This window comes from Convolutriloba macropyga, chromosome 12 (genome assembly GCF_964194025.1).
Source record: "Convolutriloba macropyga chromosome 12, txConMacr16.3, whole genome shotgun sequence".
Taxonomy (NCBI): domain Eukaryota; kingdom Metazoa; phylum Xenacoelomorpha; order Acoela; family Convolutidae; genus Convolutriloba; species Convolutriloba macropyga.
Window position 1 is genome coordinate 35030850 of NC_134479.1, and position 72089 is coordinate 35102938.

The following is a 72089-nucleotide window of genomic DNA, read 5'->3' on the forward strand; positions in this document are numbered from 1 at the left end:
ATACGACGTAACTTAGAAAATGTTGAACGACCATTGATTAAAAGACCATTTTGGAATCAGTTCAATAAAGGAATGGTATAAAGAAGGCGAAAGTTTCTACTCACGAATTTCCTGATTCTTGCGACCGCAAACACATGCTTTCACAAGAGTTTTACAACCTTATCAAGAAGGTCGAAAGAAAGATTTCTGTCTAAGTGAATGCCCAGGTATTTAACAGAATCTGAGTTATTCAAACTTTCATTTTGAAACCTAATATCAGATTTCTTAACATTGAAATTTAAATGATTACAAGTGATCCACTTTTGCTGGCAAATAATGTCAGAACCAATGCATCTGTCATCCAAAGTTTCTGCAGAGTACGTAAGTGTAATATCATCCGTAAACATATATATGTCCAAATATTTTCATCTATTAAAAAGTCGTTCGTATAAATAATAAAATGGAGAGGCCCGAGTTTTGACCCTTGTAGCACACCGCTGCTGATTACTTTGAAATTTGAGACAGCTGCATTGATGAACACAGTCTGTTGCCGGTTCAAGAAACAACTGCGATACGGACTCAAAATGTCCTCTCGCGTCATAATTTTCCAGTTTCAATCTTCAAATCATTATTAACGGTATGGAATGATTTACTAAAGTCAAAGAAAATGCAAAACTGCTTGGTTAACATCTTAAATTGTAGTTTCTCAACTATCTCTGCTATTGCCAATACTGTACTACATCTAGTTCGAAAAATGAATTGTTTTTCCTTGAATCGTTTGTTCATAAACCTATGCAATCTGATATACATAGCTCGTTTGAAGACGTTGCTAACAACAGGCAAGATTGATACTCGTCGATAATTCCTCACTTCAGATTTTGAGCATTTTTTGAAAAGCGGAGTTACGCTTCCCTTTTTGAGACAACCTGGAAAAATTGCTCGGGAAAATGAACCAATTATAAGTCTAGTTAAGTGTGGCAAAATCACCGGAAGCATAGATTTCAAAATCTTCAGAGATATACCATCGAGTCCAGTTGATTTATTAGGATTCAGTACGGTAACTATTTTATCTACCTCTTCATCACCCACTAGAAAAAGAATCATTGACTTTACGACTTTAAAGGATTTTAATCATTGTCTGGCTGCATACAAACAGACAACGAAGGTTCAGTCACCATTCTACTCAAAAAGGCAATGGTATGGTCAGAATATTCTTGCAATTCCTGGACTGACTTTAAACACTGGAGCAGTCAATAAGGCGGAGACAGTCCAGTACCATCTGAAGCGAAGTCTTCAAAAAAACGCCAGTTGTTGTTGCGGCACGACGTTGTGAACAGTTCTATCAGTCTGTTGTCACCTTTGAAGTTGGTTATAATTCTCAAAGGTTTGAGTTGTACAGTGAACGTTCTGTAATGCCAACGGGAGGGAGCTGAGGATATATTTGAAGTGATGAAGAAATCAGGCGTTTTAACTATCCACCTCGTCAACGACTTTGTATCCAACTGGAAGATCAAGGACGATGAGATGGTTCAGCGTTTTCGTGTGTACCATCAAGAAGTCTCTTTGGAAGTCAAAAAATTAGTCATTGTTAACAAAAATTTAACTCGTCTGCTTTCTTCGACGCAGCAGAAAAACCGACTTTCTAGAAGAAAGCGAAAGACATTGAAAAATCATGCAGAGGTTTCTACAGTTGCAGAATAGAGTGTTGACCACAGATTAAATTTTCTCAATTTGTGATCGTGCACTGGTGACCTTTTAAGTTGTGGTTATAGGTGCAACCTCTTATTGAGAAAATATTGCGCTCGTGTTGTACGTGTGCGAAGAAAATCAGCAACAATGATCAAACGTATCACTGTGTGAGTAGGAATTGTGTTTTGCATTTGGAGCCAATCTGTACTGGTTTGTCTAGTGTAGCAATAAATGGCATAAAAGAGCTTGTGGCAAACGTGTTACTCCTGGGCAATAAGTTTATAGAGACCGGTAAAGAGGAGAGACTACTAGGGTCTGCAATGGCAAAGAAAGTAGAGGAATCATTTCAGTGCCTCGACCTAGACAGAAAGTTGCAGAGGATTGAGCAAAAACTGACTCGATTAGATGAAGACCGAATTCAGGTGTCTGTAAACGAGGCAATGCAAAAAATGGAAAGAAATTATGCAGACGTGGCCACGAACTCTGCCACGGCATCATCAAATGAGATGTCAGATGGGGGCAAGGGAAAGTCTAGCAAGATTAGTGATCGCACCTTTCAATCTCGATTTAGAGTGCAACGGATTCCCGAGGATCCAGAGATGTCACCAAATGAAAATTTTGTGCCATCGAACAAGAAGTTGAAGGATGTCTTAAACTCTCTTGGAGTGAGCCGAAAATTGAGCAATTGCGACGACTGGGAAAATTTGATAAAGATCGTTGCAAACCAAGAACGTTTTTGGTGACAATGGCTAATGAATACGACGTTCGCCTCGTGCTAGCCATTGGTGCGGAAAAACAAGAAATTCTGATGCAGCGGAATCTTTGTCTGTTGCCTGTCTGTCAAAGGAAGACTAGGAAGATAAGGAGAGTATGTGCCTGGAGAAACACTGCTATTTGTTGAACGCGGGAGTACCAAAAGATAAGCTAAAAATCCGAAATCGCGAGCTTTTCAACGACGGTGTGAAAATTGAGTTACCACGCAAGAATGCCGAACCCAATCAGCATTCAGATTGCCTACTATCCCTAAACAATTTGCAAATTAATGCAAAAACCCTAATAACTTAAGAAAGAAGGTTCAAATTTGTCAATGCGTTAACAGCTGGTGATTATGCCATTGCGTGTGTTTTTGAAACTTGGCTCAGCGATAATATCGCAGACTCAGAACTTCTGCTGGCGGAATTTGACATCTACAGTTCTGGCCGGCCAACTAGCGAAGGTTCGGCTCACGGTGGCTCTCTTTAAGCCGTGAAAAAGTCAATTCCGTCAATCCGAATAAATGATGATTTTCCAGAAAGCTGTGTTCTCTGTCAAATCAAGATCAACGACAAATTCGTTTTCATTTGTAGTTTCTACAATCCCCCCAAGGGCAGTCGGTATCGCTACGACTTCAATGTTTTTGAGAAGATATCAAATGATATACCCAATAAAAGGGACAGTTGTATCTTATGCGGAGACCTCAACTTTCCGTCCACAAACTGGCATACTATATTGAGCAATGGTGAGGAAGAAAGCCGAATCATTGATCTACTGGATTCCAATATAATTCAGCAAGACATTGGATGTCGCCTTTTGTCGAAATATCGCCCTCTCTGCTGAAGTGGATAAAAATTTCGAAGAAATCTATGACTCTAAGACTGTTCTGATCATGTAGCAATAAAACTGTCAATTGATTGATCTATTGAGGTATCCAAACCTCTCCCAAAGTTTCAGGAGTTTCGGGTCTGTGGACTACGCAAGGATGCGAGACACTATGAGTGAAAGGAGCTTTAACCGTTTGTTTCACGAACAAAAGCAACATGTGCCATGAGTTCTAAGACTACGTGGATCAATTAGTTGCTGAGCTTGTCCCTATCAGATCCAGACATCGGCGAATGTTGTGTCCTTGGATAACATCATCAACTTCAAACCTCTTGAAACGGTTGCGGACGACAAAAATACATCCTGGTACAGAAACCAACTATTTATTGGAAGCTGAAAGTGACACAGTTAGAAAAAAAAGTGTCGCAGAAGAATGCGAAAGGGAGCGAAAGGCGTATCAAGAAGCGCTGATGATCACCAGAAACACCGATGCTGTCTTCAAACACTTGAATTGTTTGAAAAAATCTTCAACCTTACCTGAAGAAATCACTTGGGTGAAAGAACATGCAGGGATAGCAAACCTAAAGCCGATCTTTTACTTGAATTTTTCCATTCGGTCTTTTCTCCAAAAAGAAAGATCGACTTTAAGGAAATAAGGCGCGAGAAACTGGTTTTGACGAATTTCTCCGTATCACGCAGTGAAATTTCAGAGATCCTTCTCTCACTTGACATTACCAAGACTCATGGGCCAGATGGTTTACCACCAATCTTTTTCAAGCGGACAGCGGATCATATGAACCAAATTCTCCAAAAACATTTCAAGAACATCAGGAGGCTACGAAAGATATAAAACCAATGGAAAGTCGCTTCAGTTAAACCGATTTCCAAAAAAGGCCATAGGAGCCAAGTCAGCAACTACAGACCTGGATCGCCACTGAACATAGCTAGCAAAGTTTTCGAAAAATGCTTGTATGAGCCATTAATGGATCATTTTCGAAAGCACTTGTCAATTTGCCAACGTGGTTTTGTGAAAGTTAGATCTGTCGCTACCAACATGGTTGGTTTTCTGCAAAAAATCTATCAAGAATTAGATGATAACTCAAATGAGCAAATTCTGGCTTTCAAGACAGATTTTTCAAAAGCCTTCGATACGGATCTTCATTTTGAGCTTTTGAAGAAAGTAGCTGATATTGGAGTCGGAGTATGTCTGTTAGAAGTGCTGGCGAACTACCTTGATGAACACAAGCAGACAATGTCTGATCTAAGACGTCGGTTATAACCAGTGGTGTTAACCAAGGTTCTCTTGCATTTTCGTGAACGATCCTCCAGCTGTCGTCAAGTTTGGCGATCATTTTCTGTTTTCGGATGATTTCAAACTCTTGGCACACGGAATTCTTGAGACAGAGATTCATTCTGAACTCGAACAAGTTGCACGACGGGCGAAAGAAAACAAGATGGATTTGGCCGCAATTAATTGTTTTCAATTAGTCATTAAAGGACATATACCCAGCTTTCAAACTTGCGGGAGGCCCTCTAGAGTCATCGAAATCGGTATTAAACCTTAGTGTAATTGTCAGTACTGCGCTAAAATGGTCTGAGCTTTAGAATAAGCGACTAAAAAAGATCATCAAGTTACTTTTGTATTTGAGACGAAATCTGTCGAACAATGAACAAAAAAGTCCAGATGTGTCTCTACAAATCGCTGCTACTGCCGATTTTGACGTATGAAGCCCAGTTCATCCACGTGTCTCGATTGGACTTGCAAAAATCAGAGAGGTTTCAAACGAGAGTACTGAAGTGGATAACGAACAACTTCAAACTTCGCTAAAATGGTCTGAGAGAGGTTTCAAACGAGAGTACTGATGTGGATAACGAACAACTTCAAACTTCGCTGAAATGGTCTGAGCGTTTGGATAAAGGATTAAAAAAGACCATCAAGGTACTTTTGTATTTGAGACAAAATCTGTCGAACAAAGTGAACGAGAAAGTCAAGATGTGTCTACAAATCCCTGCTACTGCCGATTTTGACGTATGGAGCCCAGTTCATCCACGTGTCTCGATTGGACTTGCAGAAATCAGAGAGGTTTCAAACGAGAGTACTGAAGTGGATAACGATCAACTTCAAACTTAACTACGAAGTGCTGTTACGAGGACCTACTTCTCCTCTCTATGTATCTGCAATTGAACAGCCTACATTTCGAGTTTTCTGGAACAGAAGTTTTATCTGTGCCCCAGTCCAATTCCACATAAAGCTTATGAAAATTCGTCAAAACAACTCAGAGCGAAACATGTGTTCTTGGCAGATGGCATATTACTGCCACCTGTGCCAAGGTCAGTGGTCAAGATTCTAATCCAACAACAGGGAGAAGGTGGTTGGATTAAGGCCGACTCCTTAATAATATAAACTCCTTAGTTTCTGGTCGTTGAAGCAGTCTATGCATGTTACTAAGGACTATATCAAGCTGAGTTGCAGTAAGTTTTAAGAAGATTCTTTCAATTAAATTGTCGAATTTTGAATTCAAAGCATGATTGCATCTTGTCCCATGAACAATGAAAGAAAATCTGGTATTTTTGATTTGTGCGTCAATCGATGAAATAGGGTTTGTGGTTCTATTGTGGTCCATTGATACGGAATGTTAGAAGTTGGAGTGTAGACGCCATGAAGCAGGAACACTTTAAGATTTTTTTTTACTTTTAGAAAAGGATAGTCTCACTTAAATACGGTCTGTTTTTCGTGTTTGATGGTGCTTTTGTTAGAACCCCACCATGTCAAGTGTGGCAACCCCTGATTTAACTGTCACTCAATTAGATTGAGTAGTCAGGAAGGATTAGGTGGTCTTCAAATAGTTTCAGTGAATTGATTGAAAGTCAGGAAGGATCTTCAAATAGTTTCAGTGAATTGATTGAAAGTCCGGACATCTGGAATTGGGTAGCCTCTTATCAGAGAGGATTTTAGTAGCCGGCATTGTATGATTATGAAATAGTTTATATCATTGGTGCAAGTTCACTGAGAATTACGATTCAAGGACTCCCATATCAACAGAAGAGGCCACTATTCGGAAGCTTCTATAATCTTGGTGGTTTGAGCTTCAATACAAGAAACCCAATCAAACACAAAGTTTTGCAATCCTACCTAGACGCAGGAGGGGCCCTTGAAAGAACGAAAAAGTTAGTGATTTGGCACGACGTTATCAATAATACGCTAACACCTCACAAGAAAACAGAAGCCTGTCCCATATCAGAATTATTATCAATTCTCCAAAAGTACAAAACCCGTATTGAAGCCATTGTATATATTCAACGGTTTGGAGCTCCTCGGGCTCTCAGCCAGTTGAGGTCAACTGGAATTGTAGTTATCGAAGCATTCAAGCAGCTCATATCACACCGAAATAGAAAGAGCGCCACGTTAATTAACGAGTTAAGTCAACTTCATCCGTCAGTCAAATCGGAAGCTCGTCTGCTGTTTGTGGTTTGGAAGAAAAGAGCTGAACTAGACAATTTTGGACCCAAGCAATTCAAAAAGCTTAGGCAGAAACCCAAAAAGAACAAGCCCTCAAAGAAGCGACGACTGAAAAAGAAACAACAGGCAGCTTAAGTAAGTACTCTGTGTTCATACTGAGCCTTCTAGATCCTTTTTTGGTGGGGAGCCGAGGTTTGAGCATTTGTACTTGCGACAATGCCTGAAGGCACACGCTCTAGAAATCAATCTACCAAGTATCCATGCGGAGAATGCAAAAGCGAATGTAAGGACTCATGCCTTTCGTGTTTTGCGTGTGGCACATGGTATCATTCAGGAATGTGTTCTGGTATAGCTGTCAGTATTTTAAGTTCGCTAACAAAGCAAAGTGTTTTAATTTGGTTATGCAAACATTGTCAGGAAAGTGCAAAAAGCAAATTGAAAGGAACTGATCAAAACTTTGAGATGCATTCAAAAGTAACACAAATTGAGAAAAAGATGATGGAGAACAGTGCTACAATACAGGGTCTGCCGAAAACAATTGAAAAAGAGATTGAGATCAAATTCAAACTTCTCCAGAATAACTTCGAGGCAAAATTGGATAAGCTAATTGAGAACCAAGAGAAGCCAGCATTGCCTAAACCAACTTACCACACTCCAAACTTTCGAAGTATAATGCGAGAAACTCTAGAGCAGCAAGAGAAGGAAAAAATTGAGATTGAAAAAGGGGAACAAAACATCGTACTTTTTAGAGTACCCTAAAGCAAAAAGGATAGTCCGGAGAATAGACAAAAAGACACCGAGTTTTTCTCCGATTTTTGTATAAACGGTCTTAGCTGCAATGTGCTTGAAGTACAGAAAGCTATAAGGTTGGGCGAACCTCCCTCGCCAACAGATCAAATCAGAAGAAATAGACCTCTGAAAATTGTCCTGAGAGACCGAACTGAGAAAGAAGAAATCTTCAAAACCCTTAAAAACTTGAAAACTGCAGATCCTTCCTACAGAGGAATAGGCGTCTCACACGACTATTCTAAAGAAACGAAAGAGCTCATAAAATCGAAGCTATCTGAATCACGAGAAAAGGACGGACAAAATGCAGAGCGCTACATGTACTTCATTAGGGGACCTGCCTCAAGACTTGAAGTCCAGCGTAGGAGAAGAAAGTACATACCTCAGCCTGAATCTAAAAATGACGGCTTCTGACTAAGAGGCTCATTCAAGCTGCTCCTACTAAATGTTAGAAGCTTACTTAATCTACAAAAGCAACTTAAACTGGTTGATTTTGTCTTGAAAAACTAATTTGATTTGTTACTACTAACCGAAACATGGCTTACAAGGACATCAAGAGCTCAGAACTGCTCCTATCTCAATATAATGTTGTTAGTGCTGATAGAAAGTCAAAGAACAAAAAATCTAAGCACGGAGGATGTCTGATATCAGTATCAAACAACGTCAGCTTTACTGAAGTAGATATTAGCCACCTTCCAGATGCAATTCAAGAATCCCTGGTAGTTATTAAACTAAACCAACCTGACCCCGCCGTAATAGCTCTTTTCCATAACCCACCAAAAGGAAGCCCCTATAGATCTCAACAAAACGATATTGATGCTATTTTTTGCCTTCTATCAGTTTTCGCTAACCAAAAAAAATCTCTTTGCTGGTGATTTTAATTTACTCGGGATAGATTGGGACACCTACCAATCTAATGATGCTTATCAAGACTGTTTTGTAAACAAACTTGTCGACGCTAATTTCAAGCAATGTATTGGTTTCAACACCACCAAGTCATCCTGTTTAGACTTAGTCCTAGCCAATGATGAAGGTTTGATAACTTCAATTAATAGATTAGACGATTTAGAAGACTACTCTGACCATTTTCCGATTCAAATCGAAATAACTAGTGGATCAAGAGAGCCTCAAAAGAAACAAGAAGTGTACTATTGCTATTGCAATTGTGATTTCGATTACCTAAATGAGCTCATTGCAAACAATCCCTTTGACCCCTACTGTTACAGCAGCATAGATAAAACCACAGATTTGTTGTACGAATGGATCTTTCTTCTGATAGAAAAAAACTACGCCTAGAAGAACTCGACGGAGACAAGAGCTTCCGTCTTGGGTATCATCTGAAACATCGCACAAATTAAACAAACTCAGGACACTAAGACGTAAATGGGAACGTTGCGTGAATTTCTCTCCTTACCTGGCCACCCAATTAATAGAACTAGAAAAGCATTGTGCTAACCTGCAAGAAAGAGACCGACAAGAATACGAAGAAGAACTAATTTCGAGCAGAAACAGATCTAGAATATTCAAATATTTGAAAACTTTCCAAAAAGAGAAATTCCCACCAAAAATTGTACATCTTGACTGGAATTCCGTTGCCCAAAACAGCAAAGAAAAAGCAGAATTGTTCAACACGTATTTCTCATCAGTAGTTACTGATGAAAGTTATGAACAGATTGATGCTCCACCTCTTCTCGAAGTTGCTGGACAGAAAATAAACTTCACCGAGAAGGAGATTACCAAAGAACTGGAAATGCTGGTTGTCACAAAAAGTAGAGGCGCTGATGGCATTCCCCCAATTCTGCTTAAGAAAACTGCAAATACTGTTTCCAAATCGATTAAAAGTTTGTTCAACAACATTGGAAGGTCACACAATGTTCCCCGTTCGTGGAAGCGTGGTTTGGTCTCACCAATATTCAAAGATGGTAATAAAAGTAAGTGAAAAATAATAGACCTGTCACACTGCTCAACATCATATCCAAAGTTTTTGAGAAGTTAGTCTTGAAGTTTTTCGCAGAACATTTGTTGAATAACATTACATCCTGTCAATTTGGTTTTGTACCGCGGAGGTCTGTAATCCTGCAGCTTATCTTGAGTCTGTCCAATATCTTTGAAAATCTTAGTGCATCAGAAGAGTTCTGTTTTCTACTGCTGACTTTGACTTCTCTAAGGCCTTTGACAAAATAAAGCATTCAGTTTTGATGAAGAAGTTAGCAAGAATGAGTCTACCACGAAGTCTCTTTTTACTTATTAAAGATTATCTGACTGGCAGAACACAAAGCGTAAATGTAGACGGCTACCAATCTGAGAAACGTCTGGTCTCTTGCGGAGTTCCCCAAGGCTCTGTACTGGGACCTATCCTTTTCCTGATCTACATTAACGACCTGCCAAATGTAGTCTTTTCGTCTTTGGCACTCTTGTTTGCAGATGATTTAAAACTATTCCATTGTTCCAAAAATGACAGTCTAGACAAGCTGCAAGTTGACCTAAACAATCTCCACAATTGGAGTGTTCAAAACTGCCGCCTTTTCAATTACAAAAAGTGCTCTTTTACACAATTTGCTTTCGGGAGTCGTGTCGAGGAGCTTGTACTCTCTCTAGAAAACAATTTGATCCAAGAGAAGAGGGTCGTTAAAGATCTTGGGCTAACTATAGTCGACACCCTAAATTGGATAGAAAATGTGCGGAATCGAAACGCGAAAGCAATGAAGGCGTTTTATCTCATTCGAAGGAACACAAGCTGCCAAATTTCTATGAAAACCAAGGTTCACTTATATAGAGCTATTATAAGCCCGACTTTAATGTTTGCATCTGAATGCTGGGAGCTAAAGCGAAACGAGTATCAAATTGTAGAGCGGTTTAATAAAAAAGGTCATGAATTGGATGACAAACAGAAATTGTTACAAAGAAGCTATTGTTCAAAGCAATATACTGCCACAACTCTACTTATAAGTCCTAAAAGATCTTCTACTTTTTAGCAGCATAGTGTCAGGAAAGTACGATGTCGACTTGCGCAACTATTATGTTATTCAATGGGCCGGAAGAAGACCTAGGGTTATACTGCCAGAGATTCGATACGAAGCTCAGAGACTCAATTTTTGGTATAGAACTGGATTTCGGGTGAACAACCTCCAAAGGAAAATTAACTTCTTTGACAACATTAATTTGAAAGGAAGACTTCTAGAATTGATGTGGAAATTTTTCAATGAAAACTGGGCTGAGAATAATTTCTGTAGTTGGATCTTTTTGTGCCTGTGCCAGAACTGTCGTGCAAATTCTATGTTATAAATCCGGGACTTATATTCCCCGTGAAATTGTCTCAAAGCCATAATAATAATAATAATAATTAGTGCTGTTGATGGTTTTTCGGCTGTCAGCCAAGCCTCAGTTAGACATATGACATCGTACCGCTTTTGAGAGACAGTTTGCATGAATTGTTCGTCGTTCAAGTTTGAGAATGCTTCACTTGTTTCAGGTGAGGATTCTGAGTTTTTCTAGTTATTCAATTTCAATTTTTAAAAGTCGATATAAAATTGTTGAATTCCTCAAACGGTTTCGCAATAACTTGCATCGTCAGGAGTTAAAAAATTGTTAAGTTAAATATTTACAAATATGCTCCCATTAGTAAAATATGCCTACAATTGACTTAACTTCTATTGAGAGTAGTTACTTTTGTTTGTGTCTGTTTGAGAGTAGTTACTTTTGTTAACAATCGTTTGGAAAATGACCTGTACAATTTTCATTGACAGTTTGGGCAACTTGGTTGAGTGGGATGTGTCCGATATTTTCTGGGATCGCCGATTGGTTCAAGGCTGAATTGGCGGTAATGTGCGCTATTTCGGCGTGAGTGATTCCTATGAGAATTAATTTTTCTTTGGGTTGGATTTATAGAACGCAACTTTGGAGTTAAAAACACTTTCAAAGAAAGTTCTGAAGAGCTCAGCTTTTGCCTGTCGGTTTTGGCACGTTGACAGCCGAGTTCTATTACTAATCAGAGAATAGAAGATTTCCAAATGGATTTCAAGTGTTATTGGATGCTACTGAAACGCTTCTTCCCCCCGAAAACTTCGACAAATTCGGGGTCTTTCTCAATAGCTGCTTCATGAACTCGAAAAATTCAAAGTTTTTCTCACTAGTTGCTGTAAGAACTTTATCAAGTATCTTCAAGTGGAGGTTTTGAGCCAGCGTTGGTTGTTGCCACTTTTTCTCCTTGATTTTAAGCTGAATCATATGTGGTTTTGCACTGGAAATCCAAGATGGTTTCAAATATGCTCTTGTATCCAATCATACAACAACGAAGCAGGTACGGTTTAAGATTTGTTTACTTTTAGAAACAATTTTAGCCTCACCCATGCCCTTCATTGCGGCAAAGGCGGGTATGAGCACCTACGACACAACGAAATCAGAGACGTGTTTGCAAACCTGATGGATGGCGTTTGCCACGATGTCCAGATAGAGCCAGAACTTCAGTCGCTCGATGGACAAAATTTCTCGAGTAATTCCACCACTACTGATGATGACGCTCGACTGGACATCAAGGCAAACGGTCTGTGGGGCTCCCGCTTTAATCGCACTTTCTTCGATGTGAAGTTTTTCAACCCTCACGCGAAGAGCTGCCCTAAGACCATAAAAGATGCATACAAATATCACGAGAGCATCAAGCGAAATAAGTACGAAGAGCGAAACCGAACACAGCAGTTTGAACGCACTGGTTTTTGCTTGCTCGGGCGGCGCTGGGCCATCAGCATCGCGCGTTATGAAACAACTCGCAACCAAGATCAGCGAAAAAACGCGGAGAGCCGTACGCCGACACTATAAGCTACATCCGAACGAAAATCAGCTTCGCACTTCCGAGGAGCTGTGTTCTCTGCTTGAGAGGATGTCGCGCCCTCAAGCCTCGTGTTCTCAGTGAGACTTCGATTAGCGCCGTCGTGGAGGAGGGAAGGCTGCGCTGAGTGTATGGCTGCTTAACTTTATTCCTTTGCTCATTCCTTGATATCCTATTTTAATTTTAATCCTTCCTTACCAGTTCCTTATGTATGCTATTTATATATATATTGGTGCTTTCCTCTCCACTTGTTAGTTATTTTTGTGACTGGGCCGTCTTTACACTGTCTGGAGGGGAACAGTTTGGAGTGCAGCATCCCGCTAACTGCTACTCATCATCCCTTATGTTCCGACCTACATCCATCGTTGCCGGATGGTGTACACGGTCCTTTTTATATTTTAATTTACTTTTAGAAAAAGATAGTCTCTTCTGAAGTCAAAGTCTGTTTTTTTTCATGTTCAATGGTGCTTTTGTTAGAAGTCTTTGCTCACATTTAACTTTTGTAACTTTGCTCACGTGCTAATTCGGAAAAATTTTTCTGGCAGAATATTCTTTCTGCACTTAATACTTCAATATCAATTCCCGGCTCTGGTACTCGTCCCGCGTATTCAGTTGTGGTTTGCGTCTCCTAATGTGCAGAGCTTTTATGTTCATAAACTTTTCGGTATCCTAGCACTGAACTTTAATCTTGTGATTAATTGCTTTTAGTGCCCCAAAGCATTCCATAACTTGTTGACTCAGCCGTAAATCATTTATTTGATGCTCTTTAATAGGTGGAGTTACGTGCACATTAATTGAGTTCGTACACCACATGAGATTTGATATTGCTAAAAAAACTAGATTTCAGGGACGGTAAGCATGTTAGCAGTTCTCGCGTGGTAAACATTATTGTCATATCGCACTTCCAAGTTTTGCTTCAATTGCCGGCTGATGTTACCTCGGCACTGTAAGAAAATTAATGGTTTTACATCTTTCGCTAGTGGCCTGTGTCCCATCTATTGTACTTTCTCGCCACCACTCTTCAGTTGAGGTTCACTTATATTTTTTTGTAAAGCAGCATTGATGATTTAGAAGTCCAGCCTTCAAGGTTTAGATTTTTTTAACCAAACATTTTTAGTTTCCTGAGCTGTTTTAAAGTTTTGCCATGTGCTGGTGCTTCTAAAAATGCGCTGACCAGTCCCTGCTACGATATTTCTCTTATGTTGGATTGGTGCAGAGCTGCGGAAGTTCAAGACAACCCCCGTATTGGTTGGTTTCTTGTACCACACACAATTAACTTCATTACAGCTATTCACATTGATGTTCATGTCTAAAAAGGCCAAGTTACCATTTTCGTCTGTCCTCTTGAGTGTGAATTCCAATTTCCTGTGAAGGTTGTTGACTTTTCTGAGCAAATTATCTGGATCAGCACTTACAGTAGAAATTATATTGTCTACAATTCTTTTGAATGATTATCTTTCAGTTTCCGGTTCACTTTCAATTATATGTTCATTCCATCCTTCTTCATTCTCAATTCCGACTTCTAATTTTCGCACTCTGATAGCTTTGCTGTCAATCTGAGTTTGTCTAAGAGTTCACGTCTGACTTTCAGACATGCCATTTCTTTTTCGGCGTTTTCAGAAGAAAGTTTGGGAATTAAGAAGACTGGATTGTGGTAATCTTTCAGTGTGAACGCTGACTTTATCTTTTGTTTCTTGCTGACTTGGCTTTCAAGGCTTATCAGCAGAGTTTGGTTTCCTTTTTCTTTGTTGAACTTTACCAGTTGGGTTAGAGCCAATGCCAACTTTTTCACGGTCATTTGACAAGCCTTCCCAGGCTTGCCAGAACCAAGAGCATCAGCGAAGTTTTTGGGTTTGTCAGATTTTGACTCCTGGATGTCACTCCGTACAGTTTGAATCAGTCTGTCTGACTTTTGATGCAACTCGTAAAATTGGCGATTCGCGTTTTCAATTCGGCTAACTGCTCGTCAAACTTGTTTGGACTCAGTTTTTCAAAGGTTTCGTTCCTTTAACTGGTATAGTCATTAAACACTTGGGGAAGATTTTCTTGAAGTTTGATTAAGATAGCAACACTCGAATTATGAGCAGTCGTCGTATCCAGTGCTCTCGTCATTTTATACGATGCTGTCCTTTGGAAAGCGTCATAGAATGACCTTCGGGACATTGAGGACGTCCAGGAAAAAGCCACGTCCCTGATACTAAGCTGTTCTCAGAACGAATACAAACACAGGCTGAGTCAGTTCTTCGGACTCAATCTCACTCTACCACGAGCTACACGTGCTTATGTTGAGCAGTTTTATCAAGAACAAATCGGCACTGGTCCGGGTTTGTAGAAATTCAAAAAACAAACACCAGAAGGGGGAAGTATACTGTGTACAAGACGAAAAATTGGACTTTGACTAGTCAACAGATCGGGAGCATAAACTTCTCGTGAACTTGCCCTAAATTCGTTACTACTAGTAGTAGTAGTTTACACGTAAGGTTTTTTTTCAGAAATGGATTTGTTGACGTACTCCGGTACGAACGGAGATTTTGGGAGCTCGTTTATAAATACTTATGCCTTTGATGAGACATACGGCTATGATGCAGACTATCCATCGCTCCCTTCTGTTCAGGCACAGTCATCCGTCTCTAGTTACTTGTTTTCTGACAAACAGGCAGAAATCTCAGTCCTATCCCCTCTAGCCCAGTGCAGACAAGAGAAAAATGATAGCAAGCCCAGCAGAAAAGAAAAATCATTAGAGTTGCTCTCGCAGCTGTTAGTGTCTTAGAGAATAGCCACAATAGTTTTGAAAGATTGAAGTCATTGGTTGAATTTGTTTAGGTTCACCTCTGACTACCCTATGTATCCGCACCCTGGTCAAGAAATATTGATCAACTTGGAGATTAAGTCTAAACAACTAAGTGAGTTCATTATCTCGATTTTTAGTTTAAACGTTATTCTTGCTCGAATTTTATTTATAGACGTTGAGAGACGGCGAGTGTATGACATTATCAACGTCCTTGAAAGCTTGGACATTGTAGCCAGAAAACAGAAAAACGAGTATATGTGGAAAGGACAAGCGACTTTGAAAACCACATTAGCTGAATTCAAAGTTAGTTCTGCTGCTTTCAAATCAATCAAATTCCCAGATTAGTTTTGTAAAGAATCACTACTACTATATTAAAGTAAAATATGCGCAAATATCAACGGACAATCGATTTAACAGGTTGCAGCGGATAGACACGGGGTAGCTACACAAATTGAGAAGGTTCGTCTATATGAAATGGCGAGAGAAAGTGGAGTCCAAAGCTTGGAGAAGATAGACGATTCCGTTGGTTATGCGGCACAATTCCTAGAACAGAGGAAGAAAACAAATATGCAAGCGAATCGCACAATATGCAAAGGTATCAGTTTGATTTTTTGAAGCTGAAATTGCCAAACTCAGACTTAAGTTTACCTACTGTCAAAAAAGGTAGAATTGATGACTTTGTTGGCAGTATTGCCCAGAATCTCAAGAACATTTTTCTAAATTTTTGGTCAATGTCACTAAATTCTTATGAATTCTTAGCATAAAATGTAATAATTTTGTTTTTAGCGGACAGGGTTTGGGAATAAATTTGAGTTGGTAGGTACCATTGTCATTGTATGAGTGCAGGTCCATGTGCTATCATGCTTCCCCGAAAGCTTTGAATTCGGTTAATTTAACGTCCAAAGTACTCTTTAACAATATGAATTTAAATTTGGATACTTCTGAAAATTCTGGGAATTGTTTAAAGTTCAAAAAAAGACAACTATGAACAAAAATAGATGGACGTTTGCTTGGCATCTGATTTGTAAACTATAGTACATTTTCCGTGTTATGCCCTCAACATTTTCAAAATCTGTTTGCCTGTTTTCATTATTTCACACTAACAAACATTTGCACTTTCGCAACGGATTGCAGTCACTATTTCCTGTGTCAAAATGGTTTTGTGGTATCTTGTCCTCTTTTAGTGTGCTTGCGTAGCCTTTTAACTTTGTAGTGTCTGAGTTTTCACCTAAAAATAATTGCATGATAGAGTATTCAAGTCACTGCTGCTTTTATAATACTTTTACCATTTAAGATTCTCCTCAGATTTCAATGTTTAGGTGAAAAGAAAGACAAGAGCTTAACACTGATGGCCAAAAAATTCGTGATGTTGCTTCTCTCTGCCAAGGTGAGATATGTTTTTGTGAAATGTGTCGTGTGTCTTTATTCAGAATTGCCGCTCATCTTTGTTCTGGATTATTCTTCCGCTCAATCAAGTTTCTTGGATACTAAAAGTGTTCTCAAAATTACACCAAAATTGGTTTCATTTTATTTCTAAGTCTTAGTAGTGGTCTTAGAGTACACATGAGAGTTCAAATTCATAATAACCGTACATTAAGGAAAGAACTGAGGGCTTTTGAAAAGCAGTTTTCGTTTGTTTTTTTTTTTTGGGTTAGTCCTTGCGCAGTTTTGTTGTTTTCATACTGCTTTTGTTTTGATAGAGTTCATAGTGTTTTTGTTTTAGGATCACTGTGTCACTTTGGATGTTGCTGCAAAAATTCTGACAGAAGAAGATCCAATGAAGTTGATTCGAAGTATGGCCAGAAATTCCAAATGTGTCAAGTCCTGTAAGTTTTTGACCTGTCCTTTTGCAATGAAAACTGAAGGCATTATATAACCTAATGCTTTTTTGCCGGCGTATAAGTGCAAGTAATATGCAACCATTAGGATGTGTGGAAGGGTAATTAAGGAATGGTTCGCTATCTTAGTTAAGAGCATTATTCTTTTGGAGGTAGCTTGTGAATTGTATTGCGAAATGATATTCAGAGCCAGCAATATTAATCGTTCTGTGGCTGTTTTCCGATTTGCTGATTTCGATCGAAAACAAAGGCGGCCATTATTGCTTTGAAACGTGCCACCAGCCCGCTTTTGTCCCAATTTTTTTTTCAGCTTTACTGGTGAGTTGTTTATTTATCTTAATATGGAGTATAATTCTTCACTCTTAATGTTAACATCTAAATTGTTGTTGCTCATGCGTAACCCTCCAATTGACCTACTTACCTTTTAGCCAACAGGTGAGCAATTTTAACTACGTAAAAAAACACATTTCATGAGAATTACCCTCGCAATAAGCAATAATAACTAGCTTTCCTTTTGATAGCCGCTGTTAGCCTCTCAACGGCTATTATTTAGGCGCTCTCCTTTTTACAATTCAAAGAATTTGAATTGCATTGGAGCGCTTTCTTTTTATGACTCGGAGAGGAGTATTGGTGGTTAATCGATGATTTTCTGGAGTGTTTAAAGCAGGATCTAAAAATCAATGCTTCTCGTGAAAACTAAGTGTTTAGGTCAAACGGCTGATCGAATTGAAGAAGAGAGAGTAATTTTTAGTTCATGCTGCGTATTTGAGAGAATGCGAGAAAAGTAGGTGTGAAAAATTTTTTGCTCAGCGAGCAAAACATTTTGTTCTAGTTCTGCTTTTCGGAAGCAGTTTTTTTTAGTTTTAACCTTATTTTTTTGGGTAAATAGGTCGTTCTAAACCATATTAACAAATAATTGTTTTTAGGGGCATCATTTGCCATCTTAGAGTTTTAAATGTAATCTTCTGCTCGTTTTTCTCCTTTTTCAAGATGTATCGCTTTTCATCACCTTTGTAATATCCTCCCTCATCCTCACATACCCCTATTGTAACGGCCCTATTTTCTTTTACGTCGTCGAATATTTTTTTACGTTAGTTCAGAGTTTGTTCAAAGTTTTGCGTTGGTCTTTTTGACTGCTGTTGGTTTTTTATTCTTCTCTCATTCTGTTAAAATTGCTCTTAAGCAGCAGCTGGTCAGAAAAGCAATCTAGAAGCAACAGAGTCAAGCGAAAAACCAAATCAAAAATGGAAACAATGTAAATCCGTGAAACTCAATTTTAGAAACCCGCTACCTGACATCTGTTTTTATATCTCTCAGTTACCATCTCTTGTGCTTATTGGTATTGATACTAGCCTCTGTATCACCTCATAAAAACAGTAGAATAACTAACCCGAAGCACATCATAATTCATATTAATTTTTTTGTACGAAAGTTAGTTTTGTCATTATTTTCCTTTCAATCACAATCGGGTTTGAGAATCAATGGCAGCTATTTTCCAGCAATCTGCCGGGTTCGTATTCTAACATTTGCAGTTATACGCAGAAATTGGGTATATAAGACATTTTCGAAAATTGTTTTTGGACTCGTGAATAATTGCTAAGAATATTTTACATTTTCTTCTCTTATTTGTTTCCTCTTTTTTCAAATGGATTGATATAATGAAGTAAACAAAAGTTTGCTAGTTTAGTTAGTTATTGGTTAAGGGGTATTTAAATACTACCTCAAGTCGATTCCGGAATCCTACCGCTATGTTTTTTCAAAGATCTGTTCACACATTTTTTTGTCGAATTGGAATGATGATTTTGGTCACGCCGACACAGGAAGTTGAGCGAAAAAGAGTGGCTTTGTTGCGTTAATTTTTTAAGCTTTCATTTTGAATTAGAGTGATAAAATGCTGTTTGAACTAAAATTCGCTAGTGGTTTTTTGTTCACATGCGGCATTTTGACTTTAATTTTTACAATTTTTTTATCGGATTTTTTTTTCTAAATGGTTTTTCCAATCCATTCATAGTCCATTCTAGGCCTAGTTTTTTGTTTGAACCAAATTTCCAGTTCTTGCTAGTGGTTTTTTTTGTTCACAAGCGGCATTTTGACATTGATTTTTTTTATTCATTGTTTTTCTGTTTTTTAATGAATTTTAAAGTCTTTCGCGCATTGAATCACGCAATGTGGTGATTACGGTCAATGTCAAGAGGAGCAAAAGAGACGGGATAAACCGATAAAGCCCGGTCAATAGGTCATAGTGTATTAGGTTATCAAAATTCATTAGAGCAATTTGTAGCTGCCATTATGATTAAGCTTATTAGCTTTCAGTTTAGAAGCTGAATTAAGTATGGTTTTAGAATCTAACTGAGGCTGCGCACCGATTAAGAACACTTTTTGAAACTGAGATAAAAAGTGGTAATTTTATCTCCTTTTTTCTTTTTCAATCCCGATGTGCGTTAACGGCGGCTCTTTTCTTGCAATCTGTCGGCTTTGTTTTGAAACACGTTGCTATATAACCACAGCCAAATTTGCCCAGCCTCAGTGGCCCATCGGAATTGATCTAAATCTTTCAATAGCGATCAAATTATAGCGACCGAACATAATTAAGTCGAAGCTTGTAATTAGTTATACAATACTGATTTCTATTACTTCCACGTGGTCTTGATGAAGTGTCGGCCAGCGCGCGTGTTTTGTAATTCGAATGTCGCCTTTACTGCGATGCTATTTTGTTCGAAGCTCAAGGAATGAGGCAACGACGTATATTCGTGTGAGAGCCGTTATTAATTGCTCTCGACCGAAGATTGTAGCAATTATATTTGTCCTGCTCTTTTTAATGCGATTCTTCGAAAACTAGATAAACACGTAACGACCGGAGGGCAATAAGTTCTCTTCTAGCTTTTCGTTTTACTGTACTCTAAGTATGCGATTCAACGAAACTATTTTTGAGACATAAATAAGTTCATGATGCGAAGGGCGTTTTTAGAATTTAACTCCCAAAATTCTTAAGACATTGACGGGAGGATTTTATGTCAGTAACGATTTTTATTTTAGATATCGAGAAAGGATCGTGTGAACCGAAGCATTTTCGTAAGTAGAAAGTCTTACAAGTCATTATTGTTCTCCCTTTCATTCCATAAATTTTTCTCTGTTTAACTGTTTCAGCAAAAATCAGAAGACTATATGACATTGCAAACGTGTTGACTAGCTTGAATTTGATTTGCAAGGAGAAGCAGACGGAACGTGGCACTAAAAAGACTATCTACAGATGGATGTCATTTCAACCTGACCAGCTTATGCTGGGTACGTAATATAAAGTTTTATCTTTAACTTTTTATCTTTTACTCAATTATATTAACTATTAAGTCGGAAAGATTTTTGGTTAGCTGAAGAAAATATTAGGTGCAATTTTGATCTGTTGTCGTTTTGCCTTGTTTGACGTTTTCGGCAGTCTTTGTATTCCACATTTTTTAGTGATATTCTGTAGTTTTTTGTTGAAGTTGGTAAAGGGTCTTTGTGGGCTTTTAAATTGATTAGTGCTAATTTTGAGTTTTTAATTGCTCTTGAGCGAAGTTCATTGCAATTATTGTAAAGGTGTGTGTCTTTTTCATGCAAAATTTTTGCTTGACAATTATGACTTTTTAGTGACTTTTACGCTCTTGACTTTTTGCTTTTCGCGTAATCTAAAATTCTCAATCACAATTTCAAGCAGCTTAACTCAATTGGCGGCAATTTAATACTAAAAGTCAAATGAAAAGAGTGCCGCAACTGGTGCCATTTTTTACTTTAAATCTTAATAGTGGTATATGTTAACCTCTAATGTGGTTATTTGAAGCCAGCTATTGAACTTTTTAGTCCCATTTAGGCTCACTCCTTAATTTTGTTTCTTGATTTTTGATGAACTTTTTAATCTTTTTGTTACCATTTATCGACAAACGTTGTTTTTTCATGAGTTTGATTTTAGAAATCGTCATTTCGATAATTTCGTGCTTTTCTTGGTTTTCACTCTATGTTACTTTGTTTTTTTAATAACGAATTGCGTGTAGTTTATTCAGTAAAAGGTAATTGTATTGTAAGGTGTGCTGCAAAAAGCTGTTTTGCTGTCGGAACTCGCGATGAAATTGTTATCAGATTTAGATTGTCTGATGTTTTTCTTTTTGATATTTCTTGAAAGTGATTAGCATAAAAAGAGGAAGTTTCGTTTTTTGACTGGAGCTGAAGTGAATACCTACTTGAGTGAGTTCCGGAGGCTTCCTGCTATGTTTTTTGCTTTGTCGTATGATGCTGTTTCGTTTTGTTCACAAGCAAAGCTGAATAGTCATTTACACGCGTGACGTGTTTCTCTCTCTCTCTCTCTCTCTCTCTCTCTACGACAAATGCTTAGTTCGTGATTAAGTGACTAACCGTTTTCAACAAAATTACGTTTGCACTTTAAAAACATGCAAAAACATTTCAAAGCACTTTAAAAACATTTCAAAGCACTTTAAAAACATTTCAAAGCACTTTAAAAACATTTCAAACACGTTTGAAATATAAATAGCTCGAATATTGTGATGGTAAAACAATGAATGTGGCATTTTTACGAATTACGACGGTAACAGAATCTTAGCAAAGAATTGAAAAGAATTTTGTCTTAGGTACGGAGATGCAGCCGAAAACACGAAACATATTTGGTTCTCCTCAGGAAATCATTTATCAAAAGTGATTGTTTTTATGGCTGCAGGTGCTTGTAAGATAGACGTAGATATTGAAAGTTACTTTTTTTTACTCGAAACATGATATAGAAGTAAAAGCCGCGTGTTTGAAAAATGTTAAGGTTAATCTTATGAACAAATACAAAAACCAAGAGGGCTTGTTTCTATGTATTGTTCTGAAGAGAGAGAGAGAGAGAGATAGATAGATAGAGAGAGAGAGAGAGCGAGCGAGCGAGAGCGAGAGCGAGTTAGAAAGCAGAAAAGTCTTCAAAAATGTTGCTCAGTTACAGAAAACTTTTATGCATGTGCACTTTTTCACTACTGTTTCTCGTTTTTATTTTGTTTTTTCTCTGGTTTTGATCACCGGTGTTTCTCAAATACGCCAATGAGAAATTGATGTCTGCCAACGAGAAATTGATGTCTGAAGAAGTTGGTCAGAAAAATTGACCATTCAGTTTTGCTTGTGAACAAATTTAAAACGAAAGAGCGTCATAAACAACACCCTTTAATTTTTTTTCGATCTCCACTTGGACATTTTTCTACAAAACAGAGGCTCCCCAACACACCAATATACGAAGATGGCAAGAACCTCAGCTCAGATATGGAGAAAGCCAGTTTTGCATGCAGAAGCTATGCTGCAACAAGTCGTTATCTCGTTCGCAGAGAAGACACAAAGAGGGCGTACGAGGTTATCAGAGATGCCGTAAAGGATAACGAGGACAGAGTTAACGCCCCTTTTAGTCTTCCGGAGCTGAAACAGGTCCTACGTGATGCTGAAGCACCTCGGAGAAGCCGGTCAGCAATTCCTACTCTATCTTATAAACCGTAGCTGGGAGGAGAGCCGAGTCTGCTCCACGTGGAGGACAGCACTCATCGTCCCAATTCTCAAGAAGAAGAAACCTTCCGATAGGATCAAGTCATACAGACCAGTGTCCCTCCTATCCTGTGTGAGCAAATGCATGGAGACAATGGTACAGTGGAGAATCAGCGACTGGGCCTGGCGAAACAAGATAGTTCCCAACGAACAGGCCGGCTTCCAACCAAAGAGATCAACCACTGATGTCATTGCCAATATAGTGCAAAGCGCCATGGATGCACTACAAGAAAAGAAACGAACCCTGCTAGTAGCTGTTGACTTCCGAGCAGCTTTCGACCGAGTATGGAGAAACGGACTTCTGCTTGATCTCGCGCTCTTGGGTTTGAGAGGCAGATGTCTGAGATGGCTCAGAGCGTGGTTGTCTGACAGACGAGCGGCAGTTCGATGGAACGAAGAGAAGAGCAAGCCAAAGCTGTTCGCGCAGGGCATGCCTCAGGGGAGCCCCCTTTCGCCTCTTCTCTATTGCTTGTCCACTTCGAGTCTCCCCGAAGCTATAAAATCTTCAGCTCCGGAAGTCATGGTCAACCAGTTTGCAGACGACCTGACCCTGCAAGTCACTGGAAGGAAGCCCGAAGATGCAGCGACTGGGATGCAGAAAGCACTGGATTCGGTAACGGAGTGGTCGAGAAAGAACTATGTAGAAATAGCAGTGGACAAAACGGCCGCAATGGTTATTAGCGTGGACCCCAGAGAGACAGCTGGCAAAGTAACTCCAGATCTGAAGATGCTCAACGAAAGCGTCCCATACGAAAAGAAGACGAAGATTCTCGGAGTGGAAATCGACAGCCAACTACGTTTCACGGACCACGCGAGCGCTGCCAAAAAGAATCTGACGAGGAGGATTCAGATACTCAGAGCACTGACTGGGAGAGACTGGGGTCTAAAGGCAACCGATCTGAGACGCCTCTACAGAAGTTACATAAGACCCGGAGGAGCCTACGCCTTCGAAGTATGGGGAATGTTTCTATCGGCTGCGCAAACCGAAAAACTGGAAACGTGCAACAACCAAGCAGCAAGAGTAATAGTCGGTGCCCCAAGAGGATCCCCATCAGTTCAAACATGTGCAGAAGCCGAGCTAAACAGTCTGACACAGGACGGAGAGGACAAGGCAGCAAAACTCCTCGACAAGTGTCAAAAAGCTCCCGACGATCACCCCCTCAAACAGGTTGCGGACAAGGAAGTGCCCAGAAGGCTTCGCGCCAGGGGCGACGCACGGTGGCGGACAGACTGGAGATCGAGAGCCATGGATCGCCTAAGCATTTGCAAACCAGGAAGAGAGATACGGGAAGACATCAACATGCAAAGAGAAGAAAGAAGACTGGACGACTATAACAAGCGTGTCCCGCCAGACCACCCTCATAGACGCCTAACCGCTGGACAGCCGCTGAAGGTCAAGGAAAACAGAACCAGAGCACAAGAAGTTGATCTGCATTGCCTACGACTGAACCGAGCGCCTTTTCTGCAAGCTACAAGAGCTAGACATGGAAGAGCCGAAACTGCGACTTGTCCACACTGCGGACTAGAAGATGAGGACACAGAACACTGGCTGCTACGCTGTCCTAACTGGAAGAATCAACGAAAGAAGATGGGCATATCACAAGACCCCACAGTAATCCAAAACGAACCCGAGAAAGTCACCGAATTTGTAGCTGTCGCGGCTCAACAGCCCCCCAATCAATGACGGGGATCACACACACACACACACACATTTTTCTACTTCTAAGTTCTATTCAGTTTTGACATTTTTCGTCAGTTTCGTGTTTTAGACGATATTTGATGGTTTAGACGATATTCGATGTTTTTGACGATTTTCAGAAAACGATTTATACATTCATTTTAGTTTTTACCCTCAACGAGAGTATCAGATGGGAGGTTTTGTCAAGGGAATTGGATTAAATCAAGTCAAATATGTGACTGTTTTTCATCGTTTTCTACAGTTGTCTGCATAATTTTTCTAATTTTTTTGAAATAATTTTGTTTATACCTAGAAATGAGTTTTCGAGATGAGTTACCTGAAGGTTTTTTAAGCTTTTTTCCAGATAGATTGTTTTTGTTTCTTGTAACCAAATTTTCTTTTTTTTGTGTTCCTGGTTGTTTTATGTCATGTGCCAGGTTTTTTTAAGTTTCACCAGGTTTTTTTAAGTTTCTTCTTTGAGGCATCTCAACTTAGGCAATTTTTTTGGGGGTAAAGTTATATTTTTGATTCCTTGTTTTCTGGTTTTTCTCGGTAGGTTTTATTTCAGCATATTTGTCTATGGTAAACATTAAGCTATCTAACAAAAAGATGTTTGTCTATCTTTTCTCCGAGATTAAATACGTTAAAGAATTAGCAGGGAACAACATAATTATGTGAGTAGCTTGTGTTCGGAGCCATTTTGTTGCTGAAATTCAATTCCGAGTCGTCCAGCTGTTTTTTTGTTATGTAATGTTCATTCTTGTTTTTTTAACTCCGCTAAATCCAAAGAAGTAGTTTTATTGATCTTTTTGTACACGCGGCAATTGCACTAACTGTTTTTTTTCACGATTTTTTGGATCGGATTTTCTAAATAGTTTTCCCAATCCATTCTTTTTCATTCTTTGCCTAGTTTTTTTGTTTGAACCAAATTTCTTTCGCTAGTGGTTTTTTATTCTAATGCGGCAATTTGGCCTTAATTTTTGTTTAATAGCCGCCCTCATCTTCTCAGCCGGCTATTATATCGTTTAATTTTTTAATTTAAACGATTGGTTTAATTTTTTATAAGATTGTTTATTACATTTTTTGCTCCAAAACTATTGTCACTTATACCAAATTTCTGAGTATTTGTATATGCAAATTACTGATACTGAGTTTGTTTAAAATGTATATCTAAAATCCAACTTCAGCAGCCGGTAGATATATTTACGCTTGGTTTTAATCAGTCATGTTTTGTTTAGAAATGTCTACCCTTCGTCCTTTCTCGCCGCTGGAAATCTCTGGGGGAGACAGTCGAAAGTCATTCACTAGTTTTGGAGTAAGTCATTACAAAATAATATTGCCTACACATAATTGGGCCTAGCTCGCATACTTGCGAGCGCCACTCAGACCTGCCATTTACAGAACAGTCTTCCTCACATTCAGGATTGAAAAAAATTTTTTTCAAGATTTGTTCACAGCTTTTTACTTTTGAAGTAGTTAGACTTGTGATTTTAGTCACGCTGGTGTAGTAAAGAGAACGAAAAAGAGAGTAGTTTTAAAGCGTGGATTTTTTCAATCTACTTTTAAAATGGAGTGAGAAATAGATGTGACAATTTTTTTTGGATTTTCAGAATTTTAGGCGCGGCATTTGACTTCTGCTTTCATACGAATGCTATTAAAGGCGATACATGTTTATTTTCTCTCGAACGAGAAGCAATCATTGTAAACGTGTGTTTCTTTTTATGCAAATTTTTTACTTGACCGTTTTGCGCTTTTCTTCTAGAATAATCGTTGACTTCTCAAGTGAATTTTTCATGCACATCATCTTGATTTTTGTCATTTCAATCCCAATCGGTTTTATTTTCTTTAACACGGAAAACGTGGCTGTTTTTCAGCATTACCAGATAGTATGATTCCAATACGAAAACTTTTTGCGTTTTCAAAATCTCAGAGTGAGTTTCCTCTTTCAATTGGTGGGGATTTTTTATTGATTTATTTTTCATTTTATTATGATTTCTCAGTGACTAAGTTTTTCAAAAGATTTTTGGACTGTTAATGAATTCAATTCTGATATTTTTCTCTTTGCATCAATTCAATTGTTTTTCATAAATTTTAAATAATTACGACGATTGAGAGAAAGTTTATTCCCATGCAAACATTTTGTTTTGACCTCAATACAGTTTATTTTGGTCCCTGAATTCAATTTTTGCTGGGTAGTTTTCTTCGTTCAACTAATTTATGTAAATTGAAAAGAAGTATTCTTTCCCACATGCTTGATAGTATGATAATTCCTTGGAAATTTCGGACCCTTCGGTTTGCTGCTGGATTATTTCATCAAGATTTTCACGACCATATGACGTCACGCTCACTTCAAATCTGCTCATACGTCATTCATACAATTTCAATTTAATAGCATGAGTGACGTCACTTTTCGTTCTTAATTGAGCGAGGTTTTTCATTCGCGTGATTGTTTTGGGTCGCGCTTGCCTCACTCTCAAAAACTTTCCTCAAACACAGATAAATTTTGCTTACTACAATTGAAGTAGATAAATTCAATTAGTACATGTTACTTTGATTGAAGTTTAACTGAGGAAAATGATTAGCTCATAATTAATATTTCTTCTAATTTAATTTATTACATCAATAGTAAAGAAAAATAATTTTTTATTATCATTTTCGAAACGGCAAGTCTACAAAGCTATCGCAACTATTTTTTGGCAGTCTGCGAGCTCTGTCTTTACCGTATTCTGTCCAGTGTATATCATTTTACGAATTACCTTTTATTTGTGATTAATAGCCGCACAGCGTTAGCTGGGGCTATTATTGGCCTTCTCTTGGTTTTTTATTTCGTCGTCGCGATTTTTCTTACGACCATATGACGTCACAACCACTTCAAATCTGCTTTTTGTTCATTCGTTCATGCAATTTCAACTGAAGTGCGTGCGTGACGTCATTTTTTGCTCTTAGTGGAGCGAGTTTTTTTGTTCATTTGCGTGATTAAATTTTTGGTTGACTCAAAAATTGACTTACCTCACTTTCAAAAATGACTTCCTTACTTTGAAAATGACTTTTATTTACTTTAATTCACAGAGATAAGGTCAAATGGGTGTGTGTCACTCTAAATGAAGGTTATTTTAGAGCTGCTAATAGAGGCAGCAAAAAATTAAACAGCTTTTTAATCAAAGAATTTTAAGTAGCTTTCTGAACCCAATTTAGCCCGCTACTTTTTACTAAATTTAAAGAAAGTGGAACGATTTTTCTGTAACAGTTTTTCTGTTTTTCTCTAACAGAGTAAAGAGTAACCACCCATAAGGTCAATCTTAGATGTCAGTTACTCAAACTTTAATTGAATTAGTCTAAGTTATTAGGTCTGATGCTTATTGGTATTGATGCTGGTCCCTTTATCCTCTCATTAAGCAGGAGTGGCCTAACTACCAAGTCCAATCAAAGCCCGTCTTTTTGATATTTTCTGTAAAAAAAATGTTCCAATGCTTGTTTACTCAAGGACTGCGTCTTCTATGCCGGCTATTATAACGCTCCTATTTTTACGACTGGAAAAGGAGTATTTTGATCACTAATTTTTTAGAGTGTAATTCATACAGGATTAAAAGTCATTGCAGCTTGTAAAAGCGAAGTGTTTAGGTCAGACCGTTGAACGAATTGAGCAGAGAGAATAGAGAGTGGTTTTCTGTTCATATATTTTTTGAGAGAGAAAGGGAGAAAGAGCGAGTGAGCGAGAAAGTAAGTGCAAAATTTTTTTTTTTGAGTTTTGAGTTGATTGATATATGTTTCTGTTGTTTTTCTTGAAGAAAATTGAGTAAATTTTTTTGCCGAATATACTCCTTTTTAAAGTTTTTCTTCCTGTTTCTCCGGATTTTAAGCTTAAAATATCTATTCTATAGACGTTGCTCCTATGACACTTGAAGACTAGACATGCCTTTTTCACTAAAATTAGTTATAAGTTTTTAATTGCTCTCAAACGAAGTTTGTAGCAATTATATTAGTCCTGTCTGTTTTTTAAAGCGATTTTTTGCTTGACCGAATTTTTGTCTAACGCTTTTGACTTTTTCCTCAAAAATGAGATGAACAGGTAGCGCACAGAGGGTATTAAGTGCTCTCAGAGCCTTTCAGCTCTTTTTCAGTTCAAACTGTTTTGGAGACTTATACTTATGGTGTGAAGGGCGATTCTTAAAGGTTGAAGACACCCCCACTGTTGACCCCCGCCCCACTATAACCCCACCCCCCCCCCCACCGCACTGTTGCCCACCCCTCCCCATCAGCCCGCCTGTGCACCCCCCCCCCCCCCCTCGTGCCTACGTTCGAACAATTGATCGCTAAAAACGCGCAATTTTATAGTAATTTTCACAATTTTTTCATGCTTGTTGAAAATCTTTGTCTTTTTTGTTCATTCAGCCCTAGGTGTCACGAAACCTTCTCTAGGTTTTTATAATAGGTCGCTGCATAGTTTCTAGTTGTAATGGAATGGTTTCAACATTTCTACATCACGAATTTTAGCATTTTGTAGACAAAATGTGCAAATTTTTCGGTTTTTTTACTTTTATTTTCCATTATTCTTGTCTTTCCGGACGCAGAGGCCAGAATGCGTCCTTAAGGGTTTGATAATAAGTTTAAATTTAATTTGATAATAAAAAATTTAATTTGCCATGGAACGTTCATTTTAATTTGCCATGGAACGTATTTCAAATATTTAATATCACAAATTTCAGCAATTTTTCTGTATCCTCTTATTAAAAACAGGTGTGTCTACTTACGAAATCAAGTCAAAATAAGTAAAAAATTTTTCGTATTTTTTCCATTTCTTTGAATCTGATCCTGGGCTATGGGGATCAATAATGGCTATTTTCCGGTTCCCTGCTTGGTATGTCTCAAATAGTAAAGAAACCGGTTTAGCTATTTTCTGGCGTTACGCAGCATATGTTTGTTTCTTGTAGCCAGACAATGTTTTTGAGGCTATTTGCGACTGTATCATTGGTCCGTCCTATCTTTTGCCATAATAATAGATATTTTTAAAGCCTTCGATTCATTAACGTACGACAAGTTTTTTTTAAAATTGAAAGACTATGGACCCTCAGCAAAAGAAATTAAGTATTTTGAATACTTTCGGCTGGGAAAAGACACTATTTTCTGTTGAATTAAATTGAGTAGCTATAAACCGTGGTAATCATCAAGGATTTTTAAGGATCCCTTACCGGTTTCCACATAGCAGTTTAAATTAAATCGAACCGACAACTAAACTGCGGATTAATATTGATTCATGGGAACACTTATTGGAGAGATCGCGAGAGTATATTACCTGCGGAGCTGTTAATCACCCAAATGAGTATTTCGGAAGTTCCGAAATACTTCCGTGTGATGGTAAATTTTATTAGATTGAAAACGTTCTAGCTTGAAAAACTCTTGCAGTGTATATTTATTAATTGCTCTCAAACGAAGTTTGTAGCAATTATATTAGTCCCCTGTTGGTCTTTTTTTAATGCGATTTTTCGCTTGACCGATTTTTTGTCTGACGCTTTTGACTTTCCGTCCTCAAAAACGGGATAAACAGGAACCGCCCAGCGGACATAAGTGCTCTTAGAGCCTTTCAGCTCTGTTTCAGCTCAGACTGTTGTGGAGACTTATACTTATGGTGTGAAGGGTGGTTCTTAGAGGTTGAAGACACCCCCACTGTTGACCCCCACCACTATTCCCCCACCACGCTGTTGCCCGCCCCCACCCCACTGTCGCCCACCCCCACCCCGCTTCCTCCCTATCAGCCCCCGGTGCAACCCCCCCTGGCTACCGACGAACAACCGATCGCTAAAAACACGCAATTTTATACTAATTTTCAATTTTTTTTTAAACTTTTAAAAATTTTTGTCAATTTTCAATTTTATCAACCCTAATTAATAGCCGCCCTCATCTTCTCTGCGGGCTATTATAGCGCTCCTATTTTTTACAATTCAAAGAATTTGAGTTGTATTGGGGCGCTGTCTTTTTTTAAGATCTGTTCACACATTTTCATGATTTTTGAAGTCAAATTGGGGAGTAGTGATTTTGGCCACGCCGAAACAGGAAATGGGGCGAAAAAGCGAGTGGTTTTGCGGCGTGAATTTTTTGCTCTAATTTCAAAGTAGAGTGAGAAAACGGTGTTTGAACAAAAATTCGGTTTCTCGGTAGTGGTGCGGCAATTTCACTCTGATTTTTACTGTTTTTTCGATTTTTTGGATCGGATTTATTTCTAAATGGTTTTCCCAATCCATTCACAGCTCATTCTAGACCTATTTTTTTGTTTGAATTAATTTTTCATTTCTCGCTAGTGGTTTTTTTGGTTCACATGCGGCAAATTTTTCAGTTTTTTTTACTTTTATTTTCCATTATTCTTGTCTTTCCGGACGCAGAGGCCAGAAAGCGTCCTTAAGGGTTTGATAATAAGTTACTGAAAAAATTTAATTTGAAATGGAACGTTCATATTAATTTGCCATGGAACGTATTTCAATTTTGTTTTATGAAAAATTTTTCGCGATTTTTTTTAATGAGACTTGCATTTTTTTTCAAGTTCTTTGAAATTTTTTGCCATTTTTTTTAAATTTCGGCAACCTCAAGAGCCAAGGAACCTCCTCTAGGGTTTGATAGTACGTTACTGTATAAGTTCTAGATGTAATGGAATGTTTTTCAAGATTTTGACATCAGAAATTTTAGCTTTTTTGACAAATTTTGCAGTTTTTTTTATATCTTTTTTCATCGTTCAAGTTTTTCCAGACCCAGAGACCAGAAAACCTTAAGAACTTGATAAGACACTGAAAAATTTTAATTGACCATGGAATGGTCTTAAACTTTTTAATATCACAAATTTCAGCAATTTTTCGATAAAAACTGCAAGTTTTTTTGAAATTTTTTGTCGGTTTTAGGTTCCTCCAGCCTCAAGAGCCAAGGAACCTCCTCTAGGCTTTGACATTAGGTTACTGTGTAGTTTCTAAATGAAATGGGATTTTTTTTTCAAGATTTCAACACCCATTTTTTTTTACAAAACTTGCATTTTTTCCATTTTTTGACATTTATTGTCATTATTCAGGTTTTTCAGCCTTATTGAAAATATCCTATGGGGTTTGATAATAAGTTACTGAAAAATATTTTTTGGCCATTGATTTTTCAACTTTTATCACAAATTTTGCCTTTTTTTGGAGTTTTTTGGTCATTTTTTAGGTTTCTCCAGCCCCAAGAGCCACATAACCTTCTCTAGGGTTTGATTATAGGTTACTGCATAGCTTCTACATGTGATGGAATGTTTTTCAAGATTTTAATATCAGCAATTTTTAAAAAAAATGTTCGCAATTTTTTCAAGTTTTTGAATTTTTTCAAACATTTTTTCCGCCACCAGTGTCCTAGGGACCTCCTCCGAGGTTTGATGATAAGCTGTCGCGTAGTCGCTAGAGTTAATGGAACTGTTATCAATACTTTAAAGACTCCAGCTTTAGCAACTTTTTGATAAAATTTAATTTTTACATTTTCAAATTTTCGAAAAATTATTTTCATGGTCCAAGTTTATGGATTTTTTATGAGCCAGTGAAACTATTTAAAGCGTGAAATAGGGATGCTAGATAGTCTCTTGAGACAATGAAATGGTTTGGAAGATTTTAAAATGTTGAATTTTAGCAAGATTTTGTTAAAATTTGCACTTTCAAAATTTTTGAATGTTTTTGTCTTTTTCTGAGTTTAACGATCATTACTGGCCAACCAAGCTTTTCAAGTCTTGCAGATGGGTTACTTGACATAACTCCAGAGGGGAAAATTAGTTTTGAACATTTTCACTGCGATTTCTGAAAGCTTCTCTGTTTAATTTTCCAATTTCTTGCAAATTTTTTAAATATCAGTTCTTTAATTGATTAATAGAGGCCCTCATCTTCTCAGCCGGATATTATAGCGCTCCTATTTTTTTTACTTCGTCGAATAAAAAAATGTTTCGCCTTACCTCATTTTGCCGCTTTTTCAACATTTTGCGTGATATCTTTTTGACTTCTCTAGGCTAGTTTCTCTCTTCTCTCATTCTGCTAAAAGTGATTTTGAATATCAGTTGCTCAGCAAAGCAATTCAAAATGAACAGAGTCAGTATAAAAATTGACGTCAGAAGTAGAAACGTGATAAACCCATAAAGCCCAATTTTTGAACCCGCTATTTGAACATCGTTCCTATAAGTCTTAGTTACCATCTCTAATGCTTATTGGTATTGATAGTAGCCCCTGTAGCCTCTCTCTAAGAAAAAGAAGTACGTTATGTTCAACTACGAAATGCCATCAAAATAAATCGGACTTAAAAAATGTTTTTGTACAGAAATCTTTTTTTTTCAATATCTTCTATTCTTTCAATCCCAATCATGCTTATTGGAATCAACGGCGGCTATTTTCCGGCAATCTGCCGGGTATGTTTTATTTACTAACCAGGCTAGAAAACTGAGTCGAATCAAGCTAACGCTAGCCTCACTAAACCGTGGCTAGCTACTGACGAAGTCAACCGCTCGCCGGTTGTTTGAGAGCAATTCGCCCGACGTTAGTCGGTTATGTTTATTACTGCAAACAATTAAAATTACGTAAAGAACAGAAAAATTCAAAATTGTAGAAAATGTAAAACTTGAAAAGATTTTTCAAACTGCAAAATGTATTAAAACAGCATCTAACAGTACAATTTAAATTTTTATTAGTGAAAATTTTTAATGGGCTTTTAGAAAGTTATTTTAAAGCTTGAACATTTTTGGTGTAGTATATCAAATAATAATTTTAAATTCAATTTTCGGCTCTTCAAATTTGAAGTCATGTTTGAGCATCCCAGTAGTGATAATTAAGCAGAGCTTTGTTTGCCGCTCTTTTACTTTTTCGACTATGCAAAGGTTGTTTTGGAAGAATTAGGTTACTGTGTTGTGACATTATTAGCTTTTTGGTTTCACTAGATTCGTTTGTGCCCCCTTTCCCCAGCTCAGTGGGTTCATGTTATTTTCAACCCCCAGACGCACGTGCCATATCTTGACATCATTTATTTGCTATGTTGTGGCACGTTTTTTGTATCAGGGGGGGTGAATAACTTACGGGGGGCAGAAACAGAAAAAAAATCCGATTTGTCTTTGCTAAAGAGTATCGAAGCAAGCGAGTTTTATTTTTGAAAGGTTTTGAAAAACGTTTTTTTTTGCCATCTGGAACGCCCAAATTTTTCCAAATTTTTAGTTACAAGTTTCGTTTCCCACATTTTTAATCTTTATTGTCTCTGCTCAATCCTTAAGCATCTTGTTATGGTTATAACTGGGTCGATTTTTTTTTTGTTTTCTCGAGTACTTTTTGATGATGGAAGACATTGACGCCCAAAAATTCGAATTGAATTATGCCTTTAAGGTAATTTTTTACTGAGTTTTAGCTTTTTTTCCATAGTTTTAGGGCGTTTGTCTTTATTTTTGATCTCGGTTCTCACTTTCGAATATTGATGATATTAAAATGTCAGGTTGGAGTAGCGATTAATGACCGCCCTCATCTTCTCAGCCGGCCATTATAATGGGCTTATTTTTGCGACTCGAGGAGGCGTATTGGTGCTGCGTCTTTTTTGATCAGTAAATTTGCTGGAGAATATTTAAAACAGTAAATAAAATACGCTAAATCAGTGTGTTGGTCAAATTGCTGAATAAAAATTTGAGCTGTTTTTGGCATTTCGCCATGTTGGACACCTTTTTGTGAGCAGATTTTGTTTTCTTCAACTTTTATAGCCTTTTGAGGAGTTCTCTATTGTTATAGTTGTTTTTTTACCTTTCGATTTGTTTGATATAAATTTCGAGTTGTTTTTAATAAAAAATAATTTTCAGCAAATTTTGTCCAATTTTTGTTAAGGTCTTTGCCTATTTCTTCTGATTTTGTTTCTCGTCATTACCTTCCCTCGAACGAAATTTTAAAACAATTATTGTAAATATGTTGGTCTTCGTTATGCAAAATTGCTTATCCGTTTTGACTTTTGGAGTGATTGTTACACCCTTGACCTTTCGTTTTGCGCGATCTAAACTTCTCTCATTCACAAGTATCAGCAGCTGAACTTAGTGGCGGCTGTGCACATAAAAGTCGAAAAATGAAAAGCGCTGAAATTGCTGTAATTTCCAATTTTAGTGGTTATAGTGGTGTATAATAACCTTTTTTGACCGCTTTGAAGCCCACTTACAGGAGAAACTGACCTCGAGGTCTTTTGCCAATAGTTGCTTTCATGTTGAAATTGTGAAGAAGTTTTTTTAAATGCTTAAGCAGTTTGTTGTCAGATATTTTCCATTATTATTTTTCCCGTTACTGCTTCAAAATGATTAGTTAACTTAGGTAGAAGGCTCATTATGTCAGCTAGGGTGGTCATTTTTCTGCTTCAGAGCCGTTTTTGGAATGATTCCAGTTATGTTTTTCTACTTCGCCTAACAAAATATCTTCCATTGCACCATAGTTCACAGCATGTTGAACACTTGCGTAAAATGTTTTTGACTTCTCTAGGCTAGATTTGCTTTCCTCTCGATCTGATCAAAGTGCTTTTAAACAGAACTTGCTCAGTGAAGGAATCTAGAATTTACTGTCATTATCGATAAACGAAATCAAAAATAGGAGGGGATAAATGCATAAAGCCTAATTTTTTATCCCTGTACTTGAGCCCTGCTCTTATAAGTCGTGATTGCCATCTCTAATGTTTATTGGTATTGATACTAGCCCATATATGCTCTCTTTAAGCGATAAGAGTTTGTCTAACTGCAAAATGAATTTTTCATTTTTTGTTGTTTCAATACCAATCGGGATCACGGGAATAAATGGTGGTTATTTTCCATCAATCTGCTGGATATGTTTTTAGTCTCGCTGGAGTAGTGAAAGAATCGAAAAGCAAGAAGTTTCAAAATTTTTCTAAACTGCTTTTGAATTGAAAGTTTTAAAAAGGTGTTTCACACATATTGGTTTTTTGATAATTTTTTTTACTTGCTCGATTTTGAGTTCTGTTTAATTGCTCTCAGGCGAAATTTGTAGATATATTAGTCATGCGGTCTCTTTGCAACTCAAAGAAGAATAATTATTTTCTATAACTTTTCACGACTCAAGGAGGAGTCGATATTTAACAGGTTTTTAATTGTTTTCAAACAAAGTTTGTAGCAATTTTATTAGTTCAGTGGTTTTATGCAATTTTTCTGTTGACCTATTTTTCGTCTGACCCTTTGAACTGTCTTCAAAAATGGGATAAACAGGTAAAGCCCGGAGGGCAGCAAGTGGCTCTCTCAGAGCCTTGCGCCTGACTAGTCTCTAAGTATGCATCTATTTTGAGGAGACAATTACAAGGTGTGAAGGGCGGGTCTTAATAGTTGACCCCGCCCCCCAGTCACCCCGATCTCAAACATTTCTTGTCCATCCACCTGGCTATTTGCACCCCCTCCCGTCCAGCCCTCATAACCCTTCCCCCACCCCTTGATTGTCCCTGCAACGCTTGAACCCCCCGTCCCTCCTATCTACAGACACCCCCCATCTGTCTACGTGCCCCTCACCTCCGTAACTACCTCACTGCCTACCTACTTCCTCCTTAGCTACCTACCCCGATCATATGCCCCCCCCCCCTTAACCACATCCTTAAACTAAGAATTTTCTCTATTTTTTCTAAGAACTATAGTTTTATTAGGCAATTGTTTTTGTTTTACTTTTCCTTTCTCTTCGATATTTCTTATTTAGGTAAAGTTAGTTGTTTCTGGTTTTCTGCCCCTGCTATCTTTTTTAACAATTTCTTACGTGACTGATTTTTTGTCTGACCTTTTTAAATTTTCATGCCCAAAACGGGATAAACAGGTACCGCCCGGAGAGCATTAAAGCCTTACGACTCAACTAGTCTGTATGCGATTCATCGAAACATATGCATTACGAAACATTAAAGCCTTACGACTGAACTAGTTTGTATGCGAATCATCGAAACAGCTTGGTTAAAACATAAGTTCATGCTGTGAAGAGCGGCTCTTAATCGTATGAGTTTGACTCCTCACCCTTCGTTCTTTGCGCACTAACTGTTTAAATGTTATCTATGCGTTCTAATGGGACAAAATTGGACAAATAGTCAAAGACTGAATCTTATGCGTTTTAGGATTTTGATGCCATTTGTTTAAAAAAATGTTTAGTGAATTTTCACACAACCCTGTCTCTCTTTGGCTGTGTGAGAGCAATTCTATTGAATTCTGTTTGTTACGTTTAGAACTTTGGATACGAGCCTGAGGTGTCCACATATAAGCCGCGACCAGAACCATCTTTTGAGCGAAAACCGAGTGTTTCCTCGCTTGATAAATTCAGAGCGTTCATCAAGACTCCAGGATTCGACAATTTTAAGCCCTCAAAGCGACCGCTTATGATCAAGAAAGTTTCGAAGCAAGATGTTACCTTTTGCTTGTTGCCGGGAAGCAGCTATACATACCCAAATATGTCACTGCCGAATGGATTTAAGTTAAACCTTAAAAAATTGTCGCTTTTCGAAAAAGAAACTGATAGATCGCGACTTCGAGCGCTTGAAAAAAAGAGCTGCAACAACTTGGAACAATTTGCTGACTCTCCGAGTACTGGAAAACTTGACATGGAAGGCAATGAACAAAAACCGGAGAATACTGCTGACGAAAAAATTGCGGGGTGTTGGAAAGAAATGCGCGTTACTTTTCCGAAAGTTCTGGCGGTTAATGGTCAGTTTGATGTGGAGAATTGTCAGGATAGTGTGCGATCTCCTGGCTATTTCTCGAACAATGAAGAAGATGATGAATTGGACAATTTTGACGATATGGTAGTACCTCTTGATTTGGAAACGATGCCTTACAACTCAAGTTTATCTGACTCAGATCGAGACAAGATGATTCTCGATACAGTTAACAGTATCAACAATACATCGGAAGATTGTAGAGATCTGAGCTCTTACTTATTTTCCGTAAATGGAAACAATGGGCCCGTTAGTCCTTTGACAGCATTTCCTATGACGATTCCCAGCTCTACGGACGAACTGGTTAGACCAATTGGAATTACTTGGGCGCCTAACGCTACCATGGAACCCAAAATGTGCTTGGACCAGTGGGTGAATTACAGTGAGTTTGAGCCGCCCCCGAAACGCGTCGCCCTATCACCCGTTACAAACATTACTTCGCAAAACTTCACGATTCCCCCTGTTGACCAGAGTTTTATGCAACCACCGTCGGCAGGTTCCTCGACTTGGATGCATGGAGGTACTCCGGGTATCTCGGAATCAATGGACACTCTGACCCCAGCACCATATCAAAGCGATTTGTTCCCGAACGCGACAGATTTATCGTTTCAAGGCTCAAATCAAACTTCATTTTGTAATGAAATGGGGGCTGCCTCTAAAATGGGATCATGCCCGACACCTTCCGGCTATGAGCAACCGTCACCAGTTTCCTTTTATCATCCTTCTACTCAGGACAACGCTATCAATTTGTCACAGCACCCCATGTCGCCGGCTTCCAATTCCTATAACCCATCAAATTGTGGAGCCGATGAATTCATTAATAGTTTACCGTCATTTAGTGCCGCTATGTACGGTTACTCAAATGCACTGACCGATAATCAAATCTCAGCTGCCGAAAATAACTTCAACCAAAGCTTGATTGCGGAAGCATCCAGTCACGATCATCAGCGATTCGACTATTCAACCACTGCACAAATTTCAGGTCAACTTGATGTCTCGCGTTTTAGTTACGAGATGAGCCGAATGCACGAACGATCACTAACTGACCAACTGAACTCAAATTGCGCATATCAAGTTTCTGCTTCATCGACCCCGACTCTGAATGTTGAAGGTAATAGACCTTATGCGCAGGTGTTTGACAGTGCTTTAGTCGCTCGTGCGGCCGCTTTATGCAATTCGCAACATACATTAGCTCTCGACATTGCCCAAAACGCTTACAGTTTTCCCGGTCCGCAAGAACTGTGTTCAGCTCCACTCTCTAATATAGCATCGGAGGCATCATTTGCAAGTGCTAATGCTGACGTAAGCATGTTTCATGGCTAATGGCTGTCAGAGAGATGGCCTCGAAAAATTGCTAAGTGACTCTAATATTGGGAGTAATGTTCTAAAGAGTTCGTAGAATTACATGGCGCTCTTTCCAACTCTGAGCATTCATTCGTTGTAGAGTCTACACTATTTGTAGAGTGCTCTACACCGTTTGAGAAACTAGTACCTTTTTGTTCCGACCCCTCTTGAGGGGGGGGGGGAGGAACTATATACTCAAATGGTTTTTTTTTTGTTCAGTCAATTTTGGCCGATCGATATATTCACCGTAGAGAGTTGAGACTGGTATCATTAGAAAGCTAGTCCAGCGTAGAATATGGAATTAAAGAGATTTTTTTTATTTTCGTTTTTTACAGGGAGTTATCGAGGTTTAAACTTTTGAGAAAATAGAGTGAATTCCGTTGATTTTATTCACATTTTTCGGAATTTCAGAAAAATTTCGCCAATTTTGCAAAAATTTGTTAGAATTTTTTTAAGAAAGTCTTGTTGATTTTATTTTTAAGGACAGAAAATATTGTCGGCTATTTCTATTTAATTTCTTTGTCAAAAAATCTGGCTAAATATTCCAAAATCCAGACTTTTTCATCAAAAACAGCACGAAATAAGTTTTTCAGTCCAATTTGATTAAAATTGCAGGTAGTGCACACCCAAACACCACTATCACAATCTCTGTAGATTCCAATGGGGGCAATTTCTACTTCAACTTCCTTTGAGAGTGCTCTGTAATCAAAACTTTGCCGTTTTTGCTAACTTTTCTCGTTGATTATCAAAAACGCATCATTTCTTTTTGATTTTTTAACTAACAGAATATCTATATCTGTGACATTCGAAAAGATAGGTCTTCTGAATGGACAAACAGCATTAGCAGGACTGGTTTTGGACCATTCTTGGACTGTTACAATCCAAACATATTTTGGATTGTAATCAGTCGGTCTTTTTTATAAAAAAAAATTGATCTTTTTTATGTTAATTAAATAACAGAACATTTCAAATCAAAGCTTACTAGTGATAGGTCCAATTGGCTTCCTAATTAGCTCCAAATTAATGTATCTAATTTGTTACTTGAAAGCTTATGGTCGTTTGGACTTTTAAAAATATTTGATTTTTAAATAAAAACTGGCTTATTGAACTTTGCCTCCATTTTTTTTCTTACTTTACCAATTTGCTGCTTAGTGTCAACAATGAAAGCATGCGTATTCTTTCTACTTAATTCAAATTCAATCAATATTGAGGTTTTACGCCTCAAGTTCTGTTTTTCTGGCTTTGATACTACTAGATTTTACATTTTTTTTAATTTTTAGCTTTTTGCGCATTTTTCATGTCTTCTATTTTTGTCGCAGTATCACGTTATTGACAGTTCATATATCACCATAGTGGCGTTCAGCATAAGGCGCCAATAATAATATTAAAATCCTTAAAGATTTAGATTTCGGTTTTACCGTCTTCGACACTACTTTCTCGAAGAATTTATTTGAACTTTTTAATTTTGTTTTTAACTGTCGTTTTTACTTTGTCTTTTTAGTTGTATGAAATATCCTGTACAAGTACCCTATCTCATTGGCTTTAATGGGAGAATAGATGAGCCGATATTCTGATATTAGTAGATAGCTGATGGCTTTCATGACTTTGAAAACAATTGTTTTCCAAAATTAAAAAAAAAACATTAATTTAGTAATTTGGTTCCTTTTTCTCTGTTTATTACTTACTCTCGTTAATTACAGGCCATATATGACATTATTGTTGTCAAAAGAAGGTGCCAAAAACGATTGGTATCACAGAATCTAATGTTTTAAAGAATTCGTTATGCCTTTACTGGCTTCGACAAAGGTTTTTCACAAAAAAAATTTAATTTTTGATTTTTGTCATAATTGACGTTCGTTTTTTAGACGTCAGACATATTCTGGATTATTGCAAGTCTCATGAGCTTCCTTTGGAAGAATAAACGAACTTATTTAATTATTTCATTTTGTAATTAATGGCTTTCATGTCTTGGGAAATAATTTTTTTTTTTCGAAAAAGAAACATGTGTTACTTAATTTTGCCTTTTTTTCTACTTGTTAACTAGTTTCATTAATGAGAGGTCACATAATACCTTATCGGTGTTCGAAGAAGGTTTAATCGAACATAGTTTGGGGGCCAAATTCTGGCTTTACGGCTTCGAAAGCGTTTCCTGGCAAGTTTTAATTGATTTTTTGTTTGTTCTCTATTTTTTGTTCTTTTTGTAACAGCATAAACAATGTAATACCGACAGTTGTTAATCCCCATCTATAGAGGCATTGGTAATTGTAAACCTATTGGATATTTTATTTGATTTCTAATGGTTTAACTTTGAATTTATTTGTTTTCAATAATTATAAGCGAAGGTTTCAAATTTACTGTTTTTGTTCTTGATTGTATAACTGTTACCAAGCCTTATTATGGACTGGTCCTATATCTTTTCTGGAAAATTAGAAGTTGTTTTGGTTATTTTCAGTTTTATCTGACTATTTTATGACTTTGTTATTAAGTTTTGTTTTTTAAAACGGACATAAAGTTTTTGATGTAATTAATGTTTGTTGTTGTTGTTGTTGTTAAGTTTTACTGTTCGTCTTGACTCGCTTTCTTAATATTGATATATCTCAATAATGTAATGCATCATTTTTTCCTCCATGAGTTATTTGCTTTGGAGGCTATCTTTTTGTTCATACAACAATTTTTTTTGAAAAATACTTGAATTTTTGGGTTTTTCTATCTGTTCTTCATTTGCTGGAGAATTATGTCAAAATTATGGATGAGCGGGGTCGGAACCTTATGTGCGATCGCACATTACCGAGCCTACTTGTTATTTTAAAAATGTGCAGATGAAGGGAAACCATTTAAATCGTTTCGATGTCTTATTTTTCGATGTAAAAATATCAACCCGGAAGATGTCTCCTTAAAAATTTGGGATACATAAAGAATTATACAATTCCGTGTATTTTAATATTCAAATCGATAAATCTACATCTTAGATTATTGCTTTGTGGAAGTGTAAGAGCCTGTTTTGAAAATAATTAATGTCAGTATGAAAACTGTAAATACTATAATAGTGATGGATTGCCTAATAATATCAACTCAAATTGCGCCTTATTGAAGTGCTTTTTGTATATTTTCCCAATTATTATTTCTCCGAAGTATTTTTCCTATTAGAGAAAATTGTTCCTGGTGCTGTTTTGAGAAATAATTGTTTTGCTTTTTCCGAAGCAAAGAAGTGGGAACTTTTGCTGATGGAAAAAAGAATTTCAAGTGCCTAATATTGCAATCGTGAAACGAATGAATGTATTCTTTCAAATCTTGTTGCAATGTTTGTAAATTATTTGCATTGCATTTTGACTGAAAGATCTTGATGAATGTGTTAATATTACTGTAAAATATTCCATGTTGATTCAAAAATTTTAATTGAAATGAAAATCACTGAGTGATTTAAATTATTGTCACAATTTGAATGATTTTTGATTTCTCAATCCTTTTCTGAATGTAACTACTATGTCTTTCGTGTATTGAGTACCAATTATTTTAATTGATTCTTTCTTCCTATATTTTCAAAAATCTATGTATACAATCAATGTTGGAACTTTGCCCATCTTTTGGCTAAAGTAAAACTAGCAACAATTGCAGCATGATAAGTATGCTGAACATAAATTTTAGTCGGCCAAAGCAAAGTCCAAAAATTTAGGCGGTTTTTGCTAGCGTCTGGGAAAAGTCAAATGATATTTTGCTAGTGCCAGAGAGTGACTAAGTAGGGCCAGAAACTTGCACAAATGCGCGGTAAAAAATACTTGCATAGCGTAGTTTTTCTACGTGCATTTCTAAGACAAACTAATAATAAACAAACTAGTTAATAAACAAACCAATTAACTAAGTTGAGCGGCCTCAAGATTTGAGTGCCTCACTATTTTCTACTCTTGATTATGATAGTCATAGGAAATTGATTTCCTAATAAACATTTTTGTAGGCAACTCCACTCGCACAAATGGAGCCAATTCAGTTCAGCCTAAATTCCGAGCAGGAAGCTATGGGTGGAATCAATAGGACGCCCACCAAGTTAAGAATATATCGAATAGCCGCGAGGTTATTATTGGTCTCGCAGCGTTTTTTTTACAATGGACTGAGTTTAGATTGTAATGGGACGCTGTCTTTTGACGCTTATAATAGTCGATTATTTTTTTTTTAAATTGCTCTCGAAGAGAAGCTGATATTGTAAACGTGTGAGTCGTTTTTATGCAGATTTTTTGCTTGACCGTTTTTGCGCGTTTCTAGAATAATCTTTGACTTCTCAAAAGACTTTTCACGCTTTCCAGCATTTTTGAGTGGTCTCAATTGCTCTAGTAATAGGTCGAGTAGAAAATTATGAGATTTCGAACACGAACTTTTTTTCTGTCATGTGAAAATCAATAATTTACTCCGAAATATCTATCACAACCCGGAAAACTTACTGGAATCGAAAATGCTGAAAAGTATAGAAAGCTTTTTTAGTGATTTTTTTCTTATTTACTTCGTTAAAATTCGGTAGCCTTTCGCTTGGGAGGCTACCGAAATGAAATTCTCCACATTTTGAAATTCTCCAAAATGTGGAGAATTTTTACAACCTTTTTAAAATTGGAATTGGAAAATGGTCTCTGAATAAACTTTGGTTATTGATAATTTTCTCGTGCTGCAATTTGAGTCCGGGTTTCACTGGTTTCTTTTAGGTTGTGTGATATTTGTTATACATGTATTTCTAACTGTGTAGAATAACAATTCTACGAAACCCTAAATCACCTATTAATTTTGGCTCCTACACTTTTTATGCATAAATTATCCGACTGTCCTTCTAATGAGGCCGAAATGAGTTATCTGACATTTTTTTTAAAACACCCATTTTTCAAAAATTTCATTGTTGGCACTTTAAAGCAGTTAAACTGTATTGTCTGCGGTTGCTACTGAAAAATTAACGAAATGTGCAAAATAGTTGTTCATTTCAATTTTTCACTGCAGATCTTAAAAGTGGTCATCATAAGGCGCCACTTGCGGCTATCACAGTCCCTCTCGGTCGCAAGTGTTTCGAGTTCTCCAGTTGCGTAATGACCTTGATACCTCTTGTTTCGATAAAAGTTGAACTGAGCTTTGCAAGCTTTTCGTATTGTTTTTAGTACTTGGTCTTTATTGGTGTCAAGGTGAGATGTTATTTGTTCTCTAATTGAGAAAAATTTAAAAGTGTCCTCGGTATATATTTTCGTGTTATGTAGAAATCTAATTTCTGCTCCCATCACTTCTTTAATATTCTCACAATTTTTGCAAAAAAAATGTGGGAACTATAAAATAGCCCCACTTTTTTGTTCCGGCTAATTGCGACTTTTTAGTGCATGCCAGAAGAACAGATGTGGTATTTTGACAGCTCTCTGCCTCTAGAATTCACTACTGAAAGCATTTTTTAAGAACTTGAAGGATTGAAAAAAAGTTTGACGCATATACTTACGTACCTCTACAGGCAATGTTAGTTCAGTTTGCCAATTTTTGATGATTTTGTGAGTCTATGCATTTTCGCTTTTTATGCGCTTAAGTTCAGAATAAATTAAGCCTTGATAAGTGTTTTCAGTTTGTTTCATAATCTTAGCATAATAAAACAGAAAAAGTTCAAAAAATAATGACAAAATAACAAAAATATGCGATAAATTTTCTAAAATCATTGTAAGTAATTTTATTTTAGGAATGTTTTTGTACGCAGGAGAAGGCAATTAGCAATTAAAACAAATTACAGAGTCCAAAACCCATCCACTAGATATTGAGAACTTATGTAAATGGATTCAAAAATCAGAAATTTTTTTCAATTTGAAGAAATTTTGTTTAATACTTAACCATTTTTTTGTTCCTTAAGGCTTGCTATCGGCGACTAAGTTTTTATTTGCTTTAATATTTTATAAAGATGTGTATGAATCTTCTGGCTAAACTCTACTCGCATACAATTTAAAGTACTACTATAAACTTCATTTTACGTTTTTCGTTTTCATTCTTAAGAAACGTACAGAAATTTTTTGGAGTTGCTGAATAATTACCTTCGAACAAACTTTGAACCAGATATTCGTGTCTCTATTTTACGTTAAACTCTTTGATCTGAGAATTTTTACTTTTGTAGTGATATTACGCTCGACTTCTTCCTCTATGATAAAAGATGCTTTCTGGAAATTTTGGCAGCTCAAAATGAAGGCAATTGTCAGAAAAATGCAAAAGTTTCCGACATAAAATTTCATATGACTCAGTAGTGACATTTGTTTAATTAAAAAACGGCATTTTTTACAAAAATCTCGTGGTTAACGACAATTCACGAAGCAAGTCAAGCTACGATAATCTTTTCTTTGATAGCACTTAGATCAACGTTAGTCGGTTGATTCTATTGATCAAAATTAAGAAAATACAAATACTGTGAAATCCAATTGCTGACTTTTTTTTCTCAAAGTTGTAAATCGTTTCTCAAAGATATAAAGTTGAAATTTAATTGCTTACTATTTTTTTCTCAAAGTAAATTGTCGTCATTTAGACTTTCAGGACGCTTAAATATTTTATAAAGATGCTTATGAATCTTCTTTTTTTTGGGATGATTTTATCGAGACAGATTTTATAAAAAAAGGAAATCGGAGCAATCATTTTGCTGTACGAAGATGGATGAAGAGCACATTTTTATTGGAGCTATGAAAACTGTTTTTCTTTCCGAACCGCCTAGAGTGAGTCATGAATAAGGAAAATGCTCTGCAAAAACTTACAAAATCCATTTTTGAAAACATTAAGTTCAAAAATATGGTCTACTAATGTCAGATAAAGTTGTGTTTAATTTGCAGGGAAATTTTCAAACAAAATTTGCATGCTTCAACATCTGAAGTTCCGCTAAGGTCATTATTTAACTTTTGCTCACTAAATTTTTGTAAAAAAAACTTATCGCAGCAAAAGTTGCGACGGCTTGCTTTTGCGAGCAAAATGTATCGTTAGGTTTTTTATGTGAAAGTTTAATTCTTTTTATGAAACTTAATAAAGTTTGCTAAGAACTTGACAAACTATAAACTGTAGATAACGTTTGAAAAAAGAAACGTTTTCGAATAATTGAACCCTTTTTAATTGGGAGTTTTGTGGTCTTAGCAGTCTGGCTACAACTTTTCGCCCCAATAAGCAAAAAAACTAGCACAGAGAACAAAACAAAGCTAATGTTTGTAATATGCTTTTACTTATGTTTGGATTTCTTCTGTTTGGAAAAATTTACACACAACGACGTAAAAATAAATTTTCAAAAATACCTTATATATACAGCTACTTCATTTCAAAAAATCATTTGGAAAAATATTTTTCTTGTAGCTTCACACCAGTTGCAATTATACCAGACCTTGTTCAGTTTTCCTTATTCTTGAAAAATTGAAAAACAAACAGGATGAAGAGACAAAGCCGAGTAAAATATGTCAAAAATTTTTTGACAATTTTTTGAAATTGGTTGCTTTATTGAGCGAAGAAATCTTCCTCGCAACCCACCTAATCGAATTTAGCCCGAATGTCGACGTGGTTTTTGTCACATACTGTAATATGCTGCGTTGTCTATTGTTAATTGTTTCGATCGCACTTAAGTGGGAGGGAGGAATTATTACTCAAATGGGTTTTTTGTTCAATCAATTTTCACCAATCGATGTATTCATCGTCGTCAGCTGTGAATGATAGCATTGAAAAAACCGCCCAACGTAGAATTTATTATTAGAAAGATTTGTTTGAGGTTGTTTTTTCGGAGATTTTTCGAGGTTTAACGTTTTGTGAATACTTGACCAATTTCCGTTGTTTTTGCTTAACTTTTCTGTAAATTTAGCCCAAATTTTCGTTAATTTTGCTAAATTTTGTCAAAATTGTCTAAAAGTTTTATCTAATTTCTGACTTTCATCAAAAGTGGTTCCAAATATGCTTTTCTAACCAACTTTTCTTAAGTTTGCCAGAAGTAGAGACCTGAAAATTTAATACGGTATATGTATCCAAAATGCATAATTTTTTTGATAAATTAAAATTGATTTGCCAAATGATCCATTTCAAAAATATTCGAAACAGTTGAGTTTTTTGTTTGGACGCGCAGCTATATCAAGACGCGCAGCAAAATTTTGTTCTTTTCATGGACTCTTGCAATCCAAAAAAAGTTCGGATTGTTTTGGGGTGCGATCTTATTTTTAATTTTTGCAATACTTGTTTTTTAATTACTGACGAAAGTGATTTCATTTCAAAATTCAATTAGCGCAAGTCTCACTTGCAAGAAAACGAGCTCCAAGGAAGATAACAAATTAGCTTTTGAATATAATTTCATGGTTTCTAAGACATTGGCAAATGCTTTTTATATACTTAAAAAGAATTCTGGTGGTTCGCCTGTACTTTTCATTTTTTTTACAGTCTCATGACTTAGTCTAACTAATCAGAAACCCAGTTGGCTTCTTTTATTGGTGTAAGTAAAACTATACCGCGTTTTCAGTTGGTAGTTCATATCCAATGGTTCTATTGAATTTGTATATATTTGTTTTACGAAATTATCAGTGAACTTTGAACTATGCATCTTTTATATAATACTTCTGTCAATCAACAGCATAGTCGAATTAAAGATTTGTTCCATGAGAAATAGAAATTCTGTAATCGTTTTACTTTTATCTAATGGTTTCTGGTTTTTGGCAATTCGAGTTTACAAAAAATGTGGCTAGTGTAAAGGAACCCTAAACTGATTTCAGTTGATACATATTCGTTTTAATCACTTAGAAAACATTGGTTTTCAGGAACGGAAACTTATTTATGACCGTTGCCTTTTCTGCAGTCGTTTTTTCGAATTGTTACGGATTCTCATTAAAGATAGAGGTCTCAAATTTGTTTTGGTAATGTACAGGTTATTTTTTTTAGTTTAGGTGTTGATGGCATCTTGATTTTTTTTATTGTTTTTTTTTACTATAAACATCGATCTTTGATTGTAATGTTTGTTTTATTTGACTTTAGTAACTGGGCATACTTGACGTCAAAAATAAACAATTTCTTAGACCCTCTTGATATCATAATCCTAAATATTCCTTTTAATTGAACGGACAACCTTGTGTAACCAATCTGATTAATTCAAGACTTAGAAGTCGACTCACTAATACAGACCGTTGGCAAAGTTTAGAGTAAATAACTACCAAAGACTCATTTCTTGTTTATTGGCTGAAATATTGAATCAGATGATTTTTCACGACCTGTGAAAGCAATTGCCAATTTTTCTAGCATATATCCGGGCCAAAATGCATCGGGATTTGGTTCAGATATAAACTGTTCTCTCGGTTTTATCCTCTCACAGAATCTCATATATTCGTCAAACGTCATCCAACAATCGGTTTTTGGTTTGACGAAGGATGTCCCAGTTGACAAATTTTCTACCCCGCCGAAAGTTGAAGGTCGCTTTTGCTTCGGGTACAAATAATAAGGGTTAAAATGCTGGCCAGTTTTTGTTGGTTTTGTCAACTTATAGTCAATGGATTCGATATCGGATGCTGTTTTTGGCGGGTAATAGAAACCGGAAGGGTCGCGATTGGTTAATAAATTATAACCCGAATTATTATAACCGGGATTTGTAAATTTGGATTTTGACCTGCCTGGTATAGACTCGGTTGAATCTGATTGTTGCTTATGTTTCTTCAAAAGTTCTTCAGGTATGTTTGGGTCACGTGGATTTTTCACATGTTTCTTCAACTGGGAGCTTGTCCGTTCACGTGGGAACAACAACGCTCGTTCTAAAGCTTTTTCCGACATTACTAAATTGTTTGCCTCAAAGAGGTGTTGAATTTTTTCGAATTCTTGCCAGCAACGCTTTCGAAACTCTAAATGCAAATTTTTTGCCCGTGAATTTTCGGCTGATTTCAAAGACGTAAATGTTAACTCGCGAAGTCTTTTCGGCTCTAATGAATTTTCTTCTTGTTCTGTATTTTCTTCGGTTTGTTTAATAATTTGATCATTCGGACGGCTACTTTTGCTAACAAATTTTACATTTTCAACCTCATTTTTATCGTGTTTTGGTGGCGATAAACGGTCGGTATTAAGCGCCGTTTTTTCAATCGGTAAAAGTTTTCTCGGTAGCTTTTTGTACAGTGGTCGTGACAGGTTTTCTCGAATTTCCGAGGTAAAGTCGTCATTTTGAACTCGAATGTTAGTGTTTTGACTATTGTTCCGCGAAAAATTGCCCGAAAAATTACCCGACTCGGATTTTAAGTTCTGTTTGATATCTATTTTGCGTGACTTTTTGATCGGATCTTTTTGTAAGTCTTGAAGTCGTAAAAGCTTCATTTTGTATAAATTTGGGTCATCTTCATAAGCTGCAAAAACGGCAACATTTCGGTCATCTATCCAATTTTGGCAATCTTTTCGAGACATCAATTTTTGAGATTTTTCTCCCGCAATTTTTGACAATTTTTCGTTCGAGTTTCTGAAATTATTGCGGTCTTGATACCGATATGGTTGTGAAATTTTCTGGTTTCTCCCGTATTTGAAATTTCTAGTTTTAGCTTTGTTGGTGTTTTCGGGTTTATTTCTTTCTGCTCTTTGCGGTTGCGATTTCTTACTTGAAAGTAAATGTCGTTTTGTCATTAAGTCCTTGTATGTTAACTTGCCGTTACCTTTTAGGTCGAAATACGACACGAAATCTTGAACATCACTTTTTGCGACTTTTGCGCCAATTGAATCTAGTAAGTTTTTGATATTATTTTCATCGAGTTCCCAACTTTTCTCTCGGTCGATTCGCGTGAACAAATCTACCCATCTCAAACTGTTTAAATGAACGTACCGTTCTAAATTCGAATATAATTCTGGCTCTGGTCGCGCAATCGCTGGCAACTCGCTCTCAGAATCCGACTCAGCTCTCGCTTTTCGGCTCTCGGCTTTTTTGACGATCGTTGGAAACTTCCATTCCATAAAACGTTGCGCAACTAATGCTTGTAGCGGATTTGCATCGGGTCGTTTTGCCATTTCTTCATAATTCACAATGTTTTCCAAATCATCGCGAAGTTTCATTCTGTTTTGAACCCAACTTCTGTATTCGCCTTTTCGGCTTGAAAATAAATCGTCATTTTTATTACGCAATGTTGACTTTTGTTCACACTTTGATAAGTTTAAACTGTTTGCACTAAATTCTGCTAAGTTTTGTTTCGGCTTCAAGCTTTCTGAAGTTTTTTGATCTACAAACTCACATATATCTTCTTCGAATAAATCGGCCGAACGTTCATTTAGCCTACTCTGAAATTTTGCCTCATCTTTTTGGGCCCGTAATTGGTCGCTCGCGTTTATAATACGAGTTCTCACAATATTAGGTGCGTTCACTCCCCAAAATTTACGCCTAAAATTGTACAACTTACCCTTAAGCAAGTTGCGACGTTTGTAATATCGTAATTGTTCTGATATGGGTAAATGAGAGATGTCAGAGTCGATTTCGGGGTCGAATAAGTTCTTCACACCTGTTTCGTCCCATTCGGACCAGTGTATTTGGGCACTTCCGCTTGTATGTCGGAAAATGCTCATTGCTAAGATTTTTTGCAATAATAGTTAGCTGTTTGATAGCCTCCCGAATTACAAATAATATTTGTGGTGCTTTGACCGAAATGTTAGTAACTTGTTCCTAATTTTTTTCTCTATTTATTAGGGAAAAATATCGAACATTGTGGGTAATTTTTTCCCTTTTTGTTCGATATCTGCTCATACGAATTACTACTAATCAAACACTCAGTTTAACAGTGTAGCGCTTTTATTTATTTTTCACAGCACGTACATTAATTGTTTACAACAGGTAGATAAACAAAATACATCTAGTATTTTAAGGTATGTAGCTCAGGATAATTTAAACGCATGGATGTTGTGTGGAGATATTCCATTGTTCATATATCACAGGCGTGCTGAGGGGGAGGGGGGGGGTAGTCGTATTTAAATGTAAATTTTTCACTAATCTATCAAATGATGTCTTGAAAGGATTTGAACAAAAAATAAAACGAAAAGCAACAAATGTGATTACATTCTGGTAACGCTGCGGTTACGTAATATATGAAAGAGACGTAATGTTATTATTTTTTACAAGAGGATCATTGACGAACAGAAATTTCTAACAAAAATAGCTGATCGAGTTCTTGCGACTGATTAGTTAATAGACGATATTTACAAAAAAGCATAGAAAGCTTGTATATTTTTTATAGGGCAGAATTATCGACATTTGATAAAGTTCTTTACACTCTGTCATCTAATAAATAATAACAAAATAGGTGCCCCGTTTGTCTTTTACAGAATCAAAGATTGATTCCATTGAATTGATTGAAGGTTGAGGTTAAAAAGGTAAAAAAAGATTGAAGGTTGATCGAAAAACAGAAGCGTTTTGTTCAAAACTGAACATGCAATTGTAAAAATTCTTGAGCAGTCGTAATAACTGCCAGCCTTTTTGCTCAAAATTTATCCTTGGAATTATACAATGAAATTTTTGTAGGTCTTCGCAATAACTTTTTCTCAATCCGAATCTGCCATAATTTTTGTTGATTATAGTGTACATTTTTTTCAGCGTGTGCAGTGTAGTAAATCATAGTTTCAATCTTTCGCCAAAGAGGTCATCAAAAATATGGTTTGTAGAAGGAAAACAGAAAAAAAAACAAAATTATAGTCTACTCGACAACATCGTTGTTGTACACGGCTCTAAAAGTGCTCTACTTGTGGCTGTGGAGTTGGGAACATAAGCGAAGTTCAAAATAGTTGTTAAGAAAACATGTATTAGCACATGCTCTGATCTTTAATTACATTCGAAAGCAAGTTTGCACGAATTTCATCTCGTGTGTTCTCAAGTAGACAGTAAGGAATGCATTTGCAGGAAAATATTACACTACCGCGCTGCCAAAATTAAGTTCAATACTTTGGTATTAGTAACAAATGTTTTCTACATTGCAACTGTCTGACAGCGCAAGATAAAAATCTTTCGAGAGACAGTTATTGGTTTTCTTTCATTACTTTCGGTATATGTGGAACAAATATATTAGGTCAGTCCTCCAGATTCTTATAACGTTTTCTGGGCTGTCATTTCTGGATAGTCATTAGAAAATCACTTTTTGTCGTACAAGTTGAGATACAATTCCTTAATTCGATCTTTATATACCTTCAAAGAAATCGCATAATATCGGTGTATGAAACCAATGAAATCAAAATTGATCGTTGTAACGTACAGTTTATCTTTGGAATACATTCGGGAGAATCTAAAATGAGGAAGTTTAGTGATATCATTTACGATACGACTTACATGAATTCGCTTAATATTTTTTATAAATGCTAAGATTTGTAAAAAGATGAGTAATTGACCAAAAAATTCGACCTTCACTTTTTCACAGAGAAATTTCTAAATTTACTTATAAGAAAAGTATTTTAAGCCTGATGTCTGATGATGAGCCAAGATAATTTAACTAAAAAGAAGAATCGGTACCTAGTCTAACTTTTTTTTGATATATTTTTGTTTCTTTAAAATTTTCCTTGTTTGTCTTCAAAAGAAGTGATTCAACACGGAATAATTAAAACTGTTAAAGGTTCTGTTTAGAAGCTGGCAGTTTTTCTATAGCAAACATACATTATGTTTTCAAAATGAAACATGTTAACGTTTTTTTTGCATTAGACCAACAAAGTATATTGCATTTGAATAAAAGTATTTGACTTTAATAAATGTACGCTGAAGTTTTTTTTAAATACTTTGTTTGTAATTTTTTCATGTTTCAAATTTAGCTGTTTGCCATATTCATTACGAAAATTTTTTCAAGATATGCATTCAAAACATCATACAAAAGACGCTTTAGATTTATATTTTCAAGTTTTTGCCGTATTTCAACAAACTTATAAAATGTTTAGTCATGTACATACCATAAATTTTGATCAGTGCGCTATATTTCAGGTTGTGAATACTATTTCTTTTGTATATTTCGAATCTTCATTTCTGAGGGTTTGTCAATTGCCTTTAACAAATTAACCCAGTCAATTTCCGTAATCGCTTTCCGAGGAACTGCATTCATGATATTTGCTATAGTCCTAATTTTGTTTTGAAAAACGGACCTGGGCAGTTTTGGGCTTAAATCTAGTCAACAATGCAACAAAAAAGCAATCAGTAATTTCGTTACCTCGTCGTCTCGCCCAATGAGCAGGAAACTGCAATTAACTATCGAACTACAAGATCAAGCTGGTGTTGAGGATTCTACTGCAACACTAACACCCTATTGTGTTGGTTGCAATTTCGAGAAGTGTCTAAATGATTATTCGATCTGTTAAAGATTTGAACTGATGAGAACTTTGCAATAAACTAAATTTCAATAAAGAAAGGGTCTAACTAAGGTAAAAAATCTTATTGATTTCGCTGTGAACAAAAAATCATATGCTGATATCGCTTCAAAGTAAGTGGCAATGTCCGCGCTCGAGTCTTGATAATATTGACTTAGTTTATCTCTTGTCTAAACGATTGGGTTTATCTGATGACTTTAAACCTGATCCATTAACCAAGGCTGTGCATGTCTCTTTGTTAGCCTCTTTATGTAAACAGAGATTTGTAAACAATAATTTTCAATTATTTTTGTTTTCTATCTTCTTCGGTTTACTACAATGAACCCTGGCGGAGACCGGATATTAATAGATCAAGATCTTGCAAGGCTATGCATAAACTATTACAGCACTTTACAAGACGCTGCAACAGTAATATTAAAACCTGATCCCGATAGAATCAGACGATTCCTACCAAACAAAAGAAACGAAGAAAAAGTCAAAAACGACCAAACAAAACACTATCACTAACAACAAAAAGATTACCGCGATACCCATTCGATCTCTTTATACATCAACGAAGCACGACCGCCTCAAATTCTAACCGTATAGCTGAGAAAATTAAGTGAAGAAAATCTCGTTTTACAATTGAGCCAAAGATTCTTGGTCAAGCAAGAAAGTCAGAGTACAATGCATGTACTATGCTAGAAAGTCGAGGATAGAAAGATTTAGGCTAGAAAGGCGAGTACATTGCGTGATTTACATTCCTTCTTTTCACCACAAGTTTACACTATGGAAAAAACGAATTCGTTCTTTCTTTTTCAGGCGAATTTTGCGTTCATATATTGACTTTTTTCGGCTTTTTTCTAAATATGTTACCCGGGTCGAGGTTTGGTGGTGAATTTTCGTAAGAAATGCGGTGAAAAGCGGTGAAAAAAAATAATTTTCACCGCGTATTTCTTACATCTTTTTGCGGTGAATGCGGTGAATCGCGGTGAATTATTTTTTTTCACCGCGTTCTCAGTATTCTTACAAAAAAGAATCGTCCACACACGGGTTCGAACCTCTAACCTCCTGTATGCCTTCATATGCTTATTCCACTGCACCAACAGTCACTTATATATTTGTTATTTCTTGTGAAATTTAATCAGATTGAGTAAACTTTGGAAACCATATGCGGTGAATTTTTGTAAGAAATGCGGTGAAATGTGGTGAATTATTTTTTTTCACCGCATTCACCGCATTCACCGCATTTCTTACATTAATTTGCCATAATAGTCTATGCGGTGAATTTTTGTAAGAAATGCGGTAAATTTGGTGGTGAATTTTTGTAAGAAATGCGGTGAAAAGCGGTGAATTATTTTTTTTCACCGCATTCACCGCAATCACCGCATTTCTTACGAAAATTCACCGCATTCACCGCATTTCTTACGAAAATTCACCCTAAAACCTCGACCCGGGTATTTCTGGCATGTTTGTATCTTCTGGCTGACTATCGATAATACCTGCAGGTGATCAGATTTTGTTCACATATCTGCTAATCTAAACAAAGTAATTTTTCATTGAAAACTTAATTTTTCCGTTTCGACTTGTTCGACTTCCTCATAGCCAATTACAACATTTTAGTGGTTTTGCTGCGTAATTGAAAACTTTCTCTGCAATGTCTGTTAAAGTATAAAACTAAGCAATTAGTTGTCTTATTCTCATATTTGAGCTTAATTTACAGATGTTCGACTCGAGTCTTTTCAGACATTTTCTTACCACTTAGTTAGAAGAAGTCTGAAAAGATCGCATTAAAGTTGGTTATGGTTTTACTATTTGTTTACCATTATAATTACTGCCTGGAACTATAAGTTGATTTTAAACTATGAATTTATTCCCACTTTATGTTCCAGTCTTCCAAATTTATTTGACGCTAAGGAAAATTATGAAAGCCCCGTTTTTTTGTTTAGTCAATTATGGACGATCGATATCCTTTGCTGAGAAATACAGAAATGGTTCAATTAGAATACAAAGTCTCGGAGGATATTTTAGCTCCCCAAAAACTCTTTATTTAATTCTCCGTTCTCAATTTTTCTCAAAAAAAATGAGGCTCGAAGTATTCAAAATTTCCACTTTTGTCTCCATTAAAATTTCATAAATTTCAAGTGCTTGAAATATGCAATGCAGAAATTAGAATAATAATCTGAGACACAAAATTGCAAAAGATAGGTCTGTTTAGTTAGAGAGCATTCAGTAGCTTTTCATTGGCAAATTACCAAAAAAAGTTTTTAATCCTAATTTTGATCCTAGCAACTTGTGGAAAAATGTATTGATGGTTCCCAGAAAACAAACAGCTCAAAATCACAACTGCTTCTAGTAGAATTCAATAAATCCAGATCATTTACGTAAGAGTATAGAAGTGATTTTCAAGTTTTTAACTCAGCGAGAAAAAAATGTCAGCTCAGCAAGAAAAAGTCTAATGGCAAAGACACAAATATTTGATGCCAAATTTTCATGAAAAGACAAATTTCTAGAATTTGGATCAAGTTGGCTGATTTTACTGAAGAGCAATGTATTTGAAAAAAAAATATGAAGTTCCAGCTTGAAATAAAAGGAACAACTTTAGAAAAAACTTGACAAACTCTTGAATTCAACCTCCGGGTTTTAAATCAAAGTTTGACTGATTTACCAATTTTGTGATAAATGCTTTTATTTGTAAGATAGAGCGGCACAAAACATGTCGTTCAGTATTCTTTTGAACCTCAACGCAAAAAACTGCCCTAAGTAAAAAGAAAGTTGCAAAATAGAAGAGATATAAGTACAACCTTTCTTCTTTTGGATTGCATGGGTTTCAGTAACTATTCGGAAAGTTTTAATTTCCAGTTGTTGATTAGGAGTGTTGTTAAGCTGTAAACGCACAAAGTTCATTTGATGAAAATATTTTAATTCATTTTGACGGGAACGGTTTTTAGAAATTTTTCTGAGACGAACTTAAATTATGTATCCAGAAACTTTGTTATTAAAATTCTGTGTGAAGTTGCAACATAAAAAGTTTTACAAAAAAGTTTGACAAGTTACAACACTATTTGATCAGTTCTTGTTAATATTCTTTTAGTTGTTGTTGTTTAGGCTATTCAAAAATGAAACTATGGCTCATAAATGAGATATGCGTGGTTTCAATGAGCATATTTTTTACAATAGCAGAACGCAAATGTGAGCTGAACGAAATTCGTCTCAGCTTAAGTTTGTAACTGATAATATAGCTTTTTATTTGGAGACTGTTAGGTTTGATATATAATGGGGTCTTATAAGGGTCCTATAAGGTGTTTTATGGTGGGTGTAGATGTACTTTTGAGGTTAAATATTGTATTTGAAAAACCTTAAACAAATTTTCAATAGAAACGATTCAAATTTTTTCCCATTTCAAATTTTCTCAAATTTAGCCCCTTTATGTTTTTGAGATAATTAACAACCATTGTCCTAGCAATGCCCTAGTGCAGAACTAGACTCAAGATAAGACCCTAACAGTCTAGTGGGGAGGGGGGTCAACATTGACCAAAACAACAGAATCGAGGTTGTAAATATTATTTTAGTTGTTGTTGTTTAGGTTATTCAAAAATGAAGCTATGGCTCATAAATGAGATATGCGTGGTTTCAATGAGCATTTTTTTACAATAGCAGAACGCAAATGTGAGCTGAAAGAAATTCGTCTCAGCTTAAGTTTGTAACTGATAAAATAGCTTTTTATTTGGAGACTGTAAGGTTTGATATATAATGGGGTCCTATAAGGGTCCTATAAGGTGTTTTATGGTGGGTGTAGATGTACTTTTGAGGTTAAATATTGTATTTGAAAAACCCTTAAACAAATTTTCAAAAGAATCGATTCAAATTTTTTCCCATTTCAAATTTTCTCAAATTTAGCCCCTTTATGTTTTTGAGATAATTAACAACCAGTGTCCTAGCAATGCCCTAGTGCAGAACTAGACTCAAGATAAGACCCTAAGAGTCTAGTGGGGAGGGGGGTCAACATTGACCAAAACAACAGAATCGAGGTTGTAAATATTATTTTAGTTGTTGTTGTTTAGGCTATTCAAAAATGAAACTATGGCTCATAAATGAGATATGCGTGGTTTCAATGAGCGTTTTTTTACAATAGCAGAATAGAAATGTGAGCTGAATGAAATTCGTCTCAGTTTAAGTTTGTAACTGATAATATAGCTTCTTATTTGGAGACTGTTAGGTTTGACATATAATGGGGTCCTATAAGGGCCCTAAAGGGTTTTTTATGGTGTGTGTAGATGTACTTTTGAGGTTAAATATTGCATTTGAAGAAAACCTTAAACACTTTTTCAAAAGAATTGATTCAATTTTTTTTCCATTTCAAGATTTCTCAAGTTTAGCCTTTTTATGTGTTTGAGATAATTAACAACCAGTGTCTTAGCAATACCCTAGTGCAGAACTAGACTTAAGATAAGACCCTAACAGTCTAGTGGGGAGGGGGTCAATATTGACCAAAACAACAGAATCGAGGTTCTTAGTTCAAGTCCAGCAAAAGTCTTTTCATGTTAATTTTGCTGGGTTTTTGGGCCGAGCGGATCTTTATATGGATAGAAAAAAAGTCATTTCAAAAGTCTGTTTTTTTTGCGAATTTGGAAAAAATTTGTATTTTTAATTGGCTGCTACATATACTGAAGCAGCAGCGGATCAAGACTAAACAGCATTGCACCACTGCAGCCATGATAAAAGTGTGGAGTTATTCGTTGGTTTTCCTTTCTAAAGTTATGAACTATCAGTTCTTAATAATAAACTGCATTTTTTTGACAGATTGATGGTTCCTCAGAATCGCAAAAGGTGGTGGAGCAGACCTGCTTACCACATTATAAGCAAAAGTGAGCAATAACAATGCACGTAAAATGTTTGATGCAAAAATGCAGACTCATGAAAAGACTTTTGTTTGACCCATGATTTGACAATGTATTAAACATGGTGAAAAAAGACCCACGAAAAGATTTCTTCTAGACTTATGATTTGACTCCTCAAAAGTTTCGATCGAGGAGAAGTCCAGAACCCGAGTTTGGTCGAGCAAAACTCCAGCTTAACTTTTTGGATCAAGCATGTCCACAGTGACAAGGTTTGGGTCGAGAATAAGTCCAGGTGAATAATAAAGTCGAGCAAAGTTCTTTTCATAGCTCTTTTGGGTCCAGCATGGTTTAATCATACCAATTTTTGGTCTTTCATGGTCCTTTCATAGGTCGACGTCTATAGTAGGGTATTCTTGATGAAGTTACCTGATGAAGTTTCTTGATGAAGTTTCATCAAATTCATTTTTTCAAAAGAGTGGAAAGTATAGACTTTTAAGGTTTGAATATGAAAATTATGAGAGATAGGTGGTTTTGAAGTTTTCTGTTGAGTGTGATAAATTATAAATAAACGTGCTCTATCCGCTCGGAAACAATTACATCAAAATCATTTTTAAAATTTAAAAAAATTATTTTCTGAGCAATCACTACTTTTCGGTGAGAAACATCAGACGTTTATTGCACTCGTACAACGGGCAGACTCTTATGCGTTGTCTTGTTGAAATCACAGATATGGTTTTGTTATCATTTTTTTCAACCGCAAGTATGTAAATTCAGGCAAAATAACCTAACGGTTAAATATTTAATAAATTGATAATGCTTAGTTTAAATAAATTTGTAACTATAATAGCACATTTACGGAAAATTTATTCCATCAGTGCAAATTTCAATACATTTCAGTTTAAGAGTCAATGAAATTTACGCGTCTCAACCAGAGACGTACATTTCACAATAGACTTGCAGCTTAATTTTTGCCTAGTTTTTTTGGGGCAAAATATAACAAACGAGATGTTCACGACTTCACTTCCAAATTTATCCAAAATTCCTGCCACTTGCTAATGATGGCCGAATTTTCATTTCTTCCATATATTATTTCTATTATTAGTCGCCTAAATTCGAACTAAGTTCATTCGAGGCATCATTCATGTTCACGGCCACTTTTTTCTGCTCATGTGCTAAAGTATAATTATGAACTTTGAACATCAGAATATCTCGGCCTGGTCATAATTTTAATTTTCAATCTCAGTTCGCAACAATTTGTTCAGCCCCCTGCTGAACCATTTTCACTTCCTGTAAAATGAAAATCATTTCACATTTACGAGAAATCTGTACAATAGATCTAACGTAAATAAAATGGCAAACATATTCGAACAGTAATCGCCATATTTCGTTATGAAAAGCTTAAGTTTGAAAAATATCGGCAGGTACTATGTGGTCGGCTATACCTTTCCTTTAAAAAATTTAATTGCTTTTCCTTTCAAGAAGGAGAAAATACTGAAAAATGTTGCTGATAGGAAACCCACGGGCTGAGGAAAAGGTTTTAGCTGGGAAAAAAACCACTTTCGAAGACTAAAACACATACGTTTCCTCTGATAACAGCCCCCACTAATGTATTCACTTCTTTCCTGTTTTCTTTTCGTTCAAACATAAACAACAAAATAACGAATCACCAAAAAAGCATTCATTAAAAAACGGATATCTTTTTGTACTTTTTCTGAAATTTGGGGAAAAGTTGCCCGAAAACGTTTCATAATTTATTGTTTGCAAAGTTTAATAATTTTTTGGTGGATTTAGATACTATTTCAAATTATATTCTTTTTCCTTTCAGACGCAATTAAAATTTGAGGAGCCATGGAATTTGAAAGTGCTCTGATTTGAATTGCTTCAAAGCTAATGCAATTCTTACTTCAAATTTTTCGCTCTATCTTCACCTGTACGCAATTTATCTATCGTTACAGAACTTGATTATTTTCTATTTCTCTCCAAAAATTTGTATAAACTCTTCTGCCGAATTGAGATTCAATTGAGCTGAGAAAACTAACTTTAAAACTTAACAGGTGCTCCGTTGGTCAGTAAAGTCATGAAAAAAGCTCGTTATCTTATGTTTTCATTGATTTTCTGTGTTTTGATTGCCGTGTCAATAACTATGATTTCTGATCTTCAGTTTTCAATTCGATTTCTTGCAAATACAACTTTAGATGGCTCACTAACTTTAGCTATCAGTGATATTGCTTTATATTCTTGGTTGAGGGTTTTACCGGTTAAAGCTCAGAATAATTTCTCAGTTTATGACATGAATCGGGCTATTGTGTCGCCTCGCAAGCTTCGATCCACGTTAGTTCCTATTAGTTGATAGTTACTGCCCCAAGTTATTTACTGTGACCCCCAATGAAAAATTAGTGGTCATGTAATGTATCCCCTTCCCTCAAAGTACCTTAGATATACCATAATAGGAGGCTATAATGGGAAATAACCAAAGTTTTTAAAGGTTATTCTTTTTGTGAACTCCAGCTTAGGTTGAGGAGCAAAATATATAGAACCCTCAAACTTCAATCGTCAGGTGGCATTTCCGGATGCCCCCAAAGTTTAGTCGCCCCAAAATTCATATTATTTGCTACCCGTAAAATGAATTACTGTGTTTTGGCATGTGTTCCATGATGGCGGAAATTATAGCCTCAAATCCCCTTTTTTTCCACATCATTTCACACTTACCTTAATAGGGGCGGGGGAGGGGAGGGAAGGGGGGTCTATATGTCATATGTCCATAAGCTGAGGGTATACTGGAAAATAGCTAAGTTTTTCAAATTTTTTTTTATCTATCAATATTGTCGTAAAGAAGTGTTAGAAAACGTATTCATTATTATCTTTGAGTGAGCTAAAAACGTACATGTTCGGATTTGAGCCGACTCAGTGACGTGAGTTTTTGCACAATTATGCGTTCTCAGGTATTGAACTCCTCGTCTTGTCAAATTTTTCACTTTTCAACGCAACCCAAGAAACGAAGTCAATTAAAAATTAAGAAGCAGCATCAAATTCCCATTCGTCTGTCTTGAATTATAAACAGGAAGACGTTGGGTGATTTAAACATTAAGTAAACGTTCAAAAAAACGTCAGGCAAAGTAGCCTGATCTGCCAATAACTGTTCTTTTTCTTCCCCCAGCCAGGACTTCTTCACAGCAAGTCCTCTTCACATTCAAGATTTATTAATCATAGTTGACAAATATTCAAAACCCGACAAAAAAACATTGGACACAAAATACTGATACATGTTATAGTGGTACTGAGTCTGTTAAATCTCTCAAGTTTGTCAAATTTTTAAAAATAGCAAAAACACAGTGGATACTGATCAATTTTTGGTAGAGGTAAAAGCGAAGAATATACAGAAAAGTTTTTGGAAACTACTGCAACTGATTTATTCGAAGTATTTTATTACAATTTTATGCTTGTAAAAAAATTATGGAACCACAAGACTTCTAATGGCAGTTTTATGCTCATACTTGACATATAGGCAATTTTCATGTTAATCAAATATCAGTAGTATCCAGAAGAAAAAAAGAAACCAAGATCCATCAAAAAAAGGAGCAATTGTATTACAACAATAAGTATTTTTTAAAAAAAAAACACTCCAGTTTTTAATAACAATTTAAATTTTTAAAATAATTTGGAATGATGATTTGCTGAATTCTCTGGAAGTTCCACAATAATCAGTTTCTCCAATTTACAAAATTAAATTAAGAAAAAAGAAACTATGATTGAAGTCTTCGGAGAAAAATCTTAAAAGGACTAAAATCTCGAAATCTAGTGTTTGGTATCAGTTGCACGATGTTGATTGTTACTTTTCTATGTTATTCAAATATCTTTTTTTCCACTGAATTTTATGTCCCAAACTATCAGATAAAAGTCAGCTGCACTCACGAACTAATGTGAGCGATTCAGTTAATTATAATCATTTTCTGAAAAAAACGCGCTCTCATTTTTTCTTGCCTAACTGAGCTCAAGATTCAAAAAAGAAGTTTGAGAATTTTTCATATATTTTTTGAACGAGCTCCCAATTTTTTTGTTTGCCGTAGAACTTTTTCTTTGCTGACTACATATCCTCAATCAGACAATCTTTCTTTACTAGGTCACACGTGGTTTTGCATAAAGGATTCTGAATAAAACACAACTGCAACTCAGCGATGCGGAAGAAGACCATGCTCTGCTCTAGCAAGAGGCCATTCCATATTGATTTTTTGTTAGTTTGCAAAATACTATCGATGAACATTTTTTCATTCAAATAATGCATTTGAAAAAATGTAAGCTCGTCTGAAAACATTTCTGTTGAGATGTACAAAAAGTTGAAGTCTGCATAAAATTCAGTGAACAGAGAACTGAGATTTGCAATCTTTGAGATAAGAACATTGAGGAAGAACAATGGACATTTTTTCAGGAAATAATTGATGTTTCAATCAAAGGTTGAGATTGGAGTATCTCGATGGATAGAAACTTGGGTTCTTTCCCATTATAGCCCCCCCAGCTTAGTGGTCAGATAACCTATAGCCCCCCCCCCCAATCATGGTAATTATACCATAATGGGGGGCTATAATTTCATGGGGGGGCTATAATGGGAAAGACCCGAAACTTGTTTGAGTTGGTCATTCGCCAAATTTTTAGATTGAGCAAAAAAGTTTTTAAAAAAACAAGATGCGCATCAACGGTAGATTAGAGCAGGAAATAAAACCTTTTTCACTGGTGGTGCAACTGCTGAAGTAACGCGTCTGATAACAGATTTTTGGTTTACTTTTTTAGTTACACTAAAATTTTCGCAGATAAATTTAAACAATTGATTTTTTCTTCTGATTTCAACAATCAAATTAGGTTTTCAAAACAAATCGAAAACAACGAGTAATTCGGTTTTAAAATTAATCAGCAATGGTTGTAGTTTTATAGTTAGTTGGAGCTAAATATTGCAATCTGGAGCATACAAAAAACTTTCATTGTCACTTTTCTGTTTTTAGGATAGCTGATAATGACAACTCACTTGAATTTGTGGTTCTTAATACAATTAGTAAACTCTTCCCAGGTTGGAGGTCTGCGTTTTTGATCAGACATTTAAAAACCCAAAACGGGGGGAAGCGTTTTTGATTACATGGACGAGCGCAATATTAAAAATGTCTACATGAACGAGCTTCCTAGTCGAAGTCCGCCTAAAGTCTGATCATTAACATGCTTAATTCTGATAATTAACGAGCTCAATTCTGATCATTATCGAGCTAAGTTTTGATCATTAACGAGCTAAAATTTGATCATTATCGAGATTAATTTTTTGAGCGCAGACTTTAGGATGATGATAAAATAACATTATGTCGCAAACTTATCTCAAGCTGGTTGAAAAAACCAAGTTTTGAGATATTCCTGTATTTTCTGGTGTTGTTTCCCTTCTCCTTTTCATCCGGGCTGGGGACTGGCTATGGCGGAGCTACAAACAGAAAACTATAGGAGAATCGAGTCTGAGCAAAACTAATGCCTAGTGAAGAAAAAATGCGGGTAATTTTCTGCTCATAACTTTATTGCAATGCCTCTTCAGTGATGAACTTTTCAACTCGTGGCTAAATTGGCGTGAAAGTGGAAAGAGCGAAACGAATTCAAATGTTATACTTAAAAAATCGAATTCTTTTACAGGTTTTCATTAGTATCAGTTTTAGACCGTGTAACACTGAAACAAAGGGGTTAAATTTGTTGTATCTATCTATCAATTATTAAAAGAATAACACATGAACATCCGATTCTAGGACAAAAACTAGTGCTGTCAATCAATTTCTTACTTTCGTTTTTTATCCCATTGCAATGTCAACTCTGTCAATAAGCAGGTCAGTGTTTTCATCAGATTGGACCAAAAAATTTTGATCGTAGAATGAAGACTAACATGTTCTTACTGACACTTACTCCAACGAGAAATTCTCTAACCAATAACTAAAAGTAAAACTTATATGACTTTGTTTCCGAGTTTGAATCAATTGATCACGATGCATTTCAAGGATGTTTTTAATCCTCATTTTTTTTTCTTTTTAATTAAATGATTTCTTCAGAACAGTTAGAGAATGAGAAAAACGGATGAAAATTTCATATGGCACATGCAGTGATTGTGGTGGAATAAATTGAAGTGTAATTTCTGTATTAGAACAAAAAGCTCGAAGATAAAGAATGTGGCGAAAACAAAAATGTTTACAACGAAATTGGATGATTTTGAACGCAAACAGTTTTGATATTTTGTTTTTCTCATAATAATGAGGATTTACAGAATTTTTTGCATACATAAAAATTTTCATTTACAGAAGTTATTTTTTTCCGACCCCACTTGTGGGGGAGGGAACTATATACTCAAATTCAATTTTTTGTTCAGTCAATTTTGGCCGATCGATATATTTATCGTCGAGAAATGTGAGTGGTATCATTAAAAAGCTCGTCCAGCCTAGAATATGAAAATAGAATTTTTTTCGAATTTCGTTTTTTTCCAGGAGTTATCGAGGATTGAATTTTTGTGTGAACACGTCATATTTGGTATGATTTCGTTCACTTTTAGTGTAATTTTTCTTCAAATTATGATCAATTCTTTAAAAAATTTTCATTCAAAATTACATTCCACGCCACAAAAAGCATCAATTTCGGATTCCTGAAACACAAAGGCTGATAAAAAAGACTAGTCATGGTCTCATAGAGAAGTTTTTTATTGAAAAAAAAATCGAATTCTATTTGAGAGCTGTTTGTTTTTAGAAAACTTCATATTTTCAGGTCACCTATAGACTGGCCACTTTTCATATCAATGTTTGGTTAATGATAAACCTCATTTAAAGTAAAATGACGCCTAATGAACAAAAAACACGTTTTCAAGGAATCGCACATATTTTTATGGCTTCGACTCAGAGCTTTTGTAATTTATAAAGAAGTTTTGATTCTCTTTTTGAGGTTTCACTGAATTTTTGGAGCCCTATGGCATAGAATCGTTGACTGAAAGTGCGATGGGTTTTGTAATGGGCATTAGTGAAGCTATTCAGTAATTTGATTGGACAGCAAATGACTGTTAAGACTTTATATATATATATATATATATATATATTTTCGAACAAATTTTTTTAAAATATAAACCAACCATAAACTTAGTTTTTTTAAACTGTAAGTCAGTCTCCGTACTGAGAGGATCCTCTCCCTTTCTACTGCAACAGAAACTAATCTGTTTAGCAGTTTTATCTTCTAACTTTTGGTTTTATGACTTCGATGACACAAGATTTCAAAAACAATTTTAAAATTTTTGGATTTTTTTGTATTTTTGAATCTTTTTGAAATCTTATCACATTATCCTAATATTGACAGCTACCATTGAGAAAGTTTTAAGAAGATGTTAAATGGAGCATACATAAGATTTTAAATTTTCAGATAAAAGGATATGGTTTATATGGCTGCGACATTTTCTTCTCGCACTTTTCTAATGAATTATTGGTTTCTGTGTTTGTTTTTATTCTCATAGTCATAAGACTTATTGGGATATCTCATTGATTACACATGCATGAAAAACATCTTTGTCTTTCTATCGAGTCATGACTGAGTGTATTTGTTGACTTCTTTTGAAAGCTATTGAATTTAATGGCTGTTAAGAGTTCAAAAATAATTTTTTGCAAAAAGTTTTTGAACATTAACCAGTCTTGAAATTATCTTCGTGAACTATACGAACGTCTCAGTAATTACCGGAACTCCTTCTTTCCTACTTCAACAAAAATAATCTAATTTGCAGCTTTATCTTTTAACTATTGGTTTGATAAAATCGATGCTCGAGTTTTCTTAAATTTTTCGGACACTTGGAAAGTTTTTGGATTTCCTTTCGGTTCTTCTGCAATCTCATGACATTTTCTTATTCGTGCTAGTTTCAATTGGCTTAAAAAGTACGTTCAATGGATCATAGATAATGTTTTCAATGATAAGCTTATTGTTTAAATGGCTTCCACACATTCTTCTCGCACTTTTCTACTGATTTTTTGGTTTTTGCCTGTAATTGTTGTTGTTTTCATAGTAATAAGACTTTTTATGATATCTTATTGATTACCCATGCAAGACAGACATCTTTGTTTTTCTATCGAGTCATGACTGAGCGTATTTGTTGACTTCTGTTGAAGCTACCGAATTTAATGGCTGTTAAATCTTCAAAAATAATTTTTCGAAAAATTTTTTTTGAACCTTAACCAATCGTAAATTTAACTTCATGAAATGTACGAAAGCCTCAGTAATTACCGGAACTCCTTTTTTCCTAGTTCAGCAAAAAAATATAGAATTTTCGGCTTTATCGTCTAACTAGTGGTTTGATAAATTAGATGCGCGAGTTTTCATAAATTTTTTTGGACATTTGGAAAATTTTTGGACTTGTTTGTGGTTCTTCTGAAATCTCATCACCATCACATTATCTTATTAGTGTTAGTTCCAATTAGTTCCATTTAGAAAGTATGTTCAATGGATCGTAGATAAAGTTTTCAAAGAAAAGCTTATTGTTTAAGTGGCCTCGACACTTTCTATTCGCACTTTTCTACTGAATTTTTGGTTTTTGCCTGTATTTGTTGTTGTTTTCTTAGTCAATGACTTATTGTAATCTCTTACCGTATCGATGACTTGTCAACGACAAAGATTTTAGTCGTCCCTTCGGGGCATAATTCTTATGCTCCCATCGAGCGGTTTTATTGCCTTTCTCTGAAAGTAATTGAGTTTAATGACATTGATACTACAGGTTTTTCAGAAATTTCGTGGTTTCAATGTATTTGCTCATATGTATTGCTATTTTGAAGTCATAATGAAACAAAGAAGATAAAGTTCTGAAAATCTTAATGGAAGATAGAAAAGACCTAACCGAAAAGTTGTTTTTTAATTGCTTCGACAATTTTCTCGCTCAATTTCATTTGAATTAGTGGTTTTTGCCTATTTTTTATCTTTAAGTAGGCATAAAATGCTGAACAATCTCAAAAGCTTGTAATTGAGTATTCGAGGATTGATGTTACCCAAAGCAGTCATTTTATAGCAAATAGTCTCAAATTTATGTTACTATACATTTTCAAAGATTTTTTAATTTTTTCAGTTTTTGTTGTTTTTTATCGTCAACTTGTAGCTTATTCTCACCATTGAAAGGTCTAATTCACTTTTTTGTATTCCACAAATTTAAATGACCGGTAATATCAAGTCGTAACTGATGTTTTGTTTGTGGACAATATGCGTTTAAATAAAGTTTTTAGATGTGTACTTGTGTCTCTTTTTCTTTTTTAGCACATTCGCGTAAAAACAGATCCCAATGATTTTCAAATGTGGCCCAAATGCACTTATTTAACCTTGCAGTATAATTTTAGTTGCATTAGAATGATTGAAAATGGAACGAAGAATGCATAGTATTCAGATAAAAGCTAATGATTTTAATGGCTTCAATAATTTGTGTTTTCGCAATTTGTTTAATTTTTTGAGTTTTTTTTGCTTCTGTAGTCCGTTGCTATGACTTAATCTAACGAACGACAGGTCCTATTCGTTGCATAATGAATGTTTAGTAAACTTATCATGAATTATTTTGTTAAAAGCTAATGATTTTTAAGACTTTAGAAATTATTTGGTTTAAAAAAGTTGATTGATTTTTCAATTTCACCTTATTATTTCCTTTTGTCGACTTTGTTGCCTAGTCTCATTAAGGAAAATTGCCATCTGCTGTATAGTATGGACAAAGTAAAAATGTGCAGTTAAGGTATTATAAAATTGCATATTAGCGTTGTTACCAGGTGCGTTCAAATTTAGATACTTAGTTTTTGCCGTTTAATTTTTGTTTTTGCTTCTTTTGTTGGTTGTTTTTTCCCGTAGTTTTTTCAATGAAAGATCCCCTCAGCGCTGTAATGAGGCATGGCGTTATGTAATTCAATAAGTAATTTGGTTTTTAAACGTTTTTTCAAACATCTTTTTTATTATGTCTTCGTTTGGTTGACAATTAAGTCAAAAGTGTCGATGACGTCGGGCTGAACATCATGTGCGAACGCAACTTAACGAGCATCCAAGTTTTAATTATCTTTGAGTTCAGTAGGCTGAACAAAAAGTTTTGAGACACTTTTTTGATAACGAATTTTTTTTAAAAAAAGAGGCTACTTTTGGATTTAGTTTGTTTGCTGAGATCAACTCCGTTTGAAAACATGTGGAAAAGATTTTGGAGAAAAGATTGAAAACTGTTTTGCTGACATGTCCTGTTATAATAACTTGTATCTTTTAGATGCTTGAAAGTACAGATAAACTTCCTATCAGCTAATCTGTGCCAAAAAAAATTGCGTTTTAATAAAACTCATTAAAAAAAGTTTTTATACACTTCTCAAATTCATCATACTTGAATAGTAGTCTTAAAGACATTTAAGGAAATTATTTAAAATAAGCAAGTTTTAGGAACGCGATATGGTACGAACGGATTTATATACGTCATTTTATACAAGCATCTATTATTAGAGTGTTTTCGGGAAGTGTGCAACTTTTTTTAGTCAAACCCTAGTTAAACCCGAGATAATATTAGCGTAAAGCTAAGATGAGCGTTAAATGAGCGTAAATGAGCGAAAGTTAGATGAGAGTAAACCTTTGAAATAAAAAACTACAATATTTTTGTTTCAAGTTGAATTATTAATTTTGGTTACCGTGTTTTACTTGATTTAAAAGAATAAAAAGGAGCAAATCCATTCTTTTTCTGACCCCCCCCCCAAGGAAGGAACCATAAATTTGCCTTCGTCGCCGAAAAATAATTTAAGTACAAATAATTTAAGTAAATATCTTGGATAAGGACTCCAAGATTCAATGAACGAACCATTGACTGTCTTGAGGTATTTTTCACCATCCAGAAAGTATTGGTATTGATTTTTTGTTTAAACCATTTTTGCGCGTTTCTGACTTTTTCAATGTCAAGTTTATGGCTTGCAAGCTTTCAGTGACTCCACTTATGACTTGTATGTGATTTTCAAGAAACAGAAAAAGGGTTGCCGTTGACGTTTCTGATTTTTGAGCAATTTCTGAAAACAATGATGTTTGAAATTGAGTGTTCTAATAGTAGGGATACTAAAACCAATCGAAAAATAATGTGACCAAAAGTCTTGTTTTTTCATTGCTGTATTTATTTCCCTGGAAATTACATTGAGAGATTACTTTGTTAGAACAAGAATTTTAAAGTGAAATTTCCAATTGCAGAAGCGGTTTTCGCTATAATTATCTTGTACTGGTAAAAACAGTGATAAAAAAAAATGATTTGATGTTCGTTACATCAATTTTTTAGACAAAGGCTTCATAGGCCAACAAGGAGGCTAGGTGATGTGCGTTTGTACATAAAGCTCCAACCCCGCTCATCCCAACTATTATTTCAATTGTCTACGAAATGGGGAACAGATGAGCAAAACTCAAAAATTCACATGATCTTCCAAAAGAAATTTCCGTTGTACGAACAAAAAATTACCTTAAAATTCCTAGCAGCTAATCTGTGCTAAAAGAATTGCGTTTTGATAAAATTCATTAAAAAAATTTTTTAAACAGTTCTCAAATTCAGAACACTTGAACAGTAGTCTTAAAGACATTTAAGGAATTTATTTAAAATAAGCACTTTTTTTGGAACGCGAAATGGTACGAACGGATTTATATATGTCTTTTTATACAAGCATTAATTAAATAACTACAAAGTTTTATATTAAATAACTACATTTTTTTTAAAACTTTAATTTAAATATTTTAATATTTAAATTAAATAACTACAATATTTTTGTTTCAAGTTGAGTTATTAAGTTTGGTTACTGTGTTTTACTTGTTTTGAAAGAGCAAAAATGAGCAAATCTATTCTTTTTCTGACCCCACTCCCCAGGGAAGGAACCAAAAATTTCCTTTGTCGCCGAAAAATGCACAAGTAATTTAAGTAAATATCTTGGATGAGGACTCCAAGATTCAATAAACAATTGACTGTCTTGAGGTATTTTTCACCATCCAGAAAATATTGATTTTTTGTTTAAACCCTTTTTGCGCTTTTCTGACTTTTTTCATTGTCAAGTTTATTGCTTGCAGGCTTTCAGTGACTCCACTTATGACTTGTATATGTTTTTCAAGAAACAGAAAAGGGGTTGCCGTTGACGTTTCTGATTTTTGAGCAATTTCTGAAAACAACGATGTTTGAAATTGAGTGTACTATTGGTATGGATACTAAAACCAATCGAAAAAAAATGTGAACAAAAGTTTTTTTTTGCTGTAATTATTTCCCTGGAAATTACATTGAGAGATTACTTTGTTGGAACAAGAATTTTAAAGAAGTGAAATTTTCAATTGCAGCAGCGGTTTTTCTTGTACTGGTATAGAATGACAACAGTGGTAAAAAATATATAATTTGCAGTTCGTTACAACATTTTTTTAAGACAAAGGCTTCATAGGCCAACAAGGAGGCTCGGCGATGTGCGTTTGTACATAAAGCACCAACACCCTTCATCCCAACTTTTATTTTAATTGTCTACCAAATGGGGAACAGGTGAACAAAACTCAAAAATTCACATGATCTTCCAAAAGAAATTTCCGTTGTACGAACAAAAAATTACCTTAAATTTCCTAGCAGCTAATCTGTGCTAAAAGAATTGCGTTTTGATAAAATTAAATAATTAAATTTTTTATACACTTCTCAAGTTCATCATACTTGAATAGTAGTCTTGAAGACATTAAAGGAATTTATATTAAATAAACAAATTTTTGGAACGCGAAATGGTACGAACGTATTTATATACGTCATTTTATACAAGCATGTATTAATAGAGTGTTTTCAGTAACGGTGCAACATTTTTTAGTTAAACCTGAGTTAAACTCGAGTTAATATAAGTTTAAGAACATGAGCGTAAACTTTTAAATTAATTGACTACAATATTTTTGTTTCAAATTGAATTATTAATTTTGGTTTCTCTGTTTTACTTGCTTTAAAAGAATAAAAAGGAGCAAATCTATTCTTTTTCTGACTTCTGACACCCCCCCCCCCCCAAGGAAAGAACCATAAATTTGCCTTCGTCGCCAAAAAAAGCACCAATAATTTAGGTAAATATCTTGGATAAAGACTCCGAGATTCAATGAACCATTGACTGTCTTGAGGTATTTTTCACCATCCAGAAAATTTTGATTTTTTGTTTTTAACCATTTTTGCGCGTTTCTGACTTTTTCATTGTCAAGTTTATGGCTTGCAAGCTTTCAGTGACTCCACTTATGACTTGTATATGATTTTCAAGAAACAGAAAAGGGGTTGCCGTTGACGTTTCTGATTTTTGAGCAATTTCTGAAAACAATGATGTTTGAAATTGAGTATACTAATAGTAGAGATACTAAAACCAATCGAAAAAATAATGTGAACAAAAGTTTTTTTTTATTGCTGTAATTATTTCCCTGGAAAATACATTGAGAAATTAGAATTTTAGAACAAGATCTTTTAAGAAGTGAAATTTCCAATTGCAGCAGCGGTTTTTCTAGTACTGGTATAGAATGACAACAGTGGTAAAAAAATTATAATTTGCCGTTCGTTACATCAATTTTTTAAGACAAAGGCTTCATAGGCCAACAAGGAGGCTCGGCGATGTGCGTTTGTACATAAAGCACCAAAACCGCTCATCCCAACTTTTATTTTAATTGTCTACCAAATGGGGAACAGGTGAACAAAACTCAAAAATTCACATAGTTTTCCAAAAAAAAATTACTGGTGTACAAACAAAAAATTGCTTTAAACTTCCTAGCAGCTAATCTGTGCTAAAAGAATTGCGTTTTATTAAAATTTATTAAAAAAGTTTTTATACACTTTTCAAATTCATCACACTTGAATAGTAGTCCTAAAAACCTTTACGGAGTTTAATTAAAATAAGCAAGTTTTAGAAACGCGATATGGTACGAACGGATTTACATACGTCATTTTATACAAGCATGTATTATTAAAGTGTTTTCGGTAAGTTTGCCAAATTTTTTATTTCGCCCGAGTTAAAATTAGTCTAAAAACATGAGCGTAAACCTCTAAATTAAATAACTGCAAGTTGAATTAATAATTTTGGTTATTGTGTTTTACTTGTTTTAAAACAATAAAAAGGGACGAATCTGTTCTTTTTCTGACACCCTCAGGGAAAGAACCATAAATTTTCCTTTGTCCCCAACAAATGCACAAGTAATTTAGGTAAATATCCTGGATAAAGACTCCAAGGTTCAATGAACCATTTACTGTCTTGAGGTATTTTTCACCATCCAGAAAGTATTGATTTTTTGTTTAAACCCTTTTTGCGCTTTTCTGACTTTTTTCATTGTCAAGTTTATTGCTTGCAGGCTTTCAGTGACTCCACTTATGACTTGTATATGTTTTTCAAGAAACAGAAAAGGGGTTGCCGTTGACGTTTCTGATTTTTGAGCAATTTCTGAAAACAATGATGTTTGAAATTTAGTGTACTAATGGTAGGGATACTAAAACCAATCGAAAAACAATGTGACCAAAAGTTTTGTTTTTTCATTGCTGTATTTATTTCCCTGGAAATTACATTGAGAGATTACTTTGTTAGAACAAGAATTTTAAAGAAGTGAAAATTCCAATTGCAGCAGCGGTTTTCGCTATAATTATCTTGTACTGGTAAAAACAGTGATAAAAAATAATGATTTGCAGTTCGTTACATCAATTTTTTAAGACAAAGGCTTCATAGGCCAACAAGGAGGCTCGATGATGTGCGTTTGTACATAAAGCTCCGACCCCGCTCATCCAATTTTTTTTTAATTGTCTACCAAATGGGGAAC

At 35.6% G+C, this 72089-nt stretch overlaps 3 protein-coding genes across 3 annotated transcripts in view; 2 read left to right on the plus strand and 1 right to left on the minus strand.

Moving 5' to 3' along the window:
- Nucleotides 1-14766: 14766 nt before the first annotated feature.
- Nucleotides 14767-38376, plus strand: LOC142350249 (uncharacterized). Its single transcript, XM_075402025.1, has 10 exons — nucleotides 14767-15074; nucleotides 15141-15220; nucleotides 15281-15411; nucleotides 15526-15703; nucleotides 16428-16495; nucleotides 16832-16934; nucleotides 19983-20018; nucleotides 20094-20231; nucleotides 25413-25489; nucleotides 36373-38376. The coding sequence occupies exons 1-10, from the start codon at nucleotides 14812-14814 to the stop codon at nucleotides 38179-38181; spliced, it is 2883 nt and encodes a 960-aa protein (XP_075258140.1). The 5' UTR covers nucleotides 14767-14811; the 3' UTR covers nucleotides 38182-38376.
- Nucleotides 38377-47264: 8888 nt separating this feature from the next.
- Nucleotides 47265-49638, minus strand: LOC142350331 (uncharacterized). The gene has a single exon (XM_075402160.1). It carries the CDS (start codon nucleotides 49210-49212, stop codon nucleotides 47356-47358), a length of 1857 nt encoding a protein of 618 aa, XP_075258275.1. The 5' UTR covers nucleotides 49213-49638; the 3' UTR covers nucleotides 47265-47355.
- A 9301-nt stretch (nucleotides 49639-58939) lies between these two features.
- Nucleotides 58940-72089, plus strand: part of LOC142350734 (type 2 lactosamine alpha-2,3-sialyltransferase-like) — a 28539-nt gene continuing 15389 nt past the window's right edge. The window contains exon 1 of the mRNA XM_075402683.1: nucleotides 58940-59633. Within this exon, the coding sequence (XP_075258798.1) occupies nucleotides 59380-59633 (254 nt within the window). The 5' untranslated portion in view covers nucleotides 58940-59379. The remainder of the gene's footprint in view (nucleotides 59634-72089) is intronic.

Coding starts and splice junctions, on each gene's coding strand:
- LOC142350249 (XM_075402025.1), top strand. CDS start 14,812: ATGGATTTGTTGACGTACTCCGGTACGAACGGAGATTTTGGGAGCTCG. Junction 15,075..15,140: donor TTAGAGTTGCTCTCGCAGCT/GTTAGTGTCTTA, acceptor GAATTTGTTTAG/GTTCACCTCTGACTACCCTA. Junction 20,019..20,093: donor GTGTGAACCGAAGCATTTTC/GTAAGTAGAAAG, acceptor TAACTGTTTCAG/CAAAAATCAGAAGACTATAT.
- LOC142350331 (XM_075402160.1), bottom strand. CDS start 49,212: ATGAAACTTCGCGATGATTTGGAAAACATTGTGAATTATGAAGAAATG.